Source organism: Castor canadensis, chromosome 2, assembly GCF_047511655.1.
Source record: "Castor canadensis chromosome 2, mCasCan1.hap1v2, whole genome shotgun sequence".
Classification (NCBI taxonomy): domain Eukaryota; kingdom Metazoa; phylum Chordata; class Mammalia; order Rodentia; family Castoridae; genus Castor; species Castor canadensis.
In genome coordinates, this window is record NC_133387.1 from 111,795,959 (window position 1) to 111,868,047 (window position 72,089).

A 72,089-nucleotide genomic window follows, 5' to 3' on the forward strand; every position below is an offset into this window, starting at 1 on the left:
CAGTGACTTTGAGGGGATTGCTGAACTGAGCAGGGCTGGTCAAGGGTACAGGCTCTTTTTGCTTAATCACCTCACCTTGGGTGAAACTTGTGCAATGATTGCTCTCAAGAGACTTCTGGGAGCAGTCACACAGACACTGAGTGTCTACATGATGCATCCTCAAGTTGAAGTTAAAATGGACTTTAATAGAGTACCACAGGAAGACATTTCCACCAAGACAATTTCATCGGAGCTAAAGTGGACACCCCTGGGTATTCACTAAACTATGTGCTTGTTTTCCCTTTCTAACATCCCGTGAACATTAGGTGATTTTTCAATGCCAATAAGAATCATATTTTTAAATTATACACATATTCATTTAAATGTGTAATTATTAAAATTCATTTCTAACGAAATGTAGGTGTCTTAACTACTCTAAAGTCTTACTTCCAACTCTGTGAGGTCTTTGACTTCCAGCCTGTGCCATATGGCCAAGATAAATATGACACACAACTTGTTCCCAAGGAAGTCTTTGTGGAGAGTCATGTTCACGGGGCAGAAGGGCAGAAAGGTTTCCGAGTACCCAGGGTACAGCGCAAAAATAGGCTTAGTGCCCTCCCAGTAGGACCCACAACATGTGTTCTCTCTGTCTCTCACCAGAAAGCAGTTTCCTGCTGATGCTAAAGCTGAGTATACCTGGTGGCTACAACTTCCTTACTTCTTGTACACATTTCATTTACATGTCCTCCAGTGAACTGCACTCGGAAAATCCAGAGTTTTTGTGAGGGATGTCTCTATAGTGCTGCTGAAACAAAGGCAGGCACGGATGGTTTAGAGGACGTAACCTTAAGTTATACATAAAAAGGAATTGACTATGTGCAATATGAAGTGTTTCTACCTACTCAATGTTACAGGAAATAGGATTGGCACACCTGTGAATAGTTTACATTATAAGGTAATTAAAAATGAATCTGTGCTTGGTATCTAAAGGACAATATTACAGGAAAAGTCTACTCAGTCCCCGACATGTGCAGTTTTCCTTTGACCTACATGAGATTTAATTGTGTGACTCCAATGATGTCAACAGCAATCACTGTGACACATGATCTACTTGACATGTCTTTGTTCTTTTCAAACATCATTAAGTGTACTGATAATTTTCTTTCAATACCAATAAGATACTTTTAAACATAACAAGGTGGATGCACATTTTAATTTCTGACTAGCAATGCAAATCAGCTATCTCAAACATGTCCATTAGCCTATGTTTCCATAACCCCAAAGGGCAGGGATTCCTTGCCCTTAGTTTGCCTTTCAGTTTCTACTTCTTGAATCCTCAGCATTTAGAGGATGAAGTGGTCACTCAGTAGGGATATTCTAGGACATTTTGCTCATCCTGGAATTTGACAATAAGACGCTAACTCTTGATGCTTTTATACTGAGCACATGATAAAAGCGAGAGCACACAAGGGAGGGGTGAGGATAGGTAAGACACGTAAAAAATGAGGTATCATTTGTTGCCCTTAATGTAGACAAAATAAAGCAGATACCATAAAAGCAACCGAGGCCAATAGGAAAAGGGGACCAGGAACTAGAGAAAAGCTTAGATCAAAAAGAATTAACCTAGAAGGTAACACACATGCACAGGAAGTCAATGTGAGTGAATGCCCAGTATAGCTATCCTTATCTCAACCAGCAAAAACCCTTGTTCCTTCCTATTATAGCTTATATTCTCTCTACAACAAAATTAGAGATAAGGGCAAAATAGTTTCTGCTGGGTATGGAGGGGGTTGGGGGCAGAGGGTGGGGACGGATTATGTGGTAAGGTAGGGGGTGGGTGCAGACGTGAGAAATGACCCAATCCTTGTATGCACATGTGAATAATAAAAGAAAAAAAGAAGATCCCCCACCACTCTTAAGGCCCACACAACTTTTGTTGCCTGGATTGGTGCTTCTCAAACCTCTGCATCTTTTTGTTTTGTGGTTTTGTTTTTGTTTTTTTGTTTTTGGTGGCACTTTGAGTTGAAATCAGAGCCTACACCTTGAGCCATTCCAACTAGCCTTTACTTTGATATTTTTTTTCTTTTTGACATGGGGTCCTTTTGACTCTTTGCCTGGGCTGGCTTTGAACCACAATCCTCCTGGGAGCAGCCTCCTTATAGGCATGAGTCACCACCACCCAGCACCTTAATTAGCAGCTCTCAAAGGATGGTGGGTCCTCCTGGGTGGACCAGTTCCCCAGCAATATGCTGTGCTGCTTTCAGTTCCTTGTCTTACATTCTATTCCACACACTGAGCCTTTCACTTCTTTGAACAATCCACTTCTGAGGAATATATAGATCAAATCATCTCCTCCTCATAAATTGCTCACAGTGATAAGAAGACTCAAGGCACAAATCAGAAGTCCAAGATGGATTCCTATAAGTGTTGATGTAGTAAAGTTTGAGAGACTTGAAATGACTTGCGAGAGGAAATAGTCATCATGGTGTTTAAACAGAGGGTCAGAGACATATCATCTTGAAGTAACTCAATCCCCCAAAAGCCTCTTCTGAGATTCAAAGCCCAGGTGAGTACCTGCATTGCCACCTGTGGAGGTTGTGCAGTGGACACTGGCAGCATTTCCTTCAATTCCTGATCCACAAGATGTTTGAGTTAAGGCCTTTTTCTGTTTTCAGTATTGGGTTGGTGGTAAGATGTTACACAAAATTATAGAAACATTAAGAATATATTTAACCTTTTCCTGAGTCGCCCTACTTAATTTTCTCCTCCAAAAAATTCCTGAATATTTTATGTGCAACACAGAATGGGTCAAAGAATGCAATGCTGTCTAACAAGTGTCACACATGTTTGCTCAAGGCTTTTCCATATGAATCGGGTGAGATGCTGAATAAAATGGAAAGAGAAACCACCAGACTCCCTTTATTTATTGTGTCTCTATGGATTCCTGTTGCATGTTTGCTGTGCTCCATACAAAATGAAGATACTCTGATAGGAGTTCAAAGAACAAGAGGTAAGGCTTGGGAAGTTACAGAGGTGCAAGGCAGGGTCTTGGACATACAGATAAGCTGAGGAATCCCTCCAAAGGCATGAGGATACTCAATGGGGCAAGGGAAGAAATCCGAGTCCCTGGCTCCCCACACAACCACTCTGTTACTCCTGCCTCCTGCTGGGCCTGCTACTCCTTCTGTTCAGCACCATGAAGGTGAACAGACCAGGCAAGCACAGCTGGTGGTACGGGAATGAGAACAGGGCAATTGCTGGTGATCTCCCAGGTGTGTGCTGTCAGAGGCCTTCCTGAGAATGACACTGAAGGAGAAGCAGAGGTGCAGCAGGATCAGGTCCTGGGAGATTCAGGATAGAAGGAAGCTCCCAACAGTGGACTAAGGCATGGAGGATTCAAGGACAGGGGAGACCCAGCCAGTGGCCTAAAGGGAGCAGAACCCACCTCCCAAAGGGACCACTGCATGGGGATCAGAAGGGAATGTGTGCATACTACCAATAGCAGAAAGACCTGGCAGTGGTGACCTCCAGTGCTTCTTACCAGAAACTGAGCTGGACACCCTCAGAGGGTCTCCTCTCTGTGGCACATCTCTCATTGACACTGGTCTCCCTTATGAAGGAACTGAGTGGGAAGGTTATGGACTCTCATCAATCTCTCTGTGGATCAGACCATGAAAATGTATCCTACTTTTTGATTCATTTTCAGCATTGAGCCAATAATCTGAAACATGACACAAGCAAGATGCTACATACAAGTACACACGGCCAACAACAAGTCAAAGAGGTTTCATTTCTTTTCGCCTTCACTACAAGCCGCAGACATCATTGATTCTGCTCCTGGACTTCTCTGGGAATGACCTGTGCACTGAATCCACGTGCTGAGGCACTCTTTCACAAGAATGAGAACAGTTTCAGTGCTTGATTTATTTCATTGAGCATAGTGGTCTCCAATTCCATCGAGATCCCTGGCACTAAATCGTCATGTATTTTATATTTCAGAGCAAAAAGAAGAAAGGATCTTCAATACCATTACCACAAGGAAAGTGTAAATCTTTGAGGTAGAAAGGTTGATTATCCAGATATCTTTTGCCCAGTGGATGGTAGACACAGGTATGGAATCACGGAGCCCAGGAATATGTATAATTATTATTTGTAAATTTAAATTAAATCAAAAGCAAAAATAGTGCAAGGGTATGTATAATTCTCCTATGCATGAACGATTTCAAAATAGGTAGTAATAGATGATTGGTCTTGGGATTTCTTTTGCACAACTGGAGATTCATCTCATGGCTTCATTATACCCCTTTTCTTGAGCTAAACCTCCAAACCCCCACTCCGGTTCTTTATCCTCAGGGATATCGGTAAGTAAGTTTTATCTTGAGAAATTTCATACCCTTCATAGGTGCTTTTATTGGTCTAAACAATTTATGGATCATCTGCCCATTAGCATTTGCTCTCCTTGGGAGATATGTGTAATGTATGATTCATGTGTTACTATTTAAGTGTGTTTCTAAAAATGCGGTCTGTGGTATTCATTCTCCAAAAAAGAGTATTGCGAAAGATTGGAAGTAGATAAATTTCATCAAATGGTTGCAAGTGGCTAGGAATCAGTCACTGAACTTTCCTTTTGAGAGATTATGTGATTCAGTGTGATTGGGCTAAAATAATTGGATTAAGTGACGTGTGCAATCACCTGACCTTGGCGTCTATATACCAGGTTTTGGGAGAGACATTTCCTCCCTGCCCTTTCTCCAGCGTCCTGGATACTGCCTCAGTTCCTGGGCTGTTGCTCTCGACTAATCCTTGTAGAAACATTCTCACACACAAAAGGAAGACAACTGAATTTTAAGTCTGATTCTGTTTCCAATGTGTTGTACAGACTGTTGTTTAGACATTGCAACTCTGGAAGGAAAATGACCCCAAAATGCCTGTTTGAGTATTAGGGAAACATTACACTATTATGCCTGATAGTGCAAGGCTAGGATCCCATCTTCAAGGATTTTGTCGCAGGTGGAGGAGAGGGGCAGGTGCACCTGGGCTCTACAGGGACTTCACAAAAAAATAGTAGTAAATTGTTCAAACCCTTTAAGAAACCAAATATACTTGAAAGTAATTTTGTCCAGTTGTCTCATTTTAGGTTTACCAAAACAGAACCAGTGAAAGCAAAAAAGAGATCTTGCAAACGCCATGTAATAGGGGGCAGTGGTGTGTCTAGAAAACAGAAAACAGGAAGTAGTCCCACAGCTTTCCTGCTGAGACATTATGAGATTTGCTGTGATTGGGTGAAAGTAATTGGATTACGTGACGTGTGCAATCACGTGACGTTGGCGTCTACACAAAACGCCTTTGGGAGCCAACCCTTCTCACTTGCCCTTCTAGGAGCATCCTGGAAGCTGCATCACGCCAAGGGCTGTTGTCCTAGACCCATGTGTGTGGAAACTTTGTGACACTCAAAGTGAAGACAACTGAATTTCAGGTTTGTTTCTATTTCCCATTTGTTGTTCAGATTGTGGTTCAGAAATTACTACAATTTAAGAAACATGGAGGAAAGCATATTTGGGTCTCAGGCAAAAATTATACTCTTTCTGCTTGATAGTGCAAGGCTGAAATTCCAGTTCCAAGGAGATTGTGGCAGGTAGAGGAGAGAGGGACAGATACACCTGTGCTCTATAGGGACTGCACAAAAACATTGTTGTTCATAATGGAGACCCTCTATGAAAACAAACACACCAAAAATGACAAAAAATAAAAAAGGGAGTAGGTAAAGTTCATTTGTAGAGCTCTTGCCTAATATAGACAAGATCTGCTGTTCTACCACAGCACTGAAAGAAAAGAAGTGATCATTTCAACTTCAGTGGGAATTCCGTGAAGGGAGACCCAGAAAAGCAGTCATTCTTAGTCAAGATGGTTCAAATTGCAAGGAAATGTTCTAGAATGCTGTGATCCTTCTAGGGTAGTGATGAGCTGGTTTGAAACCTAGAGATTTTGCAATGGTAACTGAAAGCTTGTATTATTTTATTGTTCATTTAAATTGTAGAGCACATATTTTTTTCTCGTGCTTCAGGAAATCCAAAATCAGAAACTGAGGACGTCTGAGCTGACTGTAAGGAGACAAGGAAGGTGGCAGGTCTTTTCCCTACCAGTGAGCCCCACAGACTCTCTCCAGCAATGAATGGGAAGAAGGAGCTGAGGGGACGAGACAGGCCTAGGGTTCCCCCACCAGAAGAGGAAGATCCCAGAGTAAGTGGAGGCTTGGGTGTCTCTGCAACCAGGGGGCTCCATAAATCACACAGCTTGGGTGGGGTCATAGGTGATTGTGTCTTGAATCAATTCTTCCTTCTTATGTCCAGTTTCCCTGCTTGGAAACTCCTCACAGGGAGACAGAAACATACAGAAACCTTGAGGGGCAATTTTCCCTTTTATGGCAGGTCATCTTTCAGAAACATTATTCCTATTGCTTACCTCTGGAGCATTATCACATTTTCAGGCTGCAAACCCCCTTCCTATATCCTTCCTAACAAGGACATTGGGAAGACCATATTATCATTTAAAAATCTAGAAGTAAATAGGCCAAACACCACTGGGTCTTGTCTGAATACACTAAGAAAGTAAGACTTGAAAATCTCTTTTTTTATTGTCATTTGAGACTTCTGAGGAAATTTTTCAGGTCAATAGCAGTTCTCCTTTTCCACATGCAGGTGAAGTGCAAGGAATGTGGAGCCTTTGGGCACACTGCAAGAAGCAGGAGATGTCCCATCAAGTGCTGGGTCAGGACCATGGTCCCACTGCCCATGAACACAAAGAAGCAGAAAGAGAACCAGCAATCCTGGAAGCCCCCATATTGTCAGAAGGCCGGGGCGTTTCAACAGGCTGATAGACAAAAGGAGCAGGGAGCGGGGTGAGAAATGGGGCAGCTGTAAACTAAACTTCAGGTGCTAAGGCTGAGCACATGGTGTCTGTCCATGCCTCCACCATTTGTAAAGCTCTGCCCAGGCAAATTAGATAATAGAGAACATTCAAACAAATAGACCCCATCTGCCCGTCCTTCAGTACCACAGAAATAAGTCCACATTCACCCAGTAAGTGGCAGGGGTCTAGGAAGACACACAAAAGACTGGAATCTACTTGAACCTTACTTTGAGAAATAAGGGAAAGGTCAGAAATTATGGGGAGGCTGAGGGATGGGGCAGACTCAGTAAAGGTCATGGTGATGCCCTGCCTCAGTCAAAAGAAACACCCAATAGCATGGAACCCAGAAACATTTCTGTCCGTGTCATGCATAATCAGGGCATAGCCACTTAACATTGTTTCTTCCTCAGGCAAAAGGAGCAGCCGAGGAAGGCGCTGGTCCAGAAATTTCCCAGAAATCGCCAAGGGAGGCAGGTGTACAACTGGACAAATGTGGCAGAGTCCTGTGATGACTTGAGGGTGAGTCTCTCCCTGGCGTCCCTGCTGTTTGCCTTCTCTTAGCCATCTTCCATTTCCTCTGTGAATAAATGTTATATTCCACATCCCCATCTGACTACTAGAAGGCCACTTTGTGTACTTAGCAGGGCCACACTTTGCTTTTCTTTACTTTTCATGTGTGTACTTGCTTCTGTCTTCAATGATGTGCAAGTGAGGACATGGGAAGTGATTTCATCTAACGCCTCGAAATCAAACCCAGTTACATGGAAGAATATAAAATTTCAGGAAAATAAAACCTCAATAGTCACGTTACCACCCTTCATTAGCATTACCCAATGAGCTCCCCAGAAGCCGATGAGAAAGGGCTTTTTATTAAACAGAACAATAATTAATGTAGAAAAATTACCTTTCTCATTATGGCCTAAAATATAATGTAATTCGAAGGGCTGGCTGGATCGCCACATGATCACTCCTCAGCCTCCTGTGTACAGGGTTCTAGGTGCGTGGACACCACACTCTGCTTGTTCCATGTCTAACGTGACAACTTACTGTACTTTCACCATTAATGTTAGTGTTCTAACCTCCCTCTCTTACTTGCTGGATTTTCTTGAAATTTTATGTTGAGGAAATACCAATGTATAACTGACATGCCTATCTTTCCCATAGCAACCAAACAGGCCAAAATTCGACTCTAGAAATAGGAACGGATGTTTCCTTGGCAATGTTGAAAATCCTCAACCAACTATCAACATATCTGAAATGGGATCCATGGGCCCTAAGTTGTCAGCCATCAAAGGAACAGAATTTACTGTCTTTTCTCCTGCGCAAAATAAAGGTCCGAGTTTAGCTCTCACTGACATCACCAGGCCGGCATTGAGAAACTCTCTTCAAGACAGTGCCCTCCTTATGAAGAACACCCTCCGATGTCCAGATGATGGCTCCCCCAGTTTTTACGAGGCTGTCTCTACAAAGCATGGCACTGGCCAAATGCTCAAACTTCTGCTACCAACACAGTTACCTGATGCAAAGAAGCAGTCCTGCTTGCGAGTTGCATCTCATACATCTGTGCAGAAGTCCCAAATCAGCTTTAGAGCATCAAACAAGAGACCTGCCCACGTCCCTGTGCACAATGACCAGAATCCCCCAAAGAAAGCAAGACTCAAACCCTCTGATATCACCCAGGAGCACCCTGGAAAAGCTGTCCTGAAACATCTCCAGGCTGTGCCTCCTCCACAAAATAAAAATAGACGTGGTTTGAAAGTATCATGTCAAGAGACTGAGAAAATATCAGCACAGGGACCCAGTGATGACCTACAGGCTGCACACAACCAAGCTCGGATGGATTTTGCCATGTCCTACACTGAGTCCAATAACCCACTGTCAAGCCATGTTCCAGGCCAACCCCTCAGAATGATCTTCAAGAGGTTGTACAGTGACAACTGGAGCTCCAGGTTGGTGACACCTCTGTCATCCCAAACTCCTGAGAAGACAAGCCTTCCTGACACCAGGCCTGCAAGCCCAGCGATGCCTGAGTGTCATGGCAGCCATGTGCCACTGAGTGTCCTCTATGAGGATCTATGGGTCTCCTCTTCCTCTGAGGAGAGTGATTTGGAGTGAGACAACTCCTGAAGGGAAGACTCACGTCCAGTGTCAGTGACTTTGAGGGGATTGCTGAACTGAGCAGGGCTGGTCAAGGGTACAGGCTCTTTTTGCTTAATCACCTCACCTTGGGTGAAACTTGTGCAATGATTGCTCTCAAGAGACTTCTGGGAGCAGTCACACAGACACTGAGTGTCTACATGATGCATCCTCAAGTTGAAGTAAAAATGGACTTTAATAGAGTACCACAGGAAGACATTTCCACCAAGACAATTTCATCGGAGCTAAAGTGGACACCCCTGGGTATTCACTAAACTATGTGCTTGTTTTCCCTTTCTAACATCCCGTGAACATTAGGTGATTTTTCAATGCCAATAAGAATCATATTTTTAAATTATACACATATTCATTTAAATGTGTAATTATTAAAATTCATTTCTAACGAAATGTAGGTGTCTTAACTACTCTAAAGTCTTACTTCCAACTCTGTGAGGTCTTTGACTTCCAGCCTGTGCCATATGGCCAAGATAAATATGACACACAACTTGTTCCCAAGGAAGTCTTTGTGGAGAGTCATGTTCACGGGGCAGAAGGGCAGAAAGGTTTCCGAATACCCAGGGTACAGCGCAAAAATAGGCTTAGTGCCCTCCCAGTAGGACCCACAACATGTGTTCTCTCTGTCTCTCACCAGAAAGCAGTTTCCTGCTGATGCTAAAGCTGAGTATACCTGGTGGCTACAACTTCCTTACTTCTTGTACACATTTCATTTACATGTCCTCCAGTGAACTGCACTCGGAAAATCCAGAGTTTTTGTGAGGGATGTCTCTATAGTGCTGCTGAAACAAAGGCAGGCACGGATGGTTTAGAGGACGTAACCTTAAGTTATACATAAAAAGGAATTGACTATGTGCAATATGAAGTGTTTCTACCTACTCAATGTTACAGGAAATAGGATTGGCACACCTGTGAATAGTTTACATTATAAGGTAATTAAAAATGAATCTGTGCTTGGTATCTAAAGGACAATATTACAGGAAAAGTCTACTCAGTCCCCGACATGTGCAGTTTTCCTTTGACCTACATGAGATTTAATTGTGTGACTCCAATGATGTCAACAGCAATCACTGTGACACATGATCTACTTGACATGTCTTTGTTCTTTTCAAACATCATTAAGTGTACTGATAATTTTCTTTCAATACCAATAAGATACTTTTAAACATAACAAGGTGGATGCACATTTTAATTTCTGACTAGCAATGCAAATCAGCTATCTCAAACATGTCCATTAGCCTATGTTTCCATAACCCCAAAGGGCAGGGATTCCTTGCCCTTAGTTTGCCTTTCAGTTTCTACTTCTTGAATCCTCAGCATTTAGAGGATGAAGTGGTCACTCAGTAGGGATATTCTAGGACATTTTGCTCATCCTGGAATTTGACAATAAGACGCTAACTCTTGGTGCTTTTATACTGAGCACATGATAAAAGCGAGAGCACACAAGGGAGGGGTGAGGATAGGTAAGACACGTAAAAAATGAGCTAGCATTTGTTGCCCTTAATGTAGACAAAATAAAGCAGATACCATAAAAGCAACCGAGGCCAATAGGAAAAGGGGACCAGGAACTAGAGAAAAGCTTAGATCAAAAAGAATTAACCTAGAAGGTAACACACATGCACAGGAAGTCAATGTGAGTGAATGCCCAGTATAGCTATCCTTATCTCAACCAGCAAAAACCCTTGTTCCTTCCTATTATAGCTTATATTCTCTCTACAACAAAATTAGAGATAAGGGCAAAATAGTTTCTGCTGGGTATGGAGGGGGTGGGGGGCAGAGGGTGGGGACGGATTATGTGGTAAGGTAGGGGGTGGGTGCAGACGTGAGAAATGACCCAATCCTTGTATGCACATGTGAATAATAAAAGAAAAAAAGAAGATCCCCCACCACTCTTAAGGCCCACACAACTTTTGTTGCCTGGATTGGTGCTTCTCAAACCTCTGCATCTTTTTGTTTTGTGGTTTTGTTTTTGTTTTTTTGTTTTTGGTGGCACTTTGAGTTGAAATCAGAGCCTACACCTTGAGCCATTCCAACTAGCCTTTACTTTGATATTTTTTTTCTTTTTGACATGGGGTCCTTTTGACTCTTTGCCTGGGCTGGCTTTGAACCACAATCCTCCTGGGAGCAGCCTCCTTATAGGCATGAGTCACCACCACCCAGCACCTGAATTAGCAGCTCTCAAAGGATGGTGGGTCCTCCTGGGTGGACCAGTTCCCCAGCAATATGCTGTGCTACTTTCAGTTCCTTGTCTTACATTCTAATCCACACACTGAGCCTTTCACTTCTTTGAACAATCCACTTCTGAGGAATATATAGATCAAATCATCTCCTCCTCATAAATTGCTCATAGTGATAAGAAGACTCAAGGCACAAATCAGAAGTCCAAGATGGATTCCTATAAGTGTTGATGTAGTAAAGTTTCAGAGACTTGAAATGACTTGCGAGAGGAAATAGTCATCATGGTGTTTAAACAGAGGGTCAGAGACATATCATCTTGAAGTAACTCAATCCCCCAAAAGCCTCTTCTGAGATTCAAAGCCCAGGTGAGTACCTGCATTGCCACCTGTGGAGGTTGTGCAGTGGACACTGGCAGCATTTCCTTCAATTCCTGATCCACAAGATGTTTGAGTTAAGGCCTTTTTCTGTTTTCAGTATTGGGTTGGTGGTAAGATGTTACACAAAATTATAGAAACATTAAGAATATATTTAACCTTTTCCTGAGTCGCCCTACTTAATTTTCTCCTCCAAAAAATTCCTGAATATTTTATGTGCAACACAGAATGGGTCAAAGAATGCAATGCTGTCTAACAAGTGTCACACATGTTTGCTCAAGGCTTTTCCATATGAATCGGGTGAGATGCTGAATAAAATGGAAAGAGAAACCACCAGACTCCCTTTATTTATTGTGTCTCTATGGATTCCTGTTGCATGTTTGCTGTGCTCCATACAAAATGAAGATACTCTGATAGGAGTTCAAAGAACAAGAGGTAAGGCTTGGGAAGTTACAGAGGTGCAAGGCAGGGTCTTGGACATACAGATAAGCTGAGGGATCCCTCCAAAGGCATGAGGATACTCAATGGGGCAAGGGAAGAAATCCGAGTCCCTGGCTCCCCACACAACCACTCTCTTACTCCTGCCTCCTGCTGGGCCTGCTACTCCTTCTGTTCAGCACCATGAAGGTGAACAGACCAGGCAAGCACAGCTGGTGGTACGGGAATGAGAACAGGGCAATTGCTGGTGATCTCCCAGGTGTGTGCTGTCAGAGGCCTTCCTGAGAATGACACTGAAGGAGAAGCAGAGGTGCAGCAGGATCAGGTCCTGGGAGATTCAGGATAGAAGGAAGCTCCCAACAGTGGACTAAGGCATGGAGGATTCAAGGACAGGGGAGACCCAGCCAGTGGCCTAAAGGGAGCAGAACCCACCTCCCAAAGGGACCACTGCATGGGGATCAGAAGGGAATGTGTGCATACTACCAATAGCAGAAAGACCTGGCAGTGGTGACCTCCAGTGCTTCTTACCAGAAACTGAGCTGGACACCCTCAGAGGGTCTCCTCTCTGTGGCACATCTCTCATTGACACTGGTCTCCCTTATGAAGGAACTGAGTGGGAAGGTTATGGACTCTCATCAATCTCTCTGTGGATCAGACCATGAAAATGTATCCTACTTTTTGATTCATTTTCAGCATTGAGCCAATAATCTGAAACATGACACAAGCAAGATGCTACATACAAGTACACACGGCCAACAACAAGTCAAAGAGGTTTCATTTCTTTTCGCCTTCACTACAAGCCGCAGACATCATTGATTCTGCTCCTGGACTTCTCTGGGAATCACCTGTGCACTGAATCCACGTGCTGAGGCACTCTTTCACAAGAATGAGAACAGTTTCAGTGCTTGATTTATTTCATTGAGCATAGTGGTCTCCAATTCCATCCAGATCCCTGGCACTAAATCGTCATGTATTTTATATTTCAGAGCAAAAAGAAGAAAGGATCTTCAATACCATTACCACAAGGAAAGTGTAAATCTTTGAGGTAGAAAGGTTGATTATCCAGATATCTTTTGCCCAGTGGATGGTAGACACAGGTATGGAATCACGGAGCCCAGGAATATGTATAATTATTATTTGTAAATTTAAATTAAATCAAAAGCAAAAATAGTGCAAGGGTATGTATAATTCTCCTGTGCATCAACGATTTCAAAATAGGTAGTAATAGATGATTGGTCTTGGGATTTCTTTTGCACAACTGGAGATTCATCTCATGGCTTCATTATACCCCTTTTCTTGAGCTAAACCTCCAAACCCCCACTCTGGTTCTTTATCCTCAGGGATATCGGTAAGTAAGTTTTATCTTGAGAAATTTCATACCCTTCATAGGTGCTTTTATTGGTCTAAACAATTTATGGATCATCTGCCCATTAGCATTTGCTCTCCTTGGGAGATATGTGTAATGTATGATTCATGTGTTACTATTTAAGTGTGTTTCTAAAAATGCGGTCTGTGGTATTCATTCTCCAAAAAAGAGTATTGCGAAAGATTGGAAGTAGATAAATTTCATCAAATGGTTGCAAGTGGCTAGGAATCAGTCACTGAACTTTCCTTTTGAGAGATTATGTGATTCAGTGTGATTGGGCTAAAATAATTGGATTAAGTGACGTGTGCAATCACCTGACCTTGGCGTCTATATACCAGGTTTTGGGAGAGACATTTCCTCCCTGCCCTTTCTCCAGTGTCCTGGATACTGCCTCAGTTCCTGGGCTGTTGCTCTCGACTAATCCTTGTAGAAACATTCTCACACACAAAAGGAAGACAACTGAATTTTAAGTCTGATTCTGTTTCCAATGTGTTGTACAGACTGTTGTTTAGACATTGCAACTCTGGAAGGAAAATGACCCCAAAATGCCTGTTTGAGTATTAGGGAAACATTACACTATTATGCCTGATAGTGCAAGGCTAGGATCCCATCTTCAAGGATTTTGTCGCAGGTGGAGGAGAGGGGCAGGTGCACCTGGGCTTTACAGGGACTTCACAAAAAATAGTAGTAAATTGTTCAAACCCTTTAAAAAACCAAATATACTTGAAAGTAATTTTGTCCAGTTGTCTCATTTTAGGTTTACCAAAACAGAACCAGTGAAAGCAAAAAAGAGATCTTGCAAACGCCATGTAATAGGGGGCAGTGGTGTGTCTAGAAAACAGAAAACAGGAAGTAGTCCCACAGCTTTCCTGCTGAGACATTATGAGATTTGCTGTGATTGGGTGAAAGTAATTGGATTACGTGACGTGTGCAATCACGTGACGTTGGCGTCTACACAAAACGCCTTTGGGAGCCAACCCTTCTCACTTGCCCTTCTAGGAGCATCCTGGAAGCTGCATCACGCCAAGGGCTGTTGTCCTAGACCCATGTGTGTGGAAACTTTGTGACACTCAAAGTGAAGACAACTGAATTTCAGGTTTGTTTCTATTTCCCATTTGTTGTTCAGATTGTGGTTCAGAAATTACTACAATTTAAGAAACATGGAGGAAAGCATATTTGGGTCTCAGGCAAAAATTATACTCTTTCTGCTTGATAGTGCAAGGCTGAAATTCCAGTTCCAAGGAGATTGTGGCAGGTAGAGGAGAGAGGGACAGATACACCTGTGCTCTATAGGGACTGCACAAAAACATTGTTGTTCATAATGGAGACCCTCTATGAAAACAAACACACCAAAAATGACAAAAAATAAAAAAGGGAGTAGGTAAAGTTCATTTGTAGAGCTCTTGCCTAATGTAGACAAGATCTGCTGTTCTACCACAGCACTGAAAGAAAATAAGTGATCATTTCAACTTCAGTGGGAATTCCGTGAAGGGAGACCCAGAAAAGCAGTCATTCTTAGTCAAGATGGTTCAAATTGCAAGGAAATGTTCTAGAATGCTGTGATCCTTCTAGGGTAGTGATGAGCTGGTTTGAAACCTAGAGATTTTGCAATGGTAACTGAAAGCTTGTATTATTTTATTGTTCATTTAAATTGTAGAGCACATATTTTTTTCTCGTGCTTCAGGAAATCCAAAATCAGAAACTGAGGACATCTGAGCTGACTGTAAGGAGACAAGGAAGGTGGCAGGTCTTTTCCCTACCAGTGAGCCCCACAGACTCTCTCCAGCAATGAATGGGAAGAAGGAGCTGAGGGGACGAGACAGGCCTAGGGTTCCCCCACCAGAAGAGGAAGATCCCAGAGTAAGTGGAGGCTTGGGTGTCTCTGCAACCAGGGGGCTCCATAAATCACACAGCTTGGGTGGGGTCATAGGTGATTGTGTCTTGAATCAATTCTTCCTTCTTATGTCCAGTTTCCCTGCTTGGAAACTCCTCACAGGGAGACAGAAACATACAGAAACCTTGAGGGGCAATTTTCCCTTTTATGGCAGGTCATCTTTCAGAAACATTATTCCTATTGCTTACCTCTGGAGCATTATCACATTTTCAGGCTGCAAACCCCCTTCCTATATCCTTCCTAACAAGGACATTGGGAAGACCATATTACCGTTTAAAAATCTAGCAGTAAATAGGCCAAACACCACTGTGTCTTGTCTGAATTCAGTAAGAAAGTAAGACTTGAAAATCTCCTTTTTTATTGTCATTTGAGACTTCTGAGGAAATTTTTCAGGTCAATAGCAGTTCTCCTTTTCCACATGCAGGTGAAGTGCAAGGAATGTGGAGCCTTTGGGCACACTGCAAGAAGCAGGAGATGTCCCATCAAGTGCTGGGTCAGGACCATGGTCCCACTGCCCATGAACACAAAGAAGCAGAAAGAGAACCAGCAATCCTGGAAGCCCCCATATTGTCAGAAGGCCGGGGCGTTTCAACAGGCTGATAGACAAAAGGAGCAGGGAGCGGGGTGAGAAATGGGGCAGCTGTAAACTAAACTTCAGGTGCTAAGGCTGAGCACATGGTGTCTGTCCATGCCTCCACCATTTGTAAAGCTCTGCCCAGGCAAATTAGATAATAGAGAACATTCAAACAAATAGACCCCATCTGCCCGTCCTTCAGTACCACAGAAATAAGTCCACATTCACCCAGTAAGTGGCAGGGGTCTAGGAAGACACACAAAAGACTGGAATCTACTTGAACCTTACTTTGAGAAATAAGGGAAAGGTCAGAAATTATGGGGAGGCTGAGGGATGGGGCAGACTCAGTAAAGGTCATGGTGATGCCCTGCCTCAGTCAAAAGAAACACCCAATAGCATGGAACCCAGAAACATTTCTGTCCGTGTCATGCATAATCAGGGCATAGCCACTTAACATTGTTTCTTCCTCAGGCAAAAGGAGCAGCCGAGGAAGGCGCTGGTCCAGAAATTTCCCAGAAATCGCCAAGGGAGGCAGGTGTACAACTGGACAAATGTGGCAGAGTCCTGTGATGACTTGAGGGTGAGTCTCTCCCTGGCGTCCCTGCTGTTTGCCTTCTCTTAGCCATCTTCCATTTCCTCTGTGAATAAATGTTATATTCCACATCCCCATCTGACTACTAGAAGGCCACTTTGTGTACTTAGCAGGGCCACACTTTGCTTTTCTTTACTTTTCATGTGTGTACTTGCTTCTGTCTTCAATGATGTGCAAGTGAGGACATGGGAAGTGATTTCATCTAACGCCTCGAAATCAAACCCAGTTACATGGAAGAATATAAAATTTCAGGAAAATAAAACCTCAATAGTCACGTTACCACCCTTCATTAGCATTACCCAATGAGCTCCCCAGAAGCCGATGAGAAAGGGCTTTTTATTAAACAGAACAATAATTAATGTAGAAAAATTACCTTTCTCATTATGGCCTAAAATATAATGTAATTCGAAGGGCTGGCTGGATCGCCACATGATCACTCCTCAGCCTCCTGTGTACAGGGTTCTAGGTGCGTGGACACCACACTCTGCTTGTTCCATGTCTAACGTGACAACTTACTGTACTTTCACCATTAATGTTAGTGTTCTAACCTCCCTCTCTTACTTGCTGGATTTTCTTGAAATTTTATGTTGAGGAAATACCAATGTATAACTGACATGCCTATCTTTCCCATAGCAACCAAACAGGCCAAAATTCGACTCTAGAAATAGGAACGGATGTTTCCTTGGCAATGTTGAAAATCCTCAACCAACTATCAACATATCTGAAATGGGATCCATGGGCCCTAAGTTGTCAGCCATCAAAGGAACAGAATTTACTGTCTTTTCTCCTGCGCAAAATAAAGGTCCGAGTTTAGCTCTCACTGACATCACCAGGCCGGCATTGAGAAACTCTCTTCAAGACAGTGCCCTCCTTATGAAGAACACCCTCCGATGTCCAGATGATGGCTCCCCCAGTTTTTACGAGGCTGTCTCTACAAAGCATGGCACTGGCCAAATGCTCAAACTTCTGCTACCAACACAGTTACCTGATGCAAAGAAGCAGTCCTGCTTGCGAGTTGCATCTCATACATCTGTGCAGAAGTCCCAAATCAGCTTTAGAGCATCAAACAAGAGACCTGCCCACGTCCCTGTGCACAATGACCAGAATCCCCCAAAGAAAGCAAGACTCAAACCCTCTGATATCACCCAGGAGCACCCTGGAAAAGCTGTCCTGAAACATCTCCAGGCTGTGCCTCCTCCACAAAATAAAAATAGACGTGGTTTGAAAGTATCATGTCAAGAGACTGAGAAAATATCAGCACAGGGACCCAGTGATGACCTACAGGCTGCAAACAACCAAGCTTGGATGGATTTTGCCATGTCCTACACTGAGTCCAATAACCCACTGTCAAGCCATGTTCCAGGCCAACCCCTCAGAATGATCTTCAAGAGGTTGTACAGTGACAACTGGAGCTCCAGGTTGGTGACACCTCTATCATCCCAAACTCCTGAGAAGACAAGCCTTCCTGACAGCAGGCCTGCCAGCCCAGAGATGCCTGAGGGTCATGGCAGCCATGTGCCACTGAGTGTCCTCTATGAGGATCTATGGGTCTCCTCTTCCTCTGAGGAGAGTGATTTGGAGTGAGACAACTCCTGAAGGGAAGACTCACGTCCAGTGTCAGTGACTTTGAGGGGATTGCTGAACTGAGCAGGGCTGGTCAAGGGTACAGGCTCTTTTTGCTTAATCACCTCACCTTGGGTGAAACTTGTGCAATGATTGCTCTCAAGAGACTTCTGGGAGCAGTCACACAGACACTGAGTGTCTACATGATGCATCCTCAAGTTGAAGTTAAAATGGACTTTAATAGAGTACCACAGGAAGACATTTCCACCAAGACAATTTCATCGGAGCTAAAGTGGACACCCCTGGGTATTCACTAAACTATGTGCTTGTTTTCCCTTTCTAACATCCCGTGAACATTAGGTGATTTTTCAAAGCCAATAAGAATCATATTTTTAAATTATACACATATTCATTTAAATGTGTAATTATTAAAATTCATTTCTAACGAAATGTAGGTGTCTTAACTACTCTAAACTCTTACTTCCAACTCTGTGAGGTCTTTGACTTCCAGCCTGTGCCATATGGCCAAGATAAATATGACACACAACTTGTTCCCAAGGAAGTCTTTGTGGAGAGTCATGTTCACGGGGCAGAAGGGCAGAAAGGTTTCCGAGTACCCAGGGTACAGAGCAAAAATAGGCTTAGTGCCCTCCCAGTAGGACCCACAACATCTGTTCTCTCTGTCTCTCACCAGAAAGCAGTTTCCTGCTGATGCTAAAGCTGAGTATACCTGGTGGCTACAACTTCCTTACTTCTTGTACACATTTCATTTACATGTCCTCCAGTGAACTGCACTCGGAAAATCCAGAGTTTTTGTGAGGGATGTCTCCATAGTGCTGCTGAAACACAGGCAGGCACGGATGGTTTAGAGGGTGTAACCTTAAGTTATACATAAAAAGGAATTGACTATGTGCAATACGAAGTGTTTCTACCTACTCAATGTTACAGGAAATAGGATTGGCACACCTGTGAATAGTTTACATTATAAGGTAATTAAAAATGAATCTGTGCTTGGTATCTAAAGGACAATATTACAGGAAAAGTCTACTCAGTAACCGACATGTGCAGTTTTCCTTTGACCTACATGAGATTTAATTGTGTGACTCCAATGATGTCAACAGCAATCACTGTGACACATGATCTACTTGACATGTCTTTGTTCTTTTCAAACATCATTAAGTGTACTGATAATTTTCTTTCAATACCAATAAGATACTTTTAAACATAACAAGGTGGATGCACATTTTAATTTCTGACTAGCAATGCAAATCAGCTATCTCAAACATGTCCATTAGCCTATGTTTCCATAACCCCAAAGGGCAGGGATTCCTTGTCCTTAGTTTGCCTGTCAGTTTCTACTTCTTGAATCCTCAGCATTTGGAGGATGAAGTGGTCACTCAGTAGGGATATTCTAGGACATTTTGTTCATCCTGGAATTTGACAATAAGACGCTAACTCTTGATGCTTTTATACTGAGCACATGATAAAAGCGAGAGCACACAAGGGAGGGGTGAGGATAGGTAAGACATGTAAAAATTGAGCTAGCATTTGTTGCCCTTAATGTAGACAAAATAAAGCAGATACCATAAAAGCAACCGAGGCCAATAGGAAAAGGGGACCAGGATCTAGAGAAAAGCTTAGATCAAAAAGAATTAACCTAGAAGGTAACACACATGCACAGGAAATCAATGTGAGTCAATGCCCAGTATAGCTATCCTTATCTCAACCAGCAAAAACCCTTGTTCGTTCCTATTATAGCTTATATTCTCTCTACAACAAAATTAGAGATAAGGGCAAAATAGTTTCTGCTGGGTATGGAGGGGGTGGGGGGCAGAGGGTGGGGACGGATTATGTGGTAAGGTAGGGGGTGGGTGCAGACGTGAGAAATGACCCAATCCTTGTATGCACATGTGAATAATAAAAGAAAAAAAGAAGATCCCCCACCACTCTTAAGGCCCACACAACTTTTGTTGCCTGGATTGGTGCTTCTCAAACCTCTGCATCTTTTTGTTTTGTGGTTTTGTTTTTGGTGGCACTTTGAGTTGAAATCAGAGCCTACACCTTGAGCCATTCCAACTAGCCTTTAATTTGATATTTTTTTCTTTTTGACATGGGGTCCTTTTGACTCTTTGCCTGGGCTGGCTTTGAACCACAATCCTCCTGGGAGCAGCATCCTTATAAGCATGATTCACCACCACCCAGCACCTGAATTAGCAGCTTTCAAAGGATGGTGGGTCCTCCTGGGTGGACCAGTTCTCCAGCAATATGCTGTGCTACTTTCAGTTCCTTGTCTTACATTCTAATCCACACACTGAGCCTTTCACTTCTTTGAACAATCCACTTCTGAGGAATATATAGATCAAATCATCTCCTCCTCATAAATTGCTCATAGTGATAAGAAGACTCAAGGCACAAATCAGAAGTCCAAGATGGATTCCTATAAGTGTTGATGTAGTAAAGTTTCAGAGATTTGAAATGACTTGCGAGAGGAAATAGTCATCATGGTGTTTAAACAGAGGGTCAGAGACATATCATCTTGAAGTAACTCAATCCCCCAAAAGCCTCTTCTGAGATTCAAAGCCCAGGTGAGTACCTGCATTGCCACCTGTGGAGGTTGTGCAGTGGACACTGGCAGCCTTTCCTTCAATTCCTGATCCACAAGATGTTTGAGTTAAGTCCTTTTTCTGTTTTCAGTATTGGGTTGGTGGTAAGATGTTACACAAAATTATAGAAACATTAAGAATATATTTAACCATTTCCTGAGTCGCCCTACCTAATTTTCTCCTCCAAAAAATTCCTGAATATTTTATGTGCAACACAGAATGGGTCAAAGAATGCAATGCTGTCTAACAAGTGTCACAAATGTTTGCTCAAGGCTTTTCCATATGAATCGGGTGAGATGCTGAATAAAATGGAAAGAGAAACCACCAGACTCCCTTTATTTATTGTGTCTCTATGGATTCCTGTTGCATGTTTGCTGTGCTCCATACAAAATGAAGATACTCTGATAGGAGTTCAAAGAACAAGAGGTAAGGCTTGGGAAGTTACAGAGGTGCAAGGCAGGGTCTTGGACATACAGATAAGCTGAGGGATCCCTCCAAAGGCATGAGGATACTCAATGGGGCAAGGGAAGAAATCCGAGTCCCTGGCTCCCCACACAACCACTCTCTTACTCCTGCCTCCTGCTGGCCCTGCTACTCCTTCTGTTCAGCACCATGAAGGTGAACAGACCAGGCAAGCCCTGCTAGTGGTACGGGAATGAGAACAGAGCAATTGCTGGTGATCTCCCAGGTGTGTGCTGTCAGAGGCCTTCCTGAGAATGACACTGAAGGAGAAGCAGAGGTGCAGCAGGATCAGGTCCTGGGAGATTCAGGATAGAAGGAAGCTCCCAACAGTGGACTAAGGCATGGAGGATTCAAGGACAGGGGAGACCCAGACAGTGGCCTAAAGGGAGCAGAACCCACCTCCCAAAGGGACCACTGCATGGGGATCAGAAGGGAATGTGTGCATACTACCAATAGCAGAAAGACCTGGCAGTGGTGACCTCCAGTGCTTCTTACCAGAAACTGAGCTGGACACCCTCAGAGGGTCTCCTCTCTGTGGCACATCTCTCATTGACACTGGTCTCCCTTATGAAGGAACTGAGTGGGAAGGTTATGGACTCTCATCAATCTCTCTGTGGATCAGACCATGAAAATGTATCCTACTTTTTGATTCATTTTCAGCATTGAGCCAATAATCTGAAACATGACACAAGCAAGATGCTACATACAAGTACACACGGCCAACAACAAGTCAAAGAGGTTTCATTTCTTTTCGCCTTCACTACAAGCCGCAGACATCATTGATTCTGCTCCTGGACTTCTCTGGGAATCACCTGTGCACTGAATCCACGTGCTGAGGCACTCTTTCACAAGAATGAGAACAGTTTCAGTGCTTGATTTATTTCATTGAGCATAGTGGTCTCCAATTCCATCCAGATCCCTGGCACTAAATCGTCATGTATTTTATATTTCAGAGCAAAAAGAAGAAAGGATCTTCAATACCATTACCACAAGGAAAGTGTAAATCTTTGAGGTAGAAAGGTTGATTATCCAGATATCTTTTGCCCAGTGGATGGTAGACACAGGTATGGAATCACGGAGCCCAGGAATATGTATTATTATTATTTGTAAATTTAAATTAAATCAAAAGCAAAAATAGTGCAAGGGTATGTATAATTCTCCTGTGCATCAACGATTTCAAAATAGGTAGTAATAGATGATTTGTCTTGGGATTTCTTTTGCACAACTGGAGATTCATCTCATGGCTTCATTATACCCCTTTTCTTGAGCTAAACCTCCAAACCCCCACCCCGGTTCTTTATCCTCAGGGATATCGGTAAGTAAGTTTTATCTTGAGAAATTTCATACCCTTCATAGGTGCTTTTATTGGTCTAAACAATTTATGGATCATCTGCCCATTAGCATTTGCTCTCCTTGGGAGATATGTGTAATGTATGATTCATGTGTTACTATTTAAGTGTGTTTCTAAAAATGCGGTCTGTGGTATTCATTCTCCAAAAAAGAGTATTGCGAAAGATTGGAAGTAGATAAATTTCATCAAATGGTTGCAAGTGGCTAGGAATCAGTCACTGAACTTTCCTTTTGAGAGATTATGTGATTCAGTGTGATTGGGCTAAAATAATTGGATTAAGTGACGTGTGCAATCACCTGACCTTGGCGTCTATATACCAGGTTTTGGAAGAGACATTTCCTCCCTGCCCTTTCTCCAGTGTCCTGGATACTGCCTCAGTTCCTGGGCTGTTGCTCTCGACTAATCCTTGTAGAAACATTCTCACACACAAAAGGAAGACAACTGAATTTTAAGTCTGATTCTGTTTCCAATGTGTTGTACAGACTGTTGTTTAGACATTGCAACTCTGGAAGGAAAATGACCCCAAAATGCCTGTTTGAGTATTAGGGAAACATTACACTATTATGCCTGATAGTGCAAGGCTAGGATCCCATCTTCAAGGATTTTGTCGCAGGTGGAGGAGAGGGGCAGGTGCACCTGGGCTCTATAGGGACTTCACAAAAAAATAGTAGTAAATTGTTCAAACCCTTTAAGAAACCAAATATACTTGAAAGTAATTTTGTCCAGTTGTCTCATTTTAGGTTTACCAAAACAGAATCAGTGAAAGCAAGAAAGAGATCTTGCAAACGCCATGTAATAGGGGGCAGTGGTGTGTCTAGAAAACAGAAAACAGGAAGTAGTCCCACAGCTTTCCTGCTGAGACATTATGACATTTGCTGTGATTGGGTGAAAGTAATTGGATTACGTGACGTGTGCAATCACGTGACGTTGGCGTCTACACAAAACGCCTTTGGGAGCCAACCCTTCTCACTTGCCCTTCTAGGAGCATCCTGGAAGCTGCATCACGCCAAGGGCTGTTGTCCTAGACCCATGTGTGTGGAAACTTTGTGACACTCAAAGTGAAGACAACTGAATTTCAGGTTTGTTTCTATTTCCCATTTGTTGTTCAGATTGTGGTTCAGAAATTACTACAATTTAAGAAACATGGAGGAAAGCATATTTGGGTCTCAGGCAAAAATTATACTCTTTCTGCTTGATAGTGCAAGGCTGAAATTCCAGTTCCAAGGAGATTGTGGCAGGTAGAGGAGAGAGGGAAAGATACACCTGTGCTCTATAGGGACTGCACAAAAACATTGTTGTTCATAATGGAGACCCTCTATGAAAACAAACACACCAAAAATGACAAAAAATAAAAAAGGGAGTAGGTAAAGTTCATTTGTAGAGCTCTTGCCTAATGTAGACAAGATCTGCTGTTCTACCACAGCACTGAAAGAAAAGAAGTGATCATTTCAACTTCAGTGGGAATTCCGTGAAGGGAGACCCAGAAAAGCAGTCATTCTTAGTCAAGATGGTTCAAATTGCAAGGAAATGTTCTAGAATGCTGTGATCCTTCTAGGGTAGTGATGAGCTGGTTTGAAACCTAGAGATTTTGCAATGGTAACTGAAAGCTTGTATTATTTTATTGTTCATTTAAATTGTAGAGCACATATTTTTTTCTCGTGCTTCAGGAAATCCAAAATCAGAAACTGAGGACGTCTGAGCTGACTGTAAGGAGACAAGGAAGGTGGCAGGTCTTTTCCCTACCAGTGAGCCCCACAGACTCTCTCCAGCAATGAATGGGAAGAAGGAGCTGAGGGGACGAGACAGGCCTAGGGTTCCCCCACCAGAAGAGGAAGATCCGAGAGTAAGTGGAGGCTTGGGTGTCTCTGCAACCAGGGGGCTCCATAAATCACACAGCTTGGGTGGGGTCATAGGTGATTGTGTCTTGAATCAATTCTTCCTTCTTATGTCCAGTTTCCCTGCTTGGAAACTCCTCACAGGGAGACAGAAACATACAGACACCTTGAGGGGCAATTTTCCCTTTTATGGCAGGTCATCTTTCAGAAACATTATTCCTATTGCTTACCTCTGGAGCATTATCACATTTTCAGGCTGCAAACCCCCTTCCTATATCCTTCCTAACAAGGACATTGGGAAGACCATATTATCGTTTAAAAATCTAGAAGGAAATAGGCCAAACACCACTGGGTCTTGTCTGAATACACTAAGAAAGTAAGACTTGAAAATCTCCTTTTTTATTGTCATTTGAGACTTCTGAGGAAATTTTTCAGGTCAATAGCAGTTCTCCTTTTCCACATGCAGGTGAAGTACAAGGAATGTGGAGCCTTTGGGCACACTGCAAGAAGCAGGAGATGTCCCATCAAGTGCTGGGCCGGGACCATGGTCCCACTGCCCATGAACACAAAGAAGCAGAAAGAGAAGCAGCAATCCTGGAAGCCCCCATATTGTCAGAAGGCCGGGGCGTTTCAACAGGCTGATAGACAAAAGGAGCAGGGAGCGGGGTGAGAAATGGGGCAGCTGTAAACTAAACTTCAGGTGCTAAGGCTGAGCACATGGTGTCTGTCCATGCCTCCACCATTTGTAAAGCTCTGCCCAGGCAAATTAGATAACAGAGAACATTCAAACAAATAGACCCCATCTGCCCGTCCTTCAGTACCACAGAAATAAGTCCACATTCACCCAGTAAGTGGCAGGGGTCTAGGAAGACACACAAAAGACTGGAATCTACTTGAACCTTACTTTGAGAAATAAGGGAAAGGTCAGAAATTATGGGGAGGCTGAGGGATGGGGCAGACTCAGTACAGGTCATGGTGATGCCCTGCCTCAGTCAAAAGAAACACCCAATAGCATGGAACCCAGAAACATTTCTGTCCGTGTCATGCATAATCAGGGCATAGCCACTTAACATTGTTTCTTCCTCAGGCAAAAGGAGCAGCCGAGGAAGGTGCTGTTCCAGAAATTTCCCAGAAATCGCCAAGGGAGGCAGGTGTACAACTGGACAAATGTGGCAGAGTCCTGTGATGATTTGAGGGTGAGTCTCTCCCTGGCGTCCCTGCTGTTTGCCTTCTCTTAGCCATCTTCCATTTCCTCTGTGAATAAATGTTATATTCCACATCCCCATCTGACTACTAGAAGGCCACTTTGTGTACTTAGCAGGGCCACACTTTGCTTTTCTTTACTTTTCATCTGTGTACTTACTTCTGTCTTCAATGATGTGCAAGTGAGGACATGGGAAGTGATTTCATCTAATGCCTCGAAATCAAACCCAGTTACATGTAAGAATATAAAATTTCAGGAAAATAAAACCTCAATAGTCACGTTACCACCCTTCATTACCATTACCCAATGAGCTCCTCAGAAGCCGATGAGAAAGTGCTTTTTATTAAACAGAACAATAATTAATGTAGAAAAATTACCTTTCTCATTATGGCCTTAAATATAATGTAATTCGAAGGGCTGGCTGGATCGCCCCATGATCACTCCTCAGCCTCCTGTGTACAGGGTTCTAGGTGCGTGGACACCACACTCTGCTTGTTCCATGTCTAACGTGACAACTTACTGTACTTTCACCATTAATGTTAGTGTTCTAACCTCCCTCTCTTACTTGCTGGATTTTCTTGAAATTTTATGTTGAGGAAATACCAATGTATAACTGACATGCCTATCTTTCCCATAGCAACCAAACAGGCCAAAATTCGACTCTAGAAATAGGAACGGATATTTCCTTGGCAATGTTGAAAATCCTCAACCAACTATCAACATATCTGAAATGGGATCCATGGGCCCTAAGTTGTCAGCCATCAAAGGAACAGAATTTACTGTCTTTTCTCCTGCGCAAAATAAAAGTCCGAGTTTAGCTCTCACTGACATCACCAGGCCGGCATTGAGAAACTCTCTTCAAGACAGTGCCCTCCTTATGAAGAACACCCTCCGATGTCCAGATGATGGCTCCCCCAGTTTTTACGAGGCTGTCTCTACAAGGCATGGCACTGGCCAAATGCTCAAACTTCTGCTACCAACACAGTTAACTGATGCAAAGAAGCAGTCCTGCTTGCGAGTTGCATCTCATACATCTGTGCAGAAGTCCCAAATCAGCTTTAGAGCATCAAACAAGAGACCTGCCCACGTCCCTGTGCACAATGACCAGAATCCCCCAAAGAAAGCAAGACTCAAACCCTCTGATATCACCCAGGCGCACCCTGGAAAAGCTGTCCTGAAACATCTCCAGGCTGTGCCTCCTCCACAAAATAAAAATAGACGTGGTTTGAAAGTATCATGTCAAGAGACTGAGAAAATATCAGCACAGGGACCCAGTGATGACCTACAGGCTGCAAACAACCAAGCTCGGATGGATTTTGCCATGTCCTACACTGAGTCCAATAACCCACTGTCAAGCCATGTTCCAGGCCAACCCCTCAGAATGATCTTCAAGAGGTTGTACAGTGACAACTGGAGCTCCAGGTTGGTGACACCTCTGTCATCCCAAACTCCTGAGAAGACAAGCCTTCCTGACACCAGGCCTGCCAGCCCAGAGATGCCTGAGTGTCATGGCAGCCATGTGCCACTGAGTGTCTTCTATGAGGATCTATGGGTCTCCTCTTCCTCTGAGGAGAGTGATTTGGAGTGAGACAACTCCTGAAGGGAAGACTCACGTCCAGTGTCAGTGACTTTGAGGGGATTGCTGAACTGAGCAGGGCTGGTCAAGGGTACAGGCTCTTTTTGCTTAATCACCTCACCTTGGGTGAAACTTGTGCAATGATTGCTCTCAAGAGACTTCTGGGAGCAGTCACACAGACACTGAGTGTCTACATGATGCATCCTCAAGTTGAAGTTAAAATGGACTTTAATAGAGTACCACAGGAAGACATTTCCACCAAGACAATTTCATTGGAGCTAAAGTGGACACCCCTGGGTATTCACTAAACTATGTGCTTGTTTTCCCTTTCTAACGTCCCGTGAACATTAGGTGATTTTTCAATGCCAATAAGAATCATATTTTTAAATTATACACATATTCATTTAAATGTGTAATTATTAAAATTCATTTCTAACGAAATGTAGGTGTCTTAACTACTCTAAAGTCTTACTTCCAACTCTGTGAGGTCTTTGACTTCCAGCCTGTGCCATATGGCCAAGATAAATATGACACACAACTTGTTCCCAAGGAAGTCTTTGTGGAGAGTCATGTTCACGGGGCAGAAGGGCAGAAAGGTTTCCGAGTACCCAGGGTACAGAGCAAAAATAGGCTTAGTGCCCTCCCAGTAGGACCCACAACATCTGTTCTCTCTGTCTCTCACCAGAAAGCAGTTTCCTGCTGATGCTAAAGCTGAGTATACCTGGTGGCTACAACTTCCTTACTTCTTGTACACATTTCATTTACATGTCCTCCAGTGAACTGCACTCGGAAAATCCAGAGTTTTTGTGAGGGATGTCTCTATAGTGCTGCTGAAACACAGGCAGGCACTGATGGTTTAGAGGACGTAACCTTAAGTTATACATAAAAAGGAATTGACTATGTGCAATATGAAGTGTTTCTACCTACTCAATGTTACAGGAAATAGGATTGGCACACCTGTGAATAGTTTACATTATAAGGTAATTAAAAATGAATCTGTGCTTGGTATCTAAAGGACAATATTACAGGAAAAGTCTACTCAGTCCCCGACATGTGCAGTTTTCCTTTGACCTACATGAGATTTAATTGTGTGACTCCAATGATGTCAACAGCAATCACTGTGACACATGATCTACTTGACATGTCTTTGTTCTTTTCAAACATCATTAAGTGTACTGATAATTTTCTTTCAATACCAATAAGATACTTTTAAAAATAACAAGGTGGATGCACATTTTAATTTCTAACTAGCAATGCAAATCAGCTATCTCAAACATGTCCATTAGCCTATGTTTCCATAACCCCAAAGGGCAGGGATTCCTTGCCCTTAGTTTGCCTTTCAGTTTCTACTTCTTGAATCCTCAGCATTTGGAGGATGAAGTGGTCACTCAATAGGGATATTCTAGGACATTTTGCTCATCCTGGAATTTGACAATAAGACGCTAACTCTTGATGCTTTTATACTGAGCACATGATAAAAGTGAGAGCACACAAGGGAGGGGTGAGGATAGGTAAGACACGTAATAAATGAGCTATCATTTGTTGCCCTTAATGTAGACAAAATAAAGCAGATGCCATAAAAGCAACTGAGGCCAATAGGAAAAGGGGACCAGGAACTAGAGAAAAGCTTAGATCAAAAAGAATTAACCTAGAAGGTAACACACATGCACAGGAAATCAATGTGAGTCAATGCCCAGTATAGCTATCCTTATCTCAACCAGCAAAAACCCTTGTTCCTTCCTATTATAGCTTTTATTCTCTCTACAACAAAATTAGAGATAAGGGCAAAATAGTTTCTGCTGGGTATGGAGGGGGTGGGGGGCAGAGGGTGGGGACAGATTATGTGGTAAGGTAGGGGGTGGGTGCAGACGTGAGAAATGACCCAATCCTTGTATGCACATGTGAATAATAAAAGAAAAAAAGAAGATCCCCCACCACTCTTAAGGCCCACACAACTTTTGTTGCCTGGATTGGTGCTTCTCAAACCTCTGCATCTTTTTGTTTTGTGGTTTTGTTTTTGGTGGCACTTTGAGTTGAAATCAGAGCCTACACCTTGAGCCATTGCAACTAGCCTTTAATTTGATATTTTTTTCTTTTTGACATGGGGTCCTTTTGACTCTTTGCCTGGGCTGGCTTTGAACCACAATCCTCCTGGGAGCAGCATCCTTATAAGCATGATTCACCACCACCCAGCACCTGAATTAGCAGCTCTCAAAGGATGGTGGGTCCTCCTGGGTGGACCAGTTCCCCAGCAATATGCTGTGCTACTTTCAGTTCCTTGTCTTACATTCTAATCCACACACTGAGCCTTTCACTTCTTTGAACAATCCACTTCTGAGGAATATATAGATCAAATCATCTCCTCCTCATAAATTGCTCATAGTGATAAGAAGACTCAAGGCACAAATCAGAAGTCCAAGATGGATTCCTATAAGTGTTGATGTAGTAAAGTTTCAGAGATTTGAAATGACTTGCGAGAGGAAATAGTCATCATGGTGTTTAAACAGAGGGTCAGAGACATATCATCTTGAAGTAACTCAATCCCCCAAAAGCCTCTTCTGAGATTCAAAGCCCAGGTGAGTACCTGCATTGCCACCTGTGGAGGTTGTGCAGTGGACACTGGCAGCCTTTCCTTCAATTCCTGATCCACAAGATGTTTGAGTTAAGGCCTTTTTCTGTTTTCAGTATTGGGTTGGTGGTAAGATGTTACACAAAATTATAGAAACATTAAGAATATATTTAACCATTTCCTGAGTCGCCCTACCTAATTTTCTCCTCCAAAAAATTCCTGAATATTTTATGTGCAACACAGAATGGGTCAAAGAATGCAATGCTGTCTAACAAGTGTCACACATGTTTGCTCAAGGCTTTTCCATATGAATCGGGTGAGATGCTGAATAAAATGGAAAGAGAAACCACCAGACTCCCTTTATTTATTGTGTCTCTATGGATTCCTGTTGCATGTTTGCTGTGCTCCATACAAAATGAAGATACTCTGATAGGAGTTCAAAGAACAAGAGGTAAGGCTTGGGAAGTTACAGAGGTGCAAGGCAGGGTCTTGGACATACAGATAAGCTGAGGGATCCCTCCAAAGGCATGAGGATACTCAATGGGGCAAGGGAAGAAATCCGAGTCCCTGGCTCCCCACACAACCACTCTCTTACTCCTGCCTCCTGCTGGGCCTGCTACTCCTTCTGTTCAGCACCATGAAGGTGAACAGACCAGGCAAGCACAGCTAGTGGTACGGGAATGAGAACAGGGCAATTGCTGGTGATCTCCCAGGTGTGTGCTGTCAGAGGCCTTCCTGAGAATGACACTGAAGGAGAAGCAGAGGTGCAGCAGGATCAGGTCCTGGGAGATTCAGGATAGAAGGAAGCTCCCAACAGTGGACTAAGGCATGGAGGATTCAAGGACAGGGGAGACCCAGACAGTGGCCTAAAGGGAGCAGAACCCACCTCCCAAAGGGACCACTGCATGGGGATCAGAAGGGAATGTGTGCATACTACCAATAGCAGAAAGACCTGGCAGTGGTGACCTCCAGTGCTTCTTACCAGAAACTGAGCTGGACACCCTCAGAGGGTCTCCTCTCTGTGGCACATCTCTCATTGACACTGGTCTCCCTTATGAAGGAACTGAGTGGGAAGGTTATGGACTCTCATCAATCTCTCTGTGGATCAGACCATGAAAATGTATCCTACTTTTTGATTCATTTTCAGCATTGAGCCAATAATCTGAAACATGACACAAGCAAGATGCTACATACAAGTACACACGGCCAACAACAAGTCAAAGAGGTTTCATTTCTTTTCGCCTTCACTACAAGCCGCAGACATCATTGATTCTGCTCCTGGACTTCTCTGGGAATCACCTGTGCACTGAATCCACGTGCTGAGGCACTCTTTCACAAGAATGAGAACAGTTTCAGTGCTTGATTTATTTCATTGAGCATAGTGGTCTCCAATTCCATCGAGATCCCTGGCACTAAATCGTCATGTATTTTATATTTCAGAGCAAAAAGAAGAAAGGATCTTCAATACCATTACCACAAGGAAAGTGTAAATCTTTGAGGTAGAAAGGTGGATTATCCAGATATCTTTTGCCCAGTGGATGGTAGACACAGGTATGGAATCACGGAGCCCAGGAATATGTATTATTATTATTTGTAAATTTAAATTAAATCAAAAGCAAAAATAGTGCAAGGGTATGTATAATTCTCCTGTGCATCAACGATTTCAAAATAGGTAGTAATAGATGATTTGTCTTGGGATTTCTTTTGCACAACTGGAGATTCATCTCATGGCTTCATTATACCCCTTTTCTTGAGCTAAACCTCCAAACCCCCACCCCGGTTCTTTATCCTCAGGGATATCGGTAAGTAAGTTTTATCTTGAGAAATTTCATACCCTTCATAGGTGCTTTTATTGGTCTAAACAATTTATGGATCATCTGCCCATTAGCATTTGCTCTCCTTGGGAGATATGTGTAATGTATGATTCATGTGTTACTATTTAAGTGTGTTTCTAAAAATGCGGTCTGTGGTATTCATTCTCCAAAAAAGAGTATTGCGAAAGATTGGAAGTAGATAAATTTCATCAAATGGTTGCAAGTGGCTAGGAATCAGTCACTGAACTTTCCTTTTGAGAGATTATGTGATTCAGTGTGATTGGGCTAAAATAATTGGATTAAGTGACGTGTGCAATCACCTGACCTTGGCGTCTATATACCAGGTTTTGGAAGAGACATTTCCTCCCTGCCCTTTCTCCAGTGTCCTGGATACTGCCTCAGTTCCTGGGCTGTTGCTCTCGACTAATCCTTGTAGAAACATTCTCACACACAAAAGGAAGACAACTGAATTTTAAGTCTGATTCTGTTTCCAATGTGTTGTACAGACTGTTGTTTAGACATTGCAACTCTGGAAGGAAAATGACCCCAAAATGCCTGTTTGAGTATTAGGGAAACATTACACTATTATGCCTGATAGTGCAAGGCTAGGATCCCATCTTCAAGGATTTTGTCGCAGGTGGAGGAGAGGGGCAGGTGCACCTGGGCTCTATAGGGACTTCACAAAAAAATAGTAGTAAATTGTTCAAACCCTTTAAGAAACCAAATATACTTGAAAGTAATTTTGTCCAGTTGTCTCATTTTAGGTTTACCAAAACAGAATCAGTGAAAGCAAGAAAGAGATCTTGCAAACGCCATGTAATAGGGGGCAGTGGTGTGTCTAGAAAACAGAAAACAGGAAGTAGTCCCACAGCTTTCCTGCTGAGACATTATGACATTTGCTGTGATTGGGTGAAAGTAATTGGATTACGTGACGTGTGCAATCACGTGACGTTGGCGTCTACACAAAACGCCTTTGGGAGCCAACCCTTCTCACTTGCCCTTCTAGGAGCATCCTGGAAGCTGCATCACGCCAAGGGCTGTTGTCCTAGACCCATGTGTGTGGAAACTTTGTGACACTCAAAGTGAAGACAACTGAATTTCAGGTTTGTTTCTATTTCCCATTTGTTGTTCAGATTGTGGTTCAGAAATTACTACAATTTAAGAAACATGGAGGAAAGCATATTTGGGTCTCAGGCAAAAATTATACTCTTTCTGCTTGATAGTGCAAGGCTGAAATTCCAGTTCCAAGGAGATTGTGGCAGGTAGAGGAGAGAGGGACAGATACACCTGTGCTCTATAGGGACTGCACAAAAACATTGTTGTTCATAATGGAGACCCTCTATGAAAACAAACACACCAAAAATGACAAAAAATAAAAAAGGGAGTAGGTAAAGTTCATTTGTAGAGCTCTTGCCTAATGTAGACAAGATCTGCTGTTCTACCACAGCACTGAAAGAAAAGAAGTGATCATTTCAACTTCAGTGGGAATTCCGTGAAGGGAGACCCAGAAAAGCAGTCATTCTTAGTCAAGATGGTTCAAATTGCAAGGAAATGTTCTAGAATGCTGTGATCCTTCTAGGGTAGTGATGAGCTGGTTTGAAACCTAGAGATTTTGCAATGGTAACTGAAAGCTTGTATTATTTTATTGTTCATTTAAATTGTAGAGCACATATTTTTTTCTCGTGCTTCAGGAAATCCAAAATCAGAAACTGAGGACGTCTGAGCTGACTGTAAGGAGACAAGGAAGGTGGCAGGTCTTTTCCCTACCAGTGAGCCCCACAGACTCTCTCCAGCAATGAATGGGAAGAAGGAGCTGAGGGGACGAGACAGGCCTAGGGTTCCCCCACCAGAAGAGGAAGATCCCAGAGTAAGTGGAGGCTTGGGTGTCTCTGCAACCAGGGGGCTCCATAAATCACACAGCTTGGGTGGGGTCATAGGTGATTGTGTCTTGAATCAATTCTTCCTTCTTATGTCCAGTTTCCCTGCTTGGAAACTCCTCACAGGGAGACAGAAACATACAGACACCTTGAGGGGCAATTTTCCCTTTTATGGCAGGTCATCTTTCAGAAACATTATTCCTATTGCTTACCTCTGGAGCATTATCACATTTTCAGGCTGCAAACCCCCTTCCTATATCCTTCCTAACAAGGACATTGGGAAGACCATATTATCGTTTAAAAATCTAGAAGGAAATAGGCCAAACACCACTGGGTCTTGTCTGAATACACTAAGAAAGTAAGACTTGAAAATCTCCTTTTTTATTGTCATTTGAGACTTCTGAGGAAATTTTTCAGGTCAATAGCAGTTCTCCTTTTCCACATGCAGGTGAAGTACAAGGAATGTGGAGCCTTTGGGCACACTGCAAGAAGCAGGAGATGTCCCATCAAGTGCTGGGCCGGGACCATGGTCCCACTGCCCATGAACACAAAGAAGCAGAAAGAGAAGCAGCAATCCTGGAAGCCCCCATATTGTCAGAAGGCCGGGGCGTTTCAACAGGCTGATAGACAAAAGGAGCAGGGAGCGGGGTGAGAAATGGGGCAGCTGTAAACTAAACTTCAGGTGCTAAGGCTGAGCACATGGTGTCTGTCCATGCCTCCACCATTTGTAAAGCTCTGCCCAGGCAAATTAGATAATAGAGAACATTCAAACAAATAGACCCCATCTGCCCGTCCTTCAGTACCACAGAAATAAGTCCACATTCACCCAGTAAGTGGCAGGGGTCTAGGAAGACACACAAAAGACTGGAATCTGCTTGAACCTTACTTTGAGAAATAAGGGAAAGGTCAGAAATTATGGGGAGGCTGAGGGATGGGGCAGACTCAGTACAGGTCATGGTGATGCCCTGCCTCAGTCAAAAGAAACACCCAATAGCATGGAACCCAGAAACATTTCTGTCCGTGTCATGCATAATCAGGGCATAGCCACTTAACATTGTTTCTTCCTCAGGCAAAAGGAGCAGCCGAGGAAGGCGCTGGTCCAGAAATTTTCTAGAAATCGCCAAGGGAGGCAGGTGTACAACTGGACAAATGTGGCAGAGTCCTGTGATGACTTGAGGGTGAGTCTCTCCCTGGCGTCCCTGCTGTTTGCCTTCTCTTAGCCATCTTCCATTTCCTCTGTGAATAAATGTTATATTCCACATCCCCATCTGACTACTAGAAGGCCACTTTGTGTACTTAGCAGGGCCACACTTTGCTTTTCTTTACTTTTCATGTGTGTACTTGTTTCTGTCTTCAATGATGTGCAAGTGAGGACATGGGAAGTGATTTCATCTAACGCCTCGAAATCAAACCCAGTTACATGGAAGAATATAAAATTTCAGGAAAATAAAACCTCAATAGTCACGTTACCACCCTTCATTAGCATTACCCAATGAGCTCCCCAGAAGCCGATGAGAAAGGGCTTTTTATTAAACAGAACAATAATTAATGTAGAAAAATTACCTTTCTCATTATGGCCTAAAATATAATGTAATTCGAAGGGCTGGCTGGATCGCCACATGATCACTCCTCAGCCTCCTGTGTACAGGGTTCTAGGTGCGTGGACACCACACTCTGCTTGTTCCATGTCTAACGTGACAACTTACTGTACTTTCACCATTAATGTTAGTGTTCTAACCTCCCTCTCTTACTTGCTGGATTTTCTTGAAATTTTATGTTGAGGAAATACCAATGTATAACTGACATGCCTATCTTTCCCATAGCAACCAAACAGGCCAAAATTCGACTCTAGAAATAGGAACGGATGTTTCCTTGGCAATGTTGAAAATCCTCAACCAACTATCAACATATCTGAAATGGGATCCATGGGCCCTAAGTTGTCAGCCATCAAAGGAACAGAATTTACTGTCTTTTCTCCTGCGCAAAATAAAGGTCCAAGTTTAGCTCTCACTGACATCACCAGGCCGGCATTGAGAAACTCTCTTCAAGACGGTGCCCTCCTTATGAAGAACACCCTCCGATGTCCAGATGATGGCTCCCCCAGTTTTTACGAGGCTGTCTCTACAAGGCATGGCACTGGCCAAATGCTCAAACTTCTGCTACCAACACAGTTAACTGATGCAAAGAAGCAGTCCTGCTTGCGAGTTGCATCTCATACATCTGTGCAGAAGTCCCAAATCAGCTTTAGAGCATCAAACAAGAGACCTGCCCACGTCCCTGTGCACAATGACCAGAATCCCCCAAAGAAAGCAAGACTCAAACCCTCTGATATCACCCAGGCGCACCCTGGAAAAGCTGTCCTGAAACATCTCCAGGCTGTGCCTCCTCCACAAAATAAAAATAGACGTGGTTTGAAAGTATCATGTCAAGAGACTGAGAAAATATCAGCACAGGGACCCAGTGATGACCTACAGGCTGCAAACAACCAAGCTCGGATGGATTTTGCCATGTCCTACACTGAGTCCAATAACCCACTGTCAAGCCATGTTCCAGGCCAACCCCTCAGAATGATCTTCAAGAGGTTGTACAGTGACAACTGGAGCTCCAGGTTGGTGACACCTCTGTCATCCCAAACTCCTGAGAAGACAAGCCTTCCTGACACCAGGCCTGCCAGCCCAGAGATGCCTGAGTGTCATGGCAGCCATGTGCCACTGAGTGTCCTCTATGAGGATCTATGGGTCTCCTCTTCCTCTGAGGAGAGTGATTTGGAGTGAGACAACTCCTGAAGGGAAGACTCACGTCCAGTGTCAGTGACTTTGAGGGGATTGCTGAACTGAGCAGGGCTGGTCAAGGGTACAGGCTCTTTTTGCTTAATCACCTCACCTTGGGTGAAACTTGTGCAATGATTGCTCTCAAGAGACTTCTGGGAGCAGTCACACAGACACTGAGTGTCTACATGATGCATCCTCAAGTTGAAGTTAAAATGGACTTTAATAGAGTACCACAGGAAGACATTTCCACCAAGACAATTTCATTGGAGCTAAAGTGGACACCCCTGGGTATTCACTAAACTATGTGCTTGTTTTCCCTTTCTAACGTCCCGTGAACATTAGGTGATTTTTCAATGCCAATAAGAATCATATTTTTAAATTATACACATATTCATTTAAATGTGTAATTATTAAAATTCATTTCTAACGAAATGTAGGTGTCTTAACTACTCTAAAGTCTTACTTCCAACTCTGTGAGGTCTTTGACTTCCAGCCTGTGCCATATGGCCAAGATAAATATGACACACAACTTGTTCCCAAGGAAGTCTTTGTGGAGAGTCATGTTCACGGGGCAGAAGGGCAGAAAGGTTTCCGAGTACCCAGGGTACAGAGCAAAAATAGGCTTAGTGCCCTCCCAGTAGGACCCACAACATCTGTTCTCTCTGTCTCTCACCAGAAAGCAGTTTCCTGCTGATGCTAAAGCTGAGTATACCTGGTGGCTACAACTTCCTTACTTCTTGTACACATTTCATTTACATGTCCTCCAGTGAACTGCACTCGGAAAATCCAGAGTTTTTGTGAGGGATGTCTCTATAGTGCTGCTGAAACACAGGCAGGCACTGATGGTTTAGAGGACGTAACCTTAAGTTATACATAAAAAGGAATTGACTATGTGCAATATGAAGTGTTTCTACCTACTCAATGTTACAGGAAATAGGATTGGCACACCTGTGAATAGTTTACATTATAAGGTAATTAAAAATGAATCTGTGCTTGGTATCTAAAGGACAATATTACAGGAAAAGTCTACTCAGTCCCCGACATGTGCAGTTTTCCTTTGACCTACATGAGATTTAATTGTGTGACTCCAATGATGTCAACAGCAATCACTGTGACACATGATCTACTTGACATGTCTTTGTTCTTTTCAAACATCATTAAGTGTACTGATAATTTTCTTTCAATACCAATAAGATACTTTTAAACATAACAAGGTGGATGCACATTTTAATTTCTGACTAGCAATGCAAATCAGCTATCTCAAACATGTCCATTAGCCTATGTTTCCATAACCCCAAAGGGCAGGGATTCCTTGCCCTTAGTTTGCCTTTCAGTTTCTACTTCTTGAATCCTCAGCATTTGGAGGATGAAGTGGTCACTCAATAGGGATATTCTAGGACATTTTGCTCATCCTGGAATTTGACAATAAGACGCTAACTCTTGATGCTTTTATACTGAGCACATGATAAAAGTGAGAGCACACAAGGGAGGGGTGAGGATAGGTAAGACACGTAAAAAATGAGCTATCATTTGTTGCCCTTAATGTAGACAAAATAAAGCAGATGCCATAAAAGCAACTGAGGCCAATAGGAAAAGGGGACCAGGAACTAGAGAAAAGCTTAGATCAAAAAGAATTAACCTAGAAGGTAACACACATGCACAGGAAATCAATGTGAGTCAATGCCCAGTATAGCTATCCTTATCTCAACCAGCAAAAACCCTTGTTCCTTCCTATTATAGCTTTTATTCTCTCTACAACAAAATTAGAGATAAGGGCAAAATAGTTTCTGCTGGGTATGGAGGGGGTGGGGGGCAGAGGGTGGGGACGGATTATGTGGTAAGGTAGGGGGTGGGTGCAGACGTGAGAAATGACCCAATCCTTGTATGCACATGTGAATAATAAAAGAAAAAAAGAAGATCCCCCACCACTCTTAAGGCCCACACAACTTTTGTTGCCTGGATTGGTGCTTCTCAAACCTCTGCATCTTTTTGTTTTGTGGTTTTGTTTTTGTTTTTTTGTTTTTGGTGGCACTTTGAATTGAAATCAGAGCCTACACCTTGAGCCATTCCAACTAGCCTTTAATTTGATATTTTTTTTCTTTTTGACATGGGGTCCTTTTGACTCTTTGCCTGGGCTGGCTTTGAACCACAATCCTCCTGGGAGCAGCCTCCTTATAGGCATGAGTCACCACCACCCAGCACCTGAATTAGCAGCTCTCAAAGGATGGTGGGTCCTCCTGGGTGGACCAGTTCTCCAGCAATATGCTGTGCTACTTTCAGTTCCTTGTCTTACATTCTAATCCACACACTGAGCCTTTCACTTCTTTGAACAATCCACTTCTGAGGAATATATAGATCAAATCATCTCCTCCTCATAAATTGCTCATAGTGATAAGAAGACTCAAGGCACAAATCAGAAGTCCAAGATGGATTCCTATAAGTGTTGATGTAGTAAAGTTTCAGAGATTTGAAATGACTTGCGAGAGGAAATAGTCATCATGGTTTTTAAACAGAGGGTCAGAGACATATCATCTTGAAGTAACTCAATCCCCCAAAAGCCTCTTCTGAGATTCAAAGCCCAGGTGAGAACCTGCATTGCCACCTGTGGAGGTTGTGCAGTGGACACTGGCAGCCTTTCCTTCAATTCCTGATCCACAAGATGTTTGAGTTAAGGCCTTTTTCTGTTTTCAGTATTGGGTTGGTGGTAAGATGTTACACAAAATTATAGAAACATTAAGAATATATTTAACCATTTCCTGAGTCGCCCTACCTAATTTTCTCCTCCAAAAAATTCCTGAATATTTTATGTGCAACACAGAATGGGTCAAAGAATGCAATGCTGTCTAACAAGTGTCACACATGTTTGCTCAAGGCTTTTCCATATGAATCGGGTGAGATGCTGAATAAAATGGAAAGAGAAACCACCAGACTCCCTTTATTTATTGTGTCTCTATGGATTCCTGTTGCATGTTTGCTGTGCTCCATACAAAATGAAGATACTCTGATAGGAGTTCAAAGAACAAGAGGTAAGGCTTGGGAAGTTACAGAGGTGCAAGGCAGGGTCTTGGACATACAGATAAGCTGAGGGATCCCTCCAAAGGCATGAGGATACTCAATGGGGCAAGGGAAGAAATCCGAGTCCCTGGCTCCCCACACAACCACTCTCTTACTCCTGCCTCCTGCTGGGCCTGCTACTCCTTCTGTTCAGCACCATGAAGGTGAACAGACCAGGCAAGCACAGCTAGTGGTACGGGAATGAGAACAGGGCAATTGCTGGTGATCTCCCAGGTGTGTGCTGTCAGAGGCCTTCCTGAGAATGACACTGAAGGAGAAGCAGAGGTGCAGCAGGATCAGGTCCTGGGAGATTCAGGATAGAAGGAAGCTCCCAACAGTGGACTAAGGCATGGAGGATTCAAGGACAGGGGAGACCCAGACAGTGGCCTAAAGGGAGCAGAACCCACCTCCCAAAGGGACCACTGCATGGGGATCAGAAGGGAATGTGTGCATACTACCAATAGCAGAAAGACCTGGCAGTGGTGACCTCCAGTGCTTCTTACCAGAAACTGAGCTGGACACCCTCAGAGGGTCTCCTCTCTGTGGCACATCTCTCATTGACACTGGTCTCCCTTATGAAGGAACTGAGTGGGAAGGTTATGGACTCTCATCAATCTCTCTGTGGATCAGACCATGAAAATGTATCCTACTTTTTGATTCATTTTCAGCATTGAGCCAATAATCTGAAACATGACACAAGCAAGATGCTACATACAAGTACACACGGCCAACAACAAGTCAAAGAGGTTTCATTTCTTTTCGCCTTCACTACAAGCCGCAGACATCATTGATTCTGCTCCTGGACTTCTCTGGGAATCACCTGTGCACTGAATCCACGTGCTGAGGCACTCTTTCACAAGAATGAGAACAGTTTCAGTGCTTGATTTATTTCATTGAGCATAGTGGTCTCCAATTCCATCCAGATCCCTGGCACTAAATCGTCATGTATTTTATATTTCAGAGCAAAAAGAAGAAAGGATCTTCAATACCATTACCACAAGGAAAGTGTAAATCTTTGAGGTAGAAAGGTGGATTATCCAGATATCTTTTGCCCAGTGGATGGTAGACACAGGTATGGAATCACGGAGCCCAGGAATATGTATTATTATTATTTGTAAATTTAAATTAAATCAAAAGCAAAAATAGTGCAAGGGTATGTATAATTCTCCTGTGCATCAACGATTTCAAAATAGGTAGTAATAGATGATTTGTCTTGGGATTTCTTTTGCACAACTGGAGATTCATCTCATGGCTTCATTATACCCCTTTTCTTGAGCTAAACCTCCAAACCCCCACCCCGGTTCTTTATCCTCAGGGATATCGGTAAGTAAGTTTTATCTTGAGAAATTTCATACCCTTCATAGGTGCTTTTATTGGTCTAAACAATTTATGGATCATCTGCCCATTAGCATTTGCTCTCCTTGGGAGATATGTGTAATGTATGATTCATGTGTTACTATTTAAGTGTGTTTCTAAAAATGCGGTCTGTGGTATTCATTCTCCAAAAAAGAGTATTGCGAAAGATTGGAAGTAGATAAATTTCATCAAATGGTTGCAAGTGGCTAGGAATCAGTCACTGAACTTTCCTTTTGAGAGATTATGTGATTCAGTGTGATTGGGCTAAAATAATTGGATTAAGTGACGTGTGCAATCACCTGACCTTGGCGTCTATATACCAGGTTTTGGAAGAGACATTTCCTCCCTGCCCTTTCTCCAGTGTCCTGGATACTGCCTCAGTTCCTGGGCTGTTGCTCTCGACTAATCCTTGTAGAAACATTCTCACACACAAAAGGAAGACAACTGAATTTTAAGTCTGATTCTGTTTCCAATGTGTTGTACAGACTGTTGTTTAGACATTGCAACTCTGGAAGGAAAATGACCCCAAAATGCCTGTTTGAGTATTAGGGAAACATTACACTATTATGCCTGATAGTGCAAGGCTAGGATCCCATCTTCAAGGATTTTGTCGCAGGTGGAGGAGAGGGGCAGGTGCACCTGGGCTCTATAGGGACTTCACAAAAAAATAGTAGTAAATTGTTCAAACCCTTTAAGAAACCAAATATACTTGAAAGTAATTTTGTCCAGTTGTCTCATTTTAGGTTTACCAAAACAGAATCAGTGAAAGCAAGAAAGAGATCTTGCAAACGCCATGTAATAGGGGGCAGTGGTGTGTCTAGAAAACAGAAAACAGGAAGTAGTCCCACAGCTTTCCTGCTGAGACATTATGAGATTTGCTGTGATTGGGTGAAAGTAATTGGATTACGTGACGTGTGCAATCACGTGACGTTGGCGTCTACACAAAACGCCTTTGGGAGCCAACCCTTCTCACTTGCCCTTCTAGGAGCATCCTGGAAGCTGCATCACGCCAAGGGCTGTTGTCCTAGACCCATGTGTGTGGAAACTTTGTGACACTCAAAGTGAAGACAACTGAATTTCAGGTTTGTTTCTATTTCCCATTTGTTGTTCAGATTGTGGTTCAGAAATTACTACAATTTAAGAAACATGGAGGAAAGCATATTTGGGTCTCAGGCAAAAATTATACTCTTTCTGCTTGATAGTGCAAGGCTGAAATTCCAGTTCCAAGGAGATTGTGGCAGGTAGAGGAGAGAGGGAAAGATACACCTGTGCTCTATAGGGACTGCACAAAAACATTGTTGTTCATAATGGAGACCCTCTATGAAAACAAACACACCAAAAATGACAAAAAATAAAAAAGGGAGTAGGTAAAGTTCATTTGTAGAGCTCTTGCCTAATGTAGACAAGATCTGCTGTTCTACCACAGCACTGAAAGAAAAGAAGTGATCATTTCAACTTCAGTGGGAATTCCGTGAAGGGAGACCCAGAAAAGCAGTCATTCTTAGTCAAGATGGTTCAAATTGCAAGGAAATGTTCTAGAATGCTGTGATCCTTCTAGGGTAGTGATGAGCTGGTTTGAAACCTAGAGATTTTGCAATGGTAACTGAAAGCTTGTATTATTTTATTGTTCATTTAAATTGTAGAGCACATATTTTTTTCTCGTGCTTCAGGAAATCCAAAATCAGAAACTGAGGACGTCTGAGCTGACTGTAAGGAGACAAGGAAGGTGGCAGGTCTTTTCCCTACCAGTGAGCCCCACAGACTCTCTCCAGCAATGAATGGGAAGAAGGAGCTGAGGGGACGAGACAGGCCTAGGGTTCCCCCACCAGAAGAGGAAGATCCGAGAGTAAGTGGAGGCTTGGGTGTCTCTGCAACCAGGGGGCTCCATAAATCACACAGCTTGGGTGGGGTCATAGGTGATTGTGTCTTGAATCAATTCTTCCTTCTTATGTCCAGTTTCCCTGCTTGGAAACTCCTCACAGGGAGACAGAAACATACAGAAACCTTGAGGGGCAATTTTCCCTTTTATGGCAGGTCATCTTTCAGAAACATTATTCCTATTGCTTACCTCTGGAGCATTATCACATTTTCAGGCTGCAAACCCCCTTCCTATATCCTTCCTAACAAGGACATTGGGAAGACCATATTATCGTTTAAAAATCTAGAAGTAAATAGGCCAAACACCACTGGGTCTTGTCTGAATTCAGTAAGAAAGTAAGACTTGAAAATCTCCTTTTTTATTGTCATTTGAGACTTCTGAGGAAATTTTTCAGGTCAATAGCAGTTCTCCTTTTCCACATGCAGGTGAAGTGCAAGGAATGTGGAGCCTTTGGGCACACTGCAAGAAGCAGGAGATGTCCCATCAAGTGCTGGGTCGGGACCATGGTCCCACTGCCCATGAACACAAAAAAGCAGAAAGAGAAGCAGCAATCCTGGAAGCCCCCATATTGTCAGAAGGCCGGGGCGTTTCAACAGGCTGATAGACAAAAGGAGCAGGGAGCGGGGTGAGAAATGGGGCAGCTGTAAACTAAACTTCAGGTGCTAAGGCTGAGCACATGGTGTCTGTCCATGCCTCCACCACTTGTAAAGCTCTGCCCAGGCAAATTAGATAACAGAGAACATTCAAACAAATAGACCCAATCTGCCCGTCCTTCAGTACCACAGAAATAAGTCCACATTCACACAGTAAGTGGCAGGGGTCTAGGAAGACACACAGAAGACTGGAATCTGCTTGAACCTTACTTTGAGAAATAAGGGAAAGGTCAGAAATTATGGGGAGGCTGAGGGATGGGGCAGACTCAGTACAGGTCATGGTGATGCCCTGCCTCAGTCAAAAGAAACACCCAATAGCATGGAACCCAGAAACATTTCTGTCCGTGTCATGCATAATCAGGGCATAGCCACTTAACATTGTTTCTTCCTCAGGCAAAAGGAGCAGCCGAGGAAGGTGCTGGTCCAGAAATTTCCCAGAAATCGCCAAGGGAGGCAGGTGTACAACTGGACAAATGTGGCAGAGTCCTGTGATGATTTGAGGGTGAGTCTCTCCCTGGCGTCCCTGCTGTTTGCCTTCTCTTAGCCATCTTCCATTTCCTCTGTGAATAAATGTTATATTCCACATCCCCATCTGACTACTAGAAGGCCACTTTGTGTACTTAGCAGGGCCACACTTTGCTTTTCTTTACTTTTCATCTGTGTACTTACTTCTGTCTTCAATGATGTGCAAGTGAGGACATGGGAAGTGATTTCATCTAACGCCTCGAAATCAAACCCAGTTACATGGAAGAATATAAAATTTCAGGAAAATAAAACCTCAATAGTCACGTTACCACCCTTCATTACCATTACCCAATGAGCTCCTCAGAAGCCGATGAGAAAGTGCTTTTTATTAAACAGAACAATAATTAATGTAGAAAAATTACCTTTCTCATTATGGCCTTAAATATAATGTAATTCGAAGGGCTGGCTGGATCGCCACATGATCACTCCTCAGCCTCCTGTGTACAGGGTTCTAGGTGCGTGGACACCACACTCTGCTTGTTCCATGTCTAACGTGACAACTTACTGTACTTTCACCATTAATGTTAGTGTTCTAACCTCCCTCTCTTAGTTGCTGGATTTTCTTGAAATTTTATGTTGAGGAAATACCAATGTATAACTGACATGCCTATCTTTCCCATAGCAACCAAACAGGCCAAAATTCGACTCTAGAAATAGGAACGGATATTTCCTTGGCAATGTTGAAAATCCTCAACCAACTATCAACATCTCTGAAATGGGATCCATGGGCCCTAAGTTGTCAGCCATCAAAGGAACAGAATTTACTGTCTTTTCTCCTGCGCAAAATAAAGGTCCAAGTTTAGCTCTCACTGACATCACCAGGCCGGCATTGAGAAACTCTCTTCAAGACAGTGCCCTCCTTATGAAGAACACCCTCCGATGTCCAGATGATGGCTCCCCCAGTTTTTACGAGGCTGTCTCTACAAGGCATGGCACTGGCCAAATGCTCAAACTTCTGCTACCAACACAGTTAACTGATGCAAAGAAGCAGTCCTGCTTGCGAGTTGCATCTCATACATCTGTGCAGAAGTCCCAAATCAGCTTTAGAGCATCAAACAAGAGACCTGCCCACGTCCCTGTGCACAATGACCAGAATCCCCCAAAGAAAGCAAGACTCAAACCCTCTGATATCACCCAGGCGCACCCTGGAAAAGCTGTCCTGAAACATCTCCAGGCTGTGCCTCCTCCACAAAATAAAAATAGACGTGGTTTGAAAGTATCATGTCAAGAGACTGAGAAAATATCAGCACAGGGACCCAGTGATGACCTACAGGCTGCACACAACCAAGCTCGGATGGATTTTGCCATGTCCTACACTGAGTCCAATAACCCACTGTCAAACCATGTTCCAGGCCAACCCCTCAGAATGATCTTCAAGAGGTTGTACAGTGACAACTGGAGCTCCAGGTTGGTGACACCTCTGTCATCCCAAACTCCTGAGAAGACAAGCCTTCCTGACACCAGGCCTGCCAGCCCAGAGATGCCTGAGTGTCATGGCAGCCATGTGCCACTGAGTGTCCTCTATGAGGATCTATGGGTCTCCTCTTCCTCTGAGGAGAGTGATTTGGAGTGAGACAACTCCTGAAGGGAAGACTCACGTCCAGTGTCAGTGACTTTGAGGGGATTGCTGAACTGAGCAGAGCTGGTCAAGGGTACAGGCTCTTTTTGCTTAATCACCTCACCTTGGGTGAAACTTGTGCAATGATTGCTCTCAAGAGACTTCTGGGAGCAGTCACACAGACACTGAGTGTCTACATGATGCATCCTCAAGTTGAAGTTAAAATGGACTTTAATAGAGTACCACAGGAAGACATTTCCACCAAGACAATTTCATTGGAGCTAAAGTGGACACCCCTGGGTATTCACTAAACTATGTGCTTGTTTTCCCTTTCTAACGTCCCGTGAACATTAGGTGATTTTTCAATGCCAATAAGAATCATATTTTTAAATTATACACATATTCATTTAAATGTGTAATTATTAAAATTCATTTCTAACGAAATGTAGGTGTCTTAACTACTCTAAAGTCTTACTTCCAACTCTGTGAGGTCTTTGACTTCCAGCCTGTGCCATATGGCCAAGATAAATATGACACACAACTTGTTCCCAAGGAAGTCTTTGTGGAGAGTCATGTTCACGGGGCAGAAGGGCAGAAAGGTTTCCGAGTACCCAGGGTACAGAGCAAAAATAGGCTTAGTGCCCTCCCAGTAGGACCCACAACATCTGTTCTCTCTGTCTCTCACCAGAAAGCAGTTTCCTGCTGATGCTAAAGCTGAGTATACCTGGTGGCTACAACTTCCTTACTTCTTGTACACATTTCATTTACATGTCCTCCAGTGAACTGCACTCGGAAAATCCAGAGTTTTTGTGAGGGATGTCTCTATAGTGCTGCTGAAACACAGGCAGGCACTGATGGTTTAGAGGACGTAACCTTAAGTTATACATAAAAAGGAATTGACTATGTGCAATATGAAGTGTTTCTACCTACTCAATGTTACAGGAAATAGGATTGGCACACCTGTGAATAGTTTACATTATAAGGTAATTAAAAATGAATCTGTGCTTGGTATCTAAAGGACAATATTACAGGAAAAGTCTACTCAGTCCCCGACATGTGCAGTTTTCCTTTCACCTACATGAGATTTAATTGTGTGACTCCAATGATGTTAACAGCAATCACTGTGACACATGATCTACTTGACATGTCTTTGTTCTTTTCAAACATCATTAAGTGTACTGATAATTTTCTTTCAATACCAATAAGATACTTTTAAACATAACAAGGTGGATGCACATTTTAATTTCTAACTAGCAATGCAAATCAGCTATCTCAAACATGTCCATTAGCCTATGTTTCCATAACCCCAAAGGGCAGGGATTCCTTGCCCTTAGTTTGCCTTTCAGTTTCTACTTCTTGAATCCTCAGCATTTGGAGGATGAAGTGGTCACTCAATAGGGATATTCTAGAACATTTTGCTCATCCTGGAATTTGACAATAAGACGCTAACTCTTGATGCTTTTATACTGAGCACATGATAAAAGTGAGAGCACACAAGGGAGGGGTGAGGATAGGTAAGACACGTAAAAAATGAGCTATCATTTGTTGCCCTTAATGTAGACAAAATAAAGCAGATGCCATAAAAGCAACTGAGGCCAATAGGAAAAGGGGACCAGGAACTAGAGAAAAGCTTAGATCAAAAAGAATTAACCTAGAAGGTAACACACATGCACAGGAAATCAATGTGAGTCAATGCCCAGTATAGCTATCCTTATCTCAACCAGCAAAAACCCTTGTTCCTTCCTATTATAGCTTTTATTCTCTCTACAACAAAATTAGAGATAAGGGCAAAATAGTTTCTGCTGGGTATGGAGGGGGTGGGGGGCAGAGGGTGGGGACAGATTATGTGGTAAGGTAGGGGGTGGGTGCAGACGTGAGAAATGACCCAATCCTTGTATGCACATGTGAATAATAAAAGAAAAAAAGAAGATCCCCCACCACTCTTAAGGCCCACACAACTTTTGTTGCCTGGATTGGTGCTTCTCAAACCTCTGCATCTTTTTGTTTTGTGGTTTTGTTTTGTTTTTTTGTTTTTGGTGGCACTTTGAGTTGAAATCAGAGCCTACACCTTGAGCCATTCCAACTAGCCTTTAATTTGATATTTTTTTTCTTTTTGACATGGGGTCCTTTTGACTCTTTGCCTGGGCTGGCTTTGAACCACAATCCTCCTGGGAGCAGCCTCCTTATAGGCATGAGTCACCACCACCCAGCACCTGAATTAGCAGCTCTCAAAGGATGGTGGGTCCTCCTGGGTGGACCAGTTCCCCAGCAATATGCTGTGCTACTTTCAGTTCCTTGTCTTACATTCTAATCCACACACTGAGCCTTTCACTTCTTTGAACAATCCACTTCTGAGGAATATATAGATCAAATCATCTCCTCCTCATAAATTGCTCATAGTGATAAGAAGACTCAAGGCACAAATCAGAAGTCCAAGATGGATTCCTATAAGTGTTGATGTAGTAAAGTTTCAGAGATTTGAAATGACTTGCGAGAGGAAATAGTCATCATGGTTTTTAAACAGAGGGTCAGAGACATATCATCTTGAAGTAACTCAATCCCCCAAAAGCCTCTTCTGAGATTCAAAGCCCAGGTGAGTACCTGCATTGCCACCTGTGGAGGTTGTGCAGTGGACACTGGCAGCCTTTCCTTCAATTCCTGATCCACAAGATGTTTGAGTTAAGGCCTTTTTCTGTTTTCAGTATTGGGTTGGTGGTAAGATGTTACAGAAAATTATAGAAACATTCAGAATATATTTAACCTTTTCCTGAGTCGCCCTACCTAATTTTCTCCTCCAAAAAATTCCTGAATATTTTATGTGCAACACAGAATGGGTCAAAGAATGCAATGCTGTCTAACAAGTGTCACACATGTTTGCTCAAGGCTTTTCCATATGAATCAGGTGAGATGCTGAATAAAATGGAAAGAGAAACCACCAGACTCCCTTTATTTATTGTGTCTCTATGGATTCCTGTTGCATGTTTGCTGTGCTCCATACAAAATGAAGATACTCTGATAGGAGTTCAAAGAACAAGAGGTAAGGCTTGGGAAGGTACAGAGGTGCAAGGCAGGGTCTTGGACATACAGATAAGCTGAGGGATCCCTCCAAAGGCATGAGGATACTCAATGGGGCAAGGGAAGAAATCCGAGTCCCTGGCTCCCCACACAACCACTCTCTTACTCCTGCCTCCTGCTGGGCCTGCTACTCCTTCTGTTCAGCACCATGAAGGTGAACAGACCAGGCAAGCACAGCTAGTGGTACGGGAATGAGAACAGGGCAATTGCTGGTGATCTCCCAGGTGTGTGCTGTCAGAGGCCTTCCTGAGAATGACACTGAAGGAGAAGCAGAGGTGCAGCAGGATCAGGTCCTGGGAGATTCAGGATAGAAGGAAGCTCCCAACAGTGGACTAAGGCATGGAGGATTCAAGGACAGGGGAGACCCAGACAGTGGCCTAAAGGGAGCAGAACCCACCTCCCAAAGGGACCACTGCATGGGGATCAGAAGGGAATGTGTGCATACTACCAATAGCAGAAAGACCTGGCAGTGGTGACCTCCAGTGCTTCTTACCAGAAACTGAGCTGGACACCCTCAGAGGGTCTCCTCTCTGTGGCACATCTCTCATTGACACTGGTCTCCCTTATGAAGGAACTGAGTGGGAAGGTTATGGACTCTCATCAATCTCTCTGTGGATCAGACCATGAAAATGTATCCTACTTTTTGATTCATTTTCAGCATTGAGCCAATAATCTGAAACATGACACAAGCAAGATGCTACATACAAGTACACACGGCCAACAACAAGTCAAAGAGGTTTCATTTCTTTTCGCCTTCACTACAAGCCGCAGACATCATTGATTCTGCTCCTGGACTTCTCTGGGAATGACCTGTGCACTGAATCCACGTGCTGAGGCACTCTTTCACAAGAATGAGAACAGTTTCAGTGCTTGATTTATTTCATTGAGCATAGTGGTCTCCAAATCCATCGAAATCCCTGGCACTAAATCGTCATGTATTTTATATTTCAGAGCAAAAAGAAGAAAGGATCTTCAATACCATTACCACAAGGAAAGTGTAAATCTTTGAGGTAGAAAGGTGGATTATCCAGATATCTTTTGCCCAGTGGATGGTAGACACAGGTATGGAATCACGGAGCCCAGGAATATGTATTATTATTATTTGTAAATTTAAATTAAATCAAAAGCAAAAATAGTGCAAGGGTATGTATAATTCTCCTGTGCATCAACGATTTCAAAATAGGTAGTAATAGATGATTTGTCTTGGGATTTCTTTTGCACAACTGGAGATTCATCTCATGGCTTCATTATACCCCTTTTCTTGAGCTAAACCTCCAAACCCCCACCCCGGTTCTTTATCCTCAGGGATATCGGTAAGTAAGTTTTATCTTGAGAAATTTCATACCCTTCATAGGTGCTTTTATTGGTCTAAACAATTTATGGATCATCTGCCCATTAGCATTTGCTCTCCTTGGGAGATATGTGTAATGTATGATTCATGTGTTACTATTTAAGTGTGTTTCTAAAAATGCGGTCTGTGGTATTCATTCTCCAAAAAAGAGTATTGCGAAAGATTGGAAGTAGATAAATTTCATCAAATGGTTGCAAGTGGCTAGGAATCAGTCACTGAACTTTCCTTTTGAGAGATTATGTGATTCAGTGTGATTGGGCTAAAATAATTGGATTAAGTGACGTGTGCAATCACCTGACCTTGGCGTCTATATACCAGGTTTTGGAAGAGACATTTCCTCCCTGCCCTTTCTCCAGTGTCCTGGATACTGCCTCAGTTCCTGGGCTGTTGCTCTCGACTAATCCTTGTAGAAACATTCTCACACACAAAAGGAAGACAACTGAATTTTAAGTCTGATTCTGTTTCCAATGTGTTGTACAGACTGTTGTTTAGACATTGCAACTCTGGAAGGAAAATGACCCCAAAATGCCTGTTTGAGTATTAGGGAAACATTACACTATTATGCCTGATAGTGCAAGGCTAGGATCCCATCTTCAAGGATTTTGTCGCAGGTGGAGGAGAGGGGCAGGTGCACCTGGGCTCTATAGGGACTTCACAAAAAAATAGTAGTAAATTGTTCAAACCCTTTAAGAAACCAAATATACTTGAAAGTAATTTTGTCCAGTTGTCTCATTTTAGGTTTACCAAAACAGAATCAGTGAAAGCAAGAAAGAGATCTTGCAAACGCCATGTAATAGGGGGCAGTGGTGTGTCTAGAAAACAGAAAACAGGAAGTAGTCCCACAGCTTTCCTGCTGAGACATTATGACATTTGCTGTGATTGGGTGAAAGTAATTGGATTACGTGACGTGTGCAATCACGTGACGTTGGCGTCTACACAAAACGCCTTTGGGAGCCAACCCTTCTCACTTGCCCTTCTAGGAGCATCCTGGAAGCTGCATCACGCCAAGGGCTGTTGTCCTAGACCCATGTGTGTGGAAACTTTGTGACACTCAAAGTGAAGACAACTGAATTTCAGGTTTGTTTCTATTTCCCATTTGTTGTTCAGATTGTGGTTCAGAAATTACTACAATTTAAGAAACATGGAGGAAAGCATATTTGGGTCTCAGGCAAAAATTATACTCTTTCTGCTTGATAGTGCAAGGCTGAAATTCCAGTTCCAAGGAGATTGTGGCAGGTAGAGGAGAGAGGGAAAGATACACCTGTGCTCTATAGGGACTGCACAAAAACATTGTTGTTCATAATGGAGACCCTCTATGAAAACAAACACACCAAAAATGACAAAAAATAAAAAAGGGAGTAGGTAAAGTTCATTTGTAGAGCTCTTGCCTAATGTAGACAAGATCTGCTGTTCTACCACAGCACTGAAAGAAAAGAAGTGATCATTTCAACTTCAGTGGGAATTCCGTGAAGGGAGACCCAGAAAAGCAGTCATTCTTAGTCAAGATGGTTCAAATTGCAAGGAAATGTTCTAGAATGCTGTGATCCTTCTAGGGTAGTGATGAGCTGGTTTGAAACCTAGAGATTTTGCAATGGTAACTGAAAGCTTGTATTATTTTATTGTTCATTTAAATTGTAGAGCACATATTTTTTTCTCGTGCTTCAGGAAATCCAAAATCAGAAACTGAGGACGTCTGAGCTGACTGTAAGGAGACAAGGAAGGTGGCAGGTCTTTTCCCTACCAGTGAGCCCCACAGACTCTCTCCAGCAATGAATGGGAAGAAGGAGCTGAGGGGACGAGACAGGCCTAGGGTTCCCCCACCAGAAGAGGAAGATCCGAGAGTAAGTGGAGGCTTGGGTGTCTCTGCAACCAGGGGGCTCCATAAATCACACAGCTTGGGTGGGGTCATAGGTGATTGTGTCTTGAATCAATTCTTCCTTCTTATGTCCAGTTTCCCTGCTTGGAAACTCCTCACAGGGAGACAGAAACATACAGAAACCTTGAGGGGCAATTTTCCCTTTTATGGCAGGTCATCTTTCAGAAACATTATTCCTATTGCTTACCTCTGGAGCATTATCACATTTTCAGGCTGCAAACCCCCTTCCTATATCCTTCCTAACAAGGACATTGGGAAGACCATATTATCGTTTAAAAATCTAGAAGTAAATAGGCCAAACACCACTGGGTCTTGTCTGAATTCAGTAAGAAAGTAAGACTTGAAAATCTCCTTTTTTATTGTCATTTGAGACTTCTGAGGAAATTTTTCAGGTCAATAGCAGTTCTCCTTTTCCACATGCAGGTGAAGTGCAAGGAATGTGGAGCCTTTGGGCACACTGCAAGAAGCAGGAGATGTCCCATCAAGTGCTGGGTCGGGACCATGGTCCCACTGCCCATGAACACAAAAAAGCAGAAAGAGAAGCAGCAATCCTGGAAGCCCCCATATTGTCAGAAGGCCGGGGCGTTTCAACAGGCTGATAGACAAAAGGAGCAGGGAGCGGGGTGAGAAATGGGGCAGCTGTAAACTAAACTTCAGGTGCTAAGGCTGAGCACATGGTGTCTGTCCATGCCTCCACCATTTGTAAAGCTCTGCCCAGGCAAACTAGATAACAGAGAACATTCAAACAAATAGACCCAATCTGCCCGTCCTTCAGTACCACAGAAATAAGTCCACATTCACACAGTAAGTGGCAGGGGTCTAGGAAGACACACAGAAGACTGGAATCTGCTTGAACCTTACTTTGAGAAATAAGGGAAAGGTCAGAAATTATGGGGAGGCTGAGGGATGGGGCAGACTCAGTACAGGTCATGGTGATGCCCTGCCTCAGTCAAAAGAAACACCCAATAGCATGGAACCCAGAAACATTTCTGTCCGTGTCATGCATAATCAGGGCATAGCCACTTAACATTGTTTCTTCCTCAGGCAAAAGGAGCAGCTGAGGAAGGCGCTGGTCCAGAAATTTCCCAGAAATCGCCAAGGGAGGCAGGTGTACAACTGGACAAATGTGGCAGAGTCCTGTGATGATTTGAGGGTGAGTCTCTCCCTGGCGTCCCTGCTGTTTGCCTTCTCTTAGCCATCTTCCATTTCCTCTGTGAATAAATGTTATATTCCACATCCCCATCTGACTACTAGAAGGCCACTTTGTGTACTTAGCAGGGCCACACTTTGCTTTTCTTTACTTTTCATCTGTGTACTTACTTCTGTCTTCAATGATGTGCAAGTGAGGACATGGGAAGTGATTTCATCTAACGCCTCGAAATCAAACCCAGTTACATGGAAGAATATAAAATTTCAGGAAAATAAAACCTCAATAGTCACGTTACCACCCTTCATTACCATTACCCAATGAGCTCCTCAGAAGCCGATGAGAAAGTGCTTTTTATTAAACAGAACAATAATTAATGTAGAAAAATTACCTTTCTCATTATGGCCTTAAATATAATGTAATTCGAAGGGCTGGCTGGATCGCCCCATGATCACTCCTCAGCCTCCTGTGTACAGGGTTCTAGGTGCGTGGACACCACACTCTGCTTGTTCCATGTCTAACGTGACAACTTACTGTACTTTCACCATTAATGTTAGTGTTCTAACCTCCCTCTCTTACTTGCTGGATTTTCTTGAAATTTTATGTTGAGGAAATACCAATGTATAACTGACATGCCTATCTTTCCCATAGCAACCAAACAGGCCAAAATTCGACTCTAGAAATAGGAACGGATATTTCCTTGGCAATGTTGAAAATCCTCAACCAACTATCAACATCTCTGAAATGGGATCCATGGGCCCTAAGTTGTCAGCCATCAAAGGAACAGAATTTACTGTCTTTTCTCCTGCGCAAAATAAAGGTCCAAGTTTAGCTCTCACTGACATCACCAGGCCGGCATTGAGAAACTCTCTTCAAGACAGTGCCCTCCTTATGAAGAACACCCTCCGATGTCCAGATGATGGCTCCCCCAGTTTTTACGAGGCTGTCTCTACAAGGCATGGCACTGGCCAAATGCTCAAACTTCTGCTACCAACACAGTTAACTGATGCAAAGAAGCAGTCCTGCTTGCGAGTTGCATCTCATACATCTGTGCAGAAGTCCCAAATCAGCTTTAGAGCATCAAACAAGAGACCTGCCCACGTCCCTGTGCACAATGACCAGAATCCCCCAAAGAAAGCAAGACTCAAACCCTCTGATATCACCCAGGCGCACCCTGGAAAAGCTGTCCTGAAACATCTCCAGGCTGTGCCTCCTCCACAAAATAAAAATAGACGTGGTTTGAAAGTATCATGTCAAGAGACTGAGAAAATATCAGCACAGGGACCCAGTGATGACCTACAGGCTGCACACAACCAAGCTCGGATGGATTTTGCCATGTCCTACACTGAGTCCAATAACCCACTGTCAAACCATGTTCCAGGCCAACCCCTCAGAATGATCTTCAAGAGGTTGTACAGTGACAACTGGAGCTCCAGGTTGGTGACACCTCTGTCATCCCAAACTCCTGAGAAGACAAGCCTTCCTGACACCAGGCCTGCCAGCCCAGAGATGCCTGAGTGTCATGGCAGCCATGTGCCACTGAGTGTCCTCTATGAGGATCTATGGGTCTCCTCTTCCTCTGAGGAGAGTGATTTGGAGTGAGACAACTCCTGAAGGGAAGACTCACGTCCAGTGTCAGTGACTTTGAGGGGATTGCTGAACTGAGCAGAGCTGGTCAAGGGTACAGGCTCTTTTTGCTTAATCACCTCACCTTGGGTGAAACTTGTGCAATGATTGCTCTCAAGAGACTTCTGGGAGCAGTCACACAGACACTGAGTGTCTACATGATGCATCCTCAAGTTGAAGTTAAAATGGACTTTAATAGAGTACCACAGGAAGACATTTCCACCAAGACAATTTCATTGGAGCTAAAGTGGACACCCCTGGGTATTCACTAAACTATGTGCTTGTTTTCCCTTTCTAACGTCCCGTGAACATTAGGTGATTTTTCAATGCCAATAAGAATCATATTTTTAAATTATACACATATTCATTTAAATGTGTAATTATTAAAATTCATTTCTAACGAAATGTAGGTGTCTTAACTACTCTAAAGTCTTACTTCCAACTCTGTGAGGTCTTTGACTTCCAGCCTGTGCCATATGGCCAAGATAAATATGACACACAACTTGTTCCCAAGGAAGTCTTTGTGGAGAGTCATGTTCACGGGGCAGAAGGGCAGAAAGGTTTCCGAGTACCCAGGGTACAGAGCAAAAATAGGCTTAGTGCCCTCCCAGTAGGACCCACAACATCTGTTCTCTCTGTCTCTCACCAGAAAGCAGTTTCCTGCTGATGCTAAAGCTGAGTATACCTGGTGGCTACAACTTCCTTACTTCTTGTACACATTTCATTTACATGTCCTCCAGTGAACTGCACTCGGAAAATCCAGAGTTTTTGTGAGGGATGTCTCTATAGTGCTGCTGAAACACAGGCAGGCACTGATGGTTTAGAGGACGTAACCTTAAGTTATACATAAAAAGGAATTGACTATGTGCAATATGAAGTGTTTCTACCTACTCAATGTTACAGGAAATAGGATTGGCACACCTGTGAATAGTTTACATTATAAGGTAATTAAAAATGAATCTGTGCTTGGTATCTAAAGGACAATATTACAGGAAAAGTCTACTCAGTCCCCGACATGTGCAGTTTTCCTTTCACCTACATGAGATTTAATTGTGTGACTCCAATGATGTTAACAGCAATCACTGTGACACATGATCTACTTGACATGTCTTTGTTCTTTTCAAACATCATTAAGTGTACTGATAATTTTCTTTCAATACCAATAAGATACTTTTAAACATAACAAGGTGGATGCACATTTTAATTTCTAACTAGCAATGCAAATCAGCTATCTCAAACATGTCCATTAGCCTATGTTTCCATAACCCCAAAGGGCAGGGATTCCTTGCCCTTAGTTTGCCTTTCAGTTTCTACTTCTTGAATCCTCAGCATTTGGAGGATGAAGTGGTCACTCAATAGGGATATTCTAGAACATTTTGCTCATCCTGGAATTTGACAATAAGACGCTAACTCTTGATGCTTTTATACTGAGCACATGATAAAAGTGAGAGCACACAAGGGAGGGGTGAGGATAGGTAAGACACGTAAAAAATGAGCTATCATTTGTTGCCCTTAATGTAGACAAAATAAAGCAGATGCCATAAAAGCAACTGAGGCCAATAGGAAAAGGGGACCAGGAACTAGAGAAAAGCTTAGATCAAAAAGAATTAACCTAGAAGGTAACACACATGCACAGGAAATCAATGTGAGTCAATGCCCAGTATAGCTATCCTTATCTCAACCAGCAAAAACCCTTGTTCCTTCCTATTATAGCTTTTATTCTCTCTACAACAAAATTAGAGATAAGGGCAAAATAGTTTCTGCTGGGTATGGAGGGGGTGGGGGGCAGAGGGTGGGGACAGATTATGTGGTAAGGTAGGGGGTGGGTGCAGACGTGAGAAATGACCCAATCCTTGTATGCACATGTGAATAATAAAAGAAAAAAAGAAGATCCCCCACCACTCTTAAGGCCCACACAACTTTTGTTGCCTGGATTGGTGCTTCTCAAACCTCTGCATCTTTTTGTTTTGTGGTTTTGTTTTGTTTTTTTGTTTTTGGTGGCACTTTGAGTTGAAATCAGAGCCTACACCTTGAGCCATTCCAACTAGCCTTTAATTTGATATTTTTTTTCTTTTTGACATGGGGTCCTTTTGACTCTTTGCCTGGGCTGGCTTTGAACCACAATCCTCCTGGGAGCAGCCTCCTTATAGGCATGAGTCACCACCACCCAGCACCTGAATTAGCAGCTCTCAAAGGATGGTGGGTCCTCCTGGGTGGACCAGTTCCCCAGCAATATGCTGTGCTACTTTCAGTTCCTTGTCTTACATTCTAATCCACACACTGAGCCTTTCACTTCTTTGAACAATCCACTTCTGAGGAATATATAGATCAAATCATCTCCTCCTCATAAATTGCTCATAGTGATAAGAAGACTCAAGGCACAAATCAGAAGTCCAAGATGGATTCCTATAAGTGTTGATGTAGTAAAGTTTCAGAGATTTGAAATGACTTGCGAGAGGAAATAGTCATCATGGTTTTTAAACAGAGGGTCAGAGACATATCATCTTGAAGTAACTCAATCCCCCAAAAGCCTCTTCTGAGATTCAAAGCCCAGGTGAGTACCTGCATTGCCACCTGTGGAGGTTGTGCAGTGGACACTGGCAGCCTTTCCTTCAATTCCTGATCCACAAGATGTTTGAGTTAAGGCCTTTTTCTGTTTTCAGTATTGGGTTGGTGGTAAGATGTTACACAAAATTATAGAAACATTCAGAATATATTTAACCTTTTCCTGAGTCGCCCTACCTAATTTTCTCCTCCAAAAAATTCCTGAATATTTTATGTGCAACACAGAATGGGTCAAAGAATGCAATGCTGTCTAACAAGTGTCACACATGTTTGCTCAAGGCTTTTCCATATGAATCAGGTGAGATGCTGAATAAAATGGAAAGAGAAACCACCAGACTCCCTTTATTTATTGTGTCTCTATGGATTCCTGTTGCATGTTTGCTGTGCTCCATACAAAATGAAGATACTCTGATAGGAGTTCAAAGAACAAGAGGTAAGGCTTGGGAAGGTACAGAGGTGCAAGGCAGGGTCTTGGACATACAGATAAGCTGAGGGATCCCTCCAAAGGCATGAGGATACTCAATGGGGCAAGGGAAGAAATCCGAGTCCCTGGCTCCCCACACAACCACTCTCTTACTCCTGCCTCCTGCTGGGCCTGCTACTCCTTCTGTTCAGCACCATGAAGGTGAACAGACCAGGCAAGCACAGCTAGTGGTACGGGAATGAGAACAGGGCAATTGCTGGTGATCTCCCAGGTGTGTGCTGTCAGAGGCCTTCCTGAGAATGACACTGAAGGAGAAGCAGAGGTGCAGCAGGATCAGGTCCTGGGAGATTCAGGATAGAAGGAAGCTCCCAACAGTGGACTAAGGCATGGAGGATTCAAGGACAGGGGAGACCCAGACAGTGGCCTAAAGGGAGCAGAACCCACCTCCCAAAGGGACCACTGCATGGGGATCAGAAGGGAATGTGTGCATACTACCAATAGCAGAAAGACCTGGCAGTGGTGACCTCCAGTGCTTCTTACCAGAAACTGAGCTGGACACCCTCAGAGGGTCTCCTCTCTGTGGCACATCTCTCATTGACACTGGTCTCCCTTATGAAGGAACTGAGTGGGAAGGTTATGGACTCTCATCAATCTCTCTGTGGATCAGACCATGAAAATGTATCCTACTTTTTGATTCATTTTCAGCATTGAGCCAATAATCTGAAACATGACACAAGCAAGATGCTACATACAAGTACACACGGCCAACAACAAGTCAAAGAGGTTTCATTTCTTTTCGCCTTCACTACAAGCCGCAGACATCATTGATTCTGCTCCTGGACTTCTCTGGGAATGACCTGTGCACTGAATCCACGTGCTGAGGCACTCTTTCACAAGAATGAGAACAGTTTCAGTGCTTGATTTATTTCATTGAGCATAGTGGTCTCCAAATCCATCGAGATCCCTGGCACTAAATCGTCATGTATTTTATATTTCAGAGCAAAAAGAAGAAAGGATCTTCAATACCATTACCACAAGGAAAGTGTAAATCTTTGAGGTAGAAAGGTGGATTATCCAGATATCTTTTGCCCAGTGGATGGTAGACACAGGTATGGAATCACGGAGCCCAGGAATATGTATTATTATTATTTGTAAATTTAAATTAAATCAAAAGCAAAAATAGTGCAAGGGTATGTATAATTCTCCTGTGCATCAACGATTTCAAAATAGGTAGTAATAGATGATTTGTCTTGGGATTTCTTTTGCACAACTGGAGATTCATCTCATGGCTTCATTATACCCCTTTTCTTGAGCTAAACCTCCAAACCCCCACCCCGGTTCTTTATCCTCAGGGATATCGGTAAGTAAGTTTTATCTTGAGAAATTTCATACCCTTCATAGGTGCTTTTATTGGTCTAAACAATTTATGGATCATCTGCCCATTAGCATTTGCTCTCCTTGGGAGATATGTGTAATGTATGATTCATGTGTTACTATTTAAGTGTGTTTCTAAAAATGCGGTCTGTGGTATTCATTCTCCAAAAAAGAGTATTGCGAAAGATTGGAAGTAGATAAATTTCATCAAATGGTTGCAAGTGGCTAGGAATCAGTCACTGAACTTTCCTTTTGAGAGATTATGTGATTCAGTGTGATTGGGCTAAAATAATTGGATTAAGTGACGTGTGCAATCACCTGACCTTGGCGTCTATATACCAGGTTTTGGAAGAGACATTTCCTCCCTGCCCTTTCTCCAGTGTCCTGGATACTGCCTCAGTTCCTGGGCTGTTGCTCTCGACTAATCCTTGTAGAAACATTCTCACACACAAAAGGAAGACAACTGAATTTTAAGTCTGATTCTGTTTCCAATGTGTTGTACAGACTGTTGTTTAGACATTGCAACTCTGGAAGGAAAATGACCCCAAAATGCCTGTTTGAGTATTAGGGAAACATTACACTATTATGCCTGATAGTGCAAGGCTAGGATCCCATCTTCAAGGATTTTGTCGCAGGTGGAGGAGAGGGGCAGGTGCACCTGGGCTCTATAGGGACTTCACAAAAAAATAGTAGTAAATTGTTCAAACCCTTTAAGAAACCAAATATACTTGAAAGTAATTTTGTCCAGTTGTCTCATTTTAGGTTTACCAAAACAGAATCAGTGAAAGCAAGAAAGAGATCTTGCAAACGCCATGTAATAGGGGGCAGTGGTGTGTCTAGAAAACAGAAAACAGGAAGTAGTCCCACAGCTTTCCTGCTGAGACATTATGACATTTGCTGTGATTGGGTGAAAGTAATTGGATTACGTGACGTGTGCAATCACGTGACGTTGGCGTCTACACAAAACGCCTTTGGGAGCCAACCCTTCTCACTTGCCCTTCTAGGAGCATCCTGGAAGCTGCATCACGCCAAGGGCTGTTGTCCTAGACCCATGTGTGTGGAAACTTTGTGACACTCAAAGTGAAGACAACTGAATTTCAGGTTTGTTTCTATTTCCCATTTGTTGTTCAGATTGTGGTTCAGAAATTACTACAATTTAAGAAACATGGAGGAAAGCATATTTGGGTCTCAGGCAAAAATTATACTCTTTCTGCTTGATAGTGCAAGGCTGAAATTCCAGTTCCAAGGAGATTGTGGCAGGTAGAGGAGAGAGGGAAAGATACACCTGTGCTCTATAGGGACTGCACAAAAACATTGTTGTTCATAATGGAGACCCTCTATGAAAACAAACACACCAAAAATGACAAAAAATAAAAAAGGGAGTAGGTAAAGTTCATTTGTAGAGCTCTTGCCTAATGTAGACAAGATCTGCTGTTCTACCACAGCACTGAAAGAAAAGAAGTGATCATTTCAACTTCAGTGGGAATTCCGTGAAGGGAGACCCAGAAAAGCAGTCATTCTTAGTCAAGATGGTTCAAATTGCAAGGAAATGTTCTAGAATGCTGTGATCCTTCTAGGGTAGTGATGAGCTGGTTTGAAACCTAGAGATTTTGCAATGGTAACTGAAAGCTTGTATTATTTTATTGTTCATTTAAATTGTAGAGCACATATTTTTTTCTCGTGCTTCAGGAAATCCAAAATCAGAAACTGAGGACGTCTGAGCTGACTGTAAGGAGACAAGGAAGGTGGCAGGTCTTTTCCCTACCAGTGAGCCCCACAGACTCTCTCCAGCAATGAATGGGAAGAAGGAGCTGAGGGGACGAGACAGGCCTAGGGTTCCCCCACCAGAAGAGGAAGATCCGAGAGTAAGTGGAGGCTTGGGTGTCTCTGCAACCAGGGGGCTCCATAAATCACACAGCTTGGGTGGGGTCATAGGTGATTGTGTCTTGAATCAATTCTTCCTTCTTATGTCCAGTTTCCCTGCTTGGAAACTCCTCACAGGGAGACAGAAACATACAGAAACCTTGAGGGGCAATTTTCCCTTTTATGGCAGGTCATCTTTCAGAAACATTATTCCTATTGCTTACCTCTGGAGCATTATCACATTTTCAGGCTGCAAACCCCCTTCCTATATCCTTCCTAACAAGGACATTGGGAAGACCATATTATCGTTTAAAAATCTAGAAGTAAATAGGCCAAACACCACTGGGTCTTGTCTGAATTCAGTAAGAAAGTAAGACTTGAAAATCTCCTTTTTTATTGTCATTTGAGACTTCTGAGGAAATTTTTCAGGTCAATAGCAGTTCTCCTTTTCCACATGCAGGTGAAGTGCAAGGAATGTGGAGCCTTTGGGCACACTGCAAGAAGCAGGAGATGTCCCATCAAGTGCTGGGTCGGGACCATGGTCCCACTGCCCATGAACACAAAAAAGCAGAAAGAGAAGCAGCAATCCTGGAAGCCCCCATATTGTCAGAAGGCCGGGGCGTTTCAACAGGCTGATAGACAAAAGGAGCAGGGAGCGGGGTGAGAAATGGGGCAGCTGTAAACTAAACTTCAGGTGCTAAGGCTGAGCACATGGTGTCTGTCCATGCCTCCACCATTTGTAAAGCTCTGCCCAGGCAAACTAGATAACAGAGAACATTCAAACAAATAGACCCAATCTGCCCGTCCTTCAGTACCACAGAAATAAGTCCACATTCACACAGTAAGTGGCAGGGGTCTAGGAAGACACACAAAAGACTGGAATCTGCTTGAACCTTACTTTGAGAAATAAGGGAAAGGTCAGAAATTATGAGGAGGCTGAGGGATGGGGCAGACTCAGTACAGGTCATGGTGATGCCCTGCCTCAGTCAAAAGAAACACCCAATAGCATGGAACCCAGAAACATTTCTGTCCGTGTCATGCATAATCAGGGCATAGCCACTTAACATTGTTTCTTCCTCAGGCAAAAGGAGCAGCTGAGGAAGGCGCTGGTCCAGAAATTTCCCAGAAATCGCCAAGGGAGGCAGGTGTACAACTGGACAAATGTGGCAGAGTCCTGTGATGATTTGAGGGTGAGTCTCTCCCTGGCGTCCCTGCTGTTTGCCTTCTCTTAGCCATCTTCCATTTCCTCTGTGAATAAATGTTATATTCCACATCCCCATCTGACTACTAGAAGGCCACTTTGTGTACTTAGCAGGGCCACACTTTGCTTTTCTTTACTTTTCATCTGTGTACTTACTTCTGTCTTCAATGATGTGCAAGTGAGGACATGGGAAGTGATTTCATCTAACGCCTCGAAATCAAACCCAGTTACATGGAAGAATATAAAATTTCAGGAAAATAAAACCTCAATAGTCACGTTACCACCCTTCATTACCATTACCCAATGAGCTCCTCAGAAGCCGATGAGAAAGTGCTTTTTATTAAACAGAACAATAATTAATGTAGAAAAATTACCTTTCTCATTATGGCCTTAAATATAATGTAATTCGAAGGGCTGGCTGGATCGCCCCATGATCACTCCTCAGCCTCCTGTGTACAGGGTTCTAGGTGCGTGGACACCACACTCTGCTTGTTCCATGTCTAACGTGACAACTTACTGTACTTTCACCATTAATGTTAGTGTTCTAACCTCCCTCTCTTACTTGCTGGATTTTCTTGAAATTTTATGTTGAGGAAATACCAATGTATAACTGACATGCCTATCTTTCCCATAGCAACCAAACAGGCCAAAATTCGACTCTAGAAATAGGAACGGATATTTCCTTGGCAATGTTGAAAATCCTCAACCAACTATCAACATCTCTGAAATGGGATCCATGGGCCCTAAGTTGTCAGCCATCAAAGGAACAGAATTTACTGTCTTTTCTCCTGCGCAAAATAAAGGTCCAAGTTTAGCTCTCACTGACATCACCAGGCCGGCATTGAGAAACTCTCTTCAAGACAGTGCCCTCCTTATGAAGAACACCCTCCGATGTCCAGATGATGGCTCCCCCAGTTTTTACGAGGCTGTCTCTACAAGGCATGGCACTGGCCAAATGCTCAAACTTCTGCTACCAACACAGTTAACTGATGCAAAGAAGCAGTCCTGCTTGCGAGTTGCATCTCATACATCTGTGCAGAAGTCCCAAATCAGCTTTAGAGCATCAAACAAGAGACCTGCCCACGTCCCTGTGCACAATGACCAGAATCCCCCAAAGAAAGCAAGACTCAAACCCTCTGATATCACCCAGGCGCACCCTGGAAAAGCTGTCCTGAAACATCTCCAGGCTGTGCCTCCTCCACAAAATAAAAATAGACGTGGTTTGAAAGTATCATGTCAAGAGACTGAGAAAATATCAGCACAGGGACCCAGTGATGACCTACAGGCTGCAAACAACCAAGCTCGGATGGATTTTGCCATGTCCTACACTGAGTCCAATAACCCACTGTCAAGCCATGTTCCAGGCCAACCCCTCAGAATGATCTTCAAGAGGTTGTACAGTGACAACTGGAGCTCCAGGTTGGTGACACCTCTGTCATCCCAAACTCCTGAGAAGACAAGCCTTCCTGACACCAGGCCTGCCAGCCCAGAGATGCCTGAGTGTCATGGCAGCCATGTGCCACTGAGTGTCCTCTATGAGGATCTATGGGTCTCCTCTTCCTCTGAGGAGAGTGATTTGGAGTGAGACAACTCCTGAAGGGAAGACTCACGTCCAGTGTCAGTGACTTTGAGGGGATTGCTGAACTGAGCAGGGCTGGTCAAGGGTACAGGCTCTTTTTGCTTAATCACCTCACCTTGGGTGAAACTTGTGCAATGATTGCTCTCAAGAGACTTCTGGGAGCAGTCACACAGACACTGAGTGTCTACATGATGCATCCTCAAGTTGAAGTTAAAATGGACTTTAATAGAGTACCACAGGAAGACATTTCCACCAAGACAATTTCATTGGAGCTAAAGTGGACACCCCTGGGTATTCACTAAACTATGTGCTTGTTTTCCCTTTCTAACGTCCCGTGAACATTAGGTGATTTTTCAATGCCAATAAGAATCATATTTTTAAATTATACACATATTCATTTAAATGTGTAATTATTAAAATTCATTTCTAACGAAATGTAGGTGTCTTAACTACTCTAAAGTCTTACTTCCAACTCTGTGAGGTCTTTGACTTCCAGCCTGTGCCATATGGCCAAGATAAATATGACACACAACTTGTTCCCAAGGAAGTCTTTGTGGAGAGTCATGTTCAAGGGGCAGAAGGGCAGAAAGGTTTCCGAGTACCCAGGGTACAGAGCAAAAATAGGCTTAGTGCCCTCCCAGTAGGACCCACAACATCTGTTCTCTCTGTCTCTCACCAGAAAGCAGTTTCCTGCTGATGCTAAAGCTGAGTATACCTGGTGGCTACAACTTCCTTACTTCTTGTACACATTTCATTTACATGTCCTCCAGTGAACTGCACTCGGAAAATCCAGAGTTTTTGTGAGGGATGTCTCTATAGTGCTGCTGAAACACAGGCAGGCACTGATGGTTTAGAGGACGTAACCTTAAGTTATACATAAAAAGGAATTGACTATGTGCAATATGAAGTGTTTCTACCTACTCAATGTTACAGGAAATAGGATTGGCACACCTGTGAATAGTTTACATTATAAGGTAATTAAAAATGAATCTGTGCTTGGTATCTAAAGGACAATATTACAGGAAAAGTCTACTCAGTCCCCGACATGTGCAGTTTTCCTTTCACCTACATGAGATTTAATTGTGTGACTCCAATGATGTCAACAGCAATCACTGTGACACATGATCTACTTGACATGTCTTTGTTCTTTTCAAACATCATTAAGTGTACTGATAATTTTCTTTCAATACCAATAAGATACTTTTAAACATAACAAGGTGGATGCACATTTTAATTTCTAACTAGCAATGCAAATCAGCTATCTCAAACATGTCCATTAGCCTATGTTTCCATAACCCCAAAGGGCAGGGATTCCTTGCCCTTAGTTTGCCTTTCAGTTTCTACTTCTTGAATCCTCAGCATTTGGAGGATGAAGTGGTCACTCAATAGGGATATTCTAGGACATTTTGCTCATCCTGGAATTTGACAATAAGACGCTAACTCTTGATGCTTTTATACTGAGCACATGATAAAAGTGAGAGCACACAAGGGAGGGGTGAGGATAGGTAAGACACGTAAAAAATGAGCTATCATTTGTTGCCCTTAATGTAGACAAAATAAAGCAGATGCCATAAAAGCAACTGAGGCCAATAGGAAAAGGGGACCAGGAACTAGAGAAAAGCTTAGATCAAAAAGAATTAACCTAGAAGGTAACACACATGCACAGGAAATCAATGTGAGTCAATGCCCAGTATAGCTATCCTTATCTCAACCAGCAAAAACCCTTGTTCCTTCCTATTATAGCTTTTATTCTCTCTACAACAAAATTAGAGATAAGGGCAAAATAGTTTCTGCTGGGTATGGAGGGGGTGGGGGGCAGAGGGTGGGGACAGATTATGTGGTAAGGTAGGGGGTGGGTGCAGACGTGAGAAATGACCCAATCCTTGTATGCACATGTGAATAATAAAAGAAAAAAAGAAGATCCCCCACCACTCTTAAGGCCCACACAACTTTTGTTGCCTGGATTGGTGCTTCTCAAACCTCTGCATCTTTTTGTTTTGTGGTTTTGTTTTGTTTTTTTGTTTTTGGTGGCACTTTGAGTTGAAATCAGAGCCTACACCTTGAGCCATTCCAACTAGCCTTTAATTTGATATTTTTTTTCTTTTTGACATGGGGTCCTTTTGACTCTTTGCCTGGGCTGGCTTTGAACCACAATCCTCCTGGGAGCAGCCTCCTTATAGGCATGAGTCACCACCACCCAGCACCTGAATTAGCAGCTCTCAAAGGATGGTGGGTCCTCCTGGGTGGACCAGTTCCCCAGCAATATGCTGTGCTACTTTCAGTTCCTTGTCTTACATTCTAATCCACACACTGAGCCTTTCACTTCTTTGAACAATCCACTTCTGAGGAATATATAGATCAAATCATCTCCTCCTCATAAATTGCTCATAGTGATAAGAAGACTCAAGGCACAAATCAGAAGTCCAAGATGGATTCCTATAAGTGTTGATGTAGTAAAGTTTCAGAGATTTGAAATGACTTGCGAGAGGAAATAGTCATCATGGTTTTTAAACAGAGGGTCAGAGACATATCATCTTGAAGTAACTCAATCCCCCAAAAGCCTATTCTGAGATTCAAAGCCCAGGTGAGTACCTGCATTGCCACCTGTGGAGGTTGTGCAGTGGACACTGGCAGCCTTTCCTTCAATTCCTGATCCACAAGATGTTTGAGTTAAGGCCTTTTTCTGTTTTCAGTATTGGGTTGGTGGTAAGATGTTACACAAAATTATAGAAACATTCAGAATATATTTAACCTTTTCCTGAGTCGCCCTACCTAATTTTCTCCTCCAAAAAATTCCTGAATATTTTATGTGCAACACAGAATGGGTCAAAGAATGCAATGCTGTCTAACAAGTGTCACACATGTTTGCTCAAGGCTTTTCCATATGAATCAGGTGAGATGCTGAATAAAATGGAAAGAGAAACCACCAGACTCCCTTTATTTATTGTGTCTCTATGGATTCCTGTTGCATGTTTGCTGTGCTCCATACAAAATGAAGATACTCTGATAGGAGTTCAAAGAACAAGAGGTAAGGCTTGGGAAGGTACAGAGGTGCAAGGCAGGGTCTTGGACATACAGATAAGCTGAGGGATCCCTCCAAAGGCATGAGGATACTCAATGGGGCAAGGGAAGAAATCCGAGTCCCTGGCTCCCCACACAACCACTCTCTTACTCCTGCCTCCTGCTGGGCCTGCTACTCCTTCTGTTCAGCACCATGAAGGTGAACAGACCAGGCAAGCACAGCTAGTGGTACGGGAATGAGAACAGGGCAATTGCTGGTGATCTCCCAGGTGTGTGCTGTCAGAGGCCTTCCTGAGAATGACACTGAAGGAGAAGCAGAGGTGCAGCAGGATCAGGTCCTGGGAGATTCAGGATAGAAGGAAGCTCCCAACAGTGGACTAAGGCATGGAGGATTCAAGGACAGGGGAGACCCAGACAGTGGCCTAAAGGGAGCAGAACCCACCTCCCAAAGGGACCACTGCATGGGGATCAGAAGGGAATGTGTGCATACTACCAATAGCAGAAAGACCTGGCAGTGGTGACCTCCAGTGCTTCTTACCAGAAACTGAGCTGGACACCCTCAGAGGGTCTCCTCTCTGTGGCACATCTCTCATTGACACTGGTCTCCCTTATGAAGGAACTGAGTGGGAAGGTTATGGACTCTCATCAATCTCTCTGTGGATCAGACCATGAAAATGTATCCTACTTTTTGATTCATTTTCAGCATTGAGCCAATAATCTGAAACATGACACAAGCAAGATGCTACATACAAGTACACACGGCCAACAACAAGTCAAAGAGGTTTCATTTCTTTTCGCCTTCACTACAAGCCGCAGACATCATTGATTCTGCTCCTGGACTTCTCTGGGAATCACCTGTGCACTGAATCCACGTGCTGAGGCACTCTTTCACAAGAATGAGAACAGTTTCAGTGCTTGATTTATTTCATTGAGCATAGTGGTCTCCAAATCCATCGAGATCCCTGGCACTAAATCGTCATGTATTTTATATTTCAGAGCAAAAAGAAGAAAGGATCTTCAATACCATTACCACAAGGAAAGTGTAAATCTTTGAGGTAGAAAGGTGGATTATCCAGATATCTTTTGCCCAGTGGATGGTAGACACAGGTATGGAATCACGGAGCCCAGGAATATGTATTATTATTATTTGTAAATTTAAATTAAATCAAAAGCAAAAATAGTGCAAGGGTATGTATAATTCTCCTGTGCATCAACGATTTCAAAATAGGTAGTAATAGATGATTTGTCTTGGGATTTCTTTTGCACAACTGGAGATTCATCTCATGGCTTCATTATACCCCTTTTCTTGAGCTAAACCTCCAAACCCCCACCCCGGTTCTTTATCCTCAGGGATATCGGTAAGTAAGTTTTATCTTGAGAAATTTCATACCCTTCATAGGTGCTTTTATTGGTCTAAACAATTTATGGATCATCTGCCCATTAGCATTTGCTCTCCTTGGGAGATATGTGTAATGTATGATTCATGTGTTACTATTTAAGTGTGTTTCTAAAAATGCGGTCTGTGGTATTCATTCTCCAAAAAAGAGTATTGCGAAAGATTGGAAGTAGATAAATTTCATCAAATGGTTGCAAGTGGCTAGGAATCAGTCACTGAACTTTCCTTTTGAGAGATTATGTGATTCAGTGTGATTGGGCTAAAATAATTGGATTAAGTGACGTGTGCAATCACCTGACCTTGGCGTCTATATACCAGGTTTTGGAAGAGACATTTCCTCCCTGCCCTTTCTCCAGTGTCCTGGATACTGCCTCAGTTCCTGGGCTGTTGCTCTCGACTAATCCTTGTAGAAACATTCTCACACACAAAAGGAAGACAACTGAATTTTAAGTCTGATTCTGTTTCCAATGTGTTGTACAGACTGTTGTTTAGACATTGCAACTCTGGAAGGAAAATGACCCCAAAATGCCTGTTTGAGTATTAGGGAAACATTACACTATTATGCCTGATAGTGCAAGGCTAGGATCCCATCTTCAAGGATTTTGTCGCAGGTGGAGGAGAGGGGCAGGTGCACCTGGGCTCTATAGGGACTTCACAAAAAAATAGTAGTAAATTGTTCAAACCCTTTAAGAAACCAAATATACTTGAAAGTAATTTTGTCCAGTTGTCTCATTTTAGGTTTACCAAAACAGAATCAGTGAAAGCAAGAAAGAGATCTTGCAAACGCCATGTAATAGGGGGCAGTGGTGTGTCTAGAAAACAGAAAACAGGAAGTAGTCCCACAGCTTTCCTGCTGAGACATTATGACATTTGCTGTGATTGGGTGAAAGTAATTGGATTACGTGACGTGTGCAATCACGTGACGTTGGCGTCTACACAAAACGCCTTTGGGAGCCAACCCTTCTCACTTGCCCTTCTAGGAGCATCCTGGAAGCTGCATCACGCCAAGGGCTGTTGTCCTAGACCCATGTGTGTGGAAACTTTGTGACACTCAAAGTGAAGACAACTGAATTTCAGGTTTGTTTCTATTTCCCATTTGTTGTTCAGATTGTGGTTCAGAAATTACTACAATTTAAGAAACATGGAGGAAAGCATATTTGGGTCTCAGGCAAAAATTATACTCTTTCTGCTTGATAGTGCAAGGCTGAAATTCCAGTTCCAAGGAGATTGTGGCAGGTAGAGGAGAGAGGGAAAGATACACCTGTGCTCTATAGGGACTGCACAAAAACATTGTTGTTCATAATGGAGACCCTCTATGAAAACAAACACACCAAAAATGACAAAAAATAAAAAAGGGAGTAGGTAAAGTTCATTTGTAGAGCTCTTGCCTAATGTAGACAAGATCTGCTGTTCTACCACAGCACTGAAAGAAAAGAAGTGATCATTTCAACTTCAGTGGGAATTCCGTGAAGGGAGACCCAGAAAAGCAGTCATTCTTAGTCAAGATGGTTCAAATTGCAAGGAAATGTTCTAGAATGCTGTGATCCTTCTAGGGTAGTGATGAGCTGGTTTGAAACCTAGAGATTTTGCAATGGTAACTGAAAGCTTGTATTATTTTATTGTTCATTTAAATTGTAGAGCACATATTTTTTTCTCGTGCTTCAGGAAATCCAAAATCAGAAACTGAGGACGTCTGAGCTGACTGTAAGGAGACAAGGAAGGTGGCAGGTCTTTTCCCTACCAGTGAGCCCCACAGACTCTCTCCAGCAATGAATGGGAAGAAGGAGCTGAGGGGACGAGACAGGCCTAGGGTTCCCCCACCAGAAGAGGAAGATCCGAGAGTAAGTGGAGGCTTGGGTGTCTCTGCAACCAGGGGGCTCCATAAATCACACAGCTTGGGTGGGGTCATAGGTGATTGTGTCTTGAATCAATTCTTCCTTCTTATGTCCAGTTTCCCTGCTTGGAAACTCCTCACAGGGAGACAGAAACATACAGAAACCTTGAGGGGCAATTTTCCCTTTTATGGCAGGTCATCTTTCAGAAACATTATTCCTATTGCTTACCTCTGGAGCATTATCACATTTTCAGGCTGCAAACCCCCTTCCTATATCCTTCCTAACAAGGACATTGGGAAGACCATATTATCGTTTAAAAATCTAGAAGTAAATAGGCCAAACACCACTGGGTCTTGTCTGAATTCAGTAAGAAAGTAAGACTTGAAAATCTCCTTTTTTATTGTCATTTGAGACTTCTGAGGAAATTTTTCAGGTCAATAGCAGTTCTCCTTTTCCACATGCAGGTGAAGTGCAAGGAATGTGGAGCCTTTGGGCACACTGCAAGAAGCAGGAGATGTCCCATCAAGTGCTGGGTCGGGACCATGGTCCCACTGCCCATGAACACAAAAAAGCAGAAAGAGAAGCAGCAATCCTGGAAGCCCCCATATTGTCAGAAGGCCGGGGCGTTTCAACAGGCTGATAGACAAAAGGAGCAGGGAGCGGGGTGAGAAATGGGGCAGCTGTAAACTAAACTTCAGGTGCTAAGGCTGAGCACATGGTGTCTGTCCATGCCTCCACCATTTGTAAAGCTCTGCCCAGGCAAATTAGATAACAGAGAACATTCAAACAAATAGACCCAATCTGCCCGTCCTTCAGTACCACAGAAATAAGTCCACATTCACACAGTAAGTGGCAGGGGTCTAGGAAGACACACAAAAGACTGGAATCTGCTTGAACCTTACTTTGAGAAATAAGGGAAAGGTCAGAAATTATGGGGAGGCTGAGGGATGGGGCAGACTCAGTACAGGTCATGGTGATGCCCTGCCTCAGTCAAAAGAAACACCCAATAGCATGGAACCCAGAAACATTTCTGTCCGTGTCATGCATAATCAGGGCATAGCCACTTAACATTGTTTCTTCCTCAGGCAAAAGGAGCAGCCGAGGAAGGCGCTGGTCCAGAAATTTCCCAGAAATCGCCAAGGGAGGCAGGTGTACAACTGGACAAATGTGGCAGAGTCCTGTGATGATTTGAGGGTGAGTCTCTCCCTGGCGTCCCTGCTGTTTGCCTTCTCTTAGCCATCTTCCATTTCCTCTGTGAATAAATGTTATATTCCACATCCCCATCTGACTACTAGAAGGCCACTTTGTGTACTTAGCAGGGCCACACTTTGCTTTTCTTTACTTTTCATCTGTGTACTTACTTCTGTCTTCAATGATGTGCAAGTGAGGACATGGGAAGTGATTTCATCTAACGCCTCGAAATCAAACCCAGTTACATGGAAGAATATAAAATTTCAGGAAAATAAAACCTCAATAGTCACGTTACCACCCTTCATTACCATTACCCAATGAGCTCCTCAGAAGCCGATGAGAAAGTGCTTTTTATTAAACAGAACAATAATTAATGTAGAAAAATTACCTTTCTCATTATGGCCTTAAATATAATGTAATTCGAAGGGCTGGCTGGATCGCCCCATGATCACTCCTCAGCCTCCTGTGTACAGGGTTCTAGGTGCGTGGACACCACACTCTGCTTGTTCCATGTCTAACGTGACAACTTACTGTACTTTCACCATTAATGTTAGTGTTCTAACCTCCCTCTCTTAGTTGCTGGATTTTCTTGAAATTTTATGTTGAGGAAATACCAATGTATAACTGACATGCCTATCTTTCCCATAGCAACCAAACAGGCCAAAATTCGACTCTAGAAATAGGAACGGATATTTCCTTGGCAATGTTGAAAATCCTCAACCAACTATCAACATATCTGAAATGGGATCCATGGGCCCTAAGTTGTCAGCCATCAAAGGAACAGAATTTACTGTCTTTTCTCCTGCGCAAAATAAAGGTCCAAGTTTAGCTCTCACTGACATCACCAGGCCGGCATTGAGAAACTCTCTTCAAGACAGTGCCCTCCTTATGAAGAACACCCTCCGATGTCCAGATGATGGCTCCCCCAGTTTTTACGAGGCTGTCTCTACAAGGCATGGCACTGGCCAAATGCTCAAACTTCTGCTACCAACACAGTTAACTGATGCAAAGAAGCAGTCCTGCTTGCGAGTTGCATCTCATACATCTGTGCAGAAGTCCCAAATCAGCTTTAGAGCATCAAACAAGAGACCTGCCCACGTCCCTGTGCACAATGACCAGAATCCCCCAAAGAAAGCAAGACTCAAACCCTCTGATATCACCCAGGCGCACCCTGGAAAAGCTGTCCTGAAACATCTCCAGGCTGTGCCTCCTCCACAAAATAAAAATAGACGTGGTTTGAAAGTATCATGTCAAGAGACTGAGAAAATATCAGCACAGGGACCCAGTGATGACCTACAGGCTGCACACAACCAAGCTCGGATGGATTTTGCCATGTCCTACACTGAGTCCAATAACCCACTGTCAAGCCATGTTCCAGGCCAACCCCTCAGAATGATCTTCAAGAGGTTGTACAGTGACAACTGGAGCTCCAGGTTGGTGACACCTCTGTCATCCCAAAC